General features: G+C 41.1%; 2 protein-coding genes, 1 long non-coding RNA gene and 1 pseudogene across 3 annotated transcripts; 3 read left to right on the forward strand and 1 right to left on the reverse strand.

Moving 5' to 3' along the window:
* Positions 1–11,520: 11,520 nt before the first annotated feature.
* Positions 11,521–14,509, forward strand: LOC139040198 (uncharacterized). The gene is made up of 3 exons (XR_011494241.1): positions 11,521–11,618; positions 12,118–12,274; positions 13,825–14,509. It is a non-coding gene; the product is annotated as an uncharacterized lncRNA (long non-coding RNA).
* A 65-nt stretch (positions 14,510–14,574) lies between these two features.
* On the forward strand, positions 14,575–16,215 carry LOC139040252 (ERI1 exoribonuclease 2-like; annotated as a pseudogene).
* Positions 16,216–23,930: 7,715 nt separating this feature from the next.
* LOC106846144 (THUMP domain-containing protein 1) lies at positions 23,931–30,059 on the forward strand. The gene is given in 6 exon segments (XM_044747492.2): positions 23,931–23,961; positions 24,909–25,154; positions 25,875–26,078; positions 26,081–26,191; positions 26,194–26,315; positions 26,882–30,059. Coding segments are annotated over 6 exon segments (720 nt in total). The 3' UTR covers positions 26,888–30,059.
* A 2,611-nt stretch (positions 30,060–32,670) lies between these two features.
* LOC139040253 (acyl-coenzyme A synthetase ACSM4, mitochondrial-like) lies at positions 32,671–47,045 on the reverse strand. The gene is made up of 5 exons (XM_070485397.1): positions 47,042–47,045; positions 45,716–46,007; positions 40,045–40,188; positions 39,143–39,299; positions 32,671–36,231 (listed from the first exon to the last, which is right to left on the reverse strand). The coding sequence occupies exons 1-5, from the start codon at positions 47,043–47,045 to the stop codon at positions 36,106–36,108; spliced, it is 723 nt and encodes a 240-aa protein (XP_070341498.1). The 3' UTR covers positions 32,671–36,105.
* Positions 47,046–71,910: the final 24,865 nt, after the last annotated feature.

Genomic DNA, 71,910 nt, shown 5'->3' on the forward strand with positions numbered 1-71,910 from the left:
CTTGGCGAGGGAGGGCCGCAGAGGCGGGGCACGGGCAGGGGAGAGGCTGGAAGGCAAAGCCTGGCCCCAAGGAGGAGCTTGGCTTCCAGGGCTGGGGCGTGGGCTTTTCCATCTGCGTCGTGCTCCTCTCTCTTCTGGAGGGGGAGCCAACCAGCTTCAAGCTTCTGGGGTGGCGGCGGTGGGGAGGAGGGCAGAGGGCAGCCCCCTGGCCTGAGATACCTGTCTGCCTGGCACCTGCACGTGCCATCCTTGGGCATGGCCTCTGCCGGCCCTGTCTTGGACATGAGCCCTTGCTCTTCTGCTTTGGCAGACACAGTAAGGGAGGTGTGGTGCCAGTGGCCCCTGCCCGTGGTGGGGTGTTGGTTTCGCGCCCGGCCGGGCAGGCCCGCCGTGGCAGGGGTGGAGTGGTCTTGCCCTGGTGCCGCTCCCTTGGCACCTGGTGTAGGTTAGGGGGCCGGGTGGGGTGCTGGCCCTGCTTCCGTGGGTTTCAGCTCTCGTTGGTGCTGGTGCTTGCGTGGGCCACGTCACCCTCCCTTCACCCTTGTATCCTGCAGGTGAGAGTGCGGTCTGGCGGGCCTGCTGCGTCGGGAGGACCAGCCAGCATGCCCAACGCCATGGGTGTCGCGGCCGCCACGAGCTCTGGGCCGCCAGCCCCTCCTGTGGCCGGGTGGCCTCTGAGCCATCCGCCCTCACCTCCACCTGCCCCCCGCAGTAAGGTCACCTGAAGAGTCGGAGTTGCCTCGTAGGGCGGGTTCATCTCTTGGCCTCTGGCTTGGTTGGGTCGAATGGGGAGACCTGCGCGAGGGCTTGGCAGCGGGAGGGCCAAGCTGGCCGAGGCTACTGGAGCGTTCCTCGCCTTTCTCAGGCCAGATGTCCCACGGGCTGCGTCCTCTGTGCAGCCTGGGCTGGGCCGCTGGGCCGTTGGGTGCAGAAGGAAAGAGGCTGCCTGCAGAGAGGCAGAAAGAGCGGTTCTGCGGAGGTGCATGGCCTGGAGACCCCGTGCTGGACTCTGCCCAGGTTGAGGTGCCCCCATCAACCACTTGGCCACTGCCGGCCAAACCCTGAGCCGTCCACACGTTGCTGAGGAGTCACGGAGACTCCCGAAGCGGGCCCTGTGGGGTATTCCTCAAGGAAGGGTAGGAGGGGTGGGGGCGGGTTGCCCCTGCCTCCTCAGGGGCAAGCCGAGGCGTGTGGGGAGCCGTCTGCCGTCGGCCAGGGCCCAGAGGGTGGGCCAGGGCATCAGGCGCCTTCTGGAGGATGGTGCTGAGGGTCCCTGTTCCTTCTTCATGGCCCAGTCCGCGCGGGCCTGAGGAATAAGCCTCCATCCCTCCTCTCTGGCCTTTCTCAGATGCGGGACATGGTGCTACGGCTCCCCGGAGGGACAGCGGCTCCCGCCCCCTGGAGCAGGCGGCTGCAGTGGTGCAGCAGGAGGCCGTAGGCAAGGTCAATGGCGCGGTCTCTCTTCTGTCACGCCTCTTTCTCGAAGCGTGGTCCTACGCTGCAGCAGCCTCTCCTGGCCTCCGTGGCACTTCATGTGTACCGTAGCACAGCGACCGTGTCATCGACATTGGCGCCAGCACAAGCCGTCGCCCCAGGTGCATTGGGCCCCCCGCCCTCTGGGCTCTCCCCTTGCTGGTGTACCCAGTGGCCCCCGGTGCTCCCAGGCTGAGGACTGCAGGGCTCTCCCGCTGCGTTTCTGGTGCTGCCACTCGGAGCCTGAAACTTAAACACCACGCTGAGGTCTACTAGCACGTCCTGGCCGACCCCAGCCCGAACTCCTAGACGTGGCGTTGTTCTGGCCGTGGTGCCTCAGCTCCTCATGGTGCGGCTTGGGGGCGTGACCCAGCCGGGGACGTCCGCTGTCATCCTCCCAGGCGAGGAACGTCAGAGGCTCTCCCACTGGCTCCTAGTGGCTCTCGGGTGCGGGTGCTCTGTGCCACGTGCCACGTGCGGTGGCCTACGTCCGGGGGGCGATGGTTGGAGTTCCTGCCGGTGCCGTCTTTGTTGGCTATCGTGCCCTCCTCAGGCTCTCCCGTGGTGGCTTCGGTGACGATCTGCTGAATGGCCAGAGCTAGCCTGTGTGCAGGCGGAGGTGGACGGGGCCCCTGAAGGAGGGAAGAGTGACTGTCAGGAAGGTCCTGCAGGACCAAGTCCCACCAGAGGCCTTCCCCCGTGTTCCTGGGGAGGTGGTCCTGTGGTGTCCCGGGGCGCCGTTGGAGCCAGGCGCAGGGCATGCCCTCCTCAGCCCAGCCGTCCCAAGGTTTTCCCGCTGAGATCAAAACACACACGCTTGTCTTGGTCATGTGGTTCGGAAGGCTGCCCTCATGTTAGCACTGGACTCAGCCCATGTGCCTCTCCCGGGGACTTGGGAAGCGGACTCCCCTGCGAGTGCCGAGCCCCAGAGCGGTGCGCTGGGCCTGGCTGAGCTTGGCAGGTCCCCACGTTCCTCTCAGAGCACGCTGTACCTATTGCCCTGCGGGAGCCCGGGAAAGGCCGCCTCCCCAGAGGCCGTGGTGCCCGTGGGCAGCCCCTGCGCAGAGGAGAGGACCCCTTTGTGAGGGAGGGCCACAGAGGCTGGGCTCGGGCAGGGGAGGGGCTGGCAGGCAGAGCCTGGCCCAACAAGGAAGAGCTCGGCTTACAGGGCTGGGGAGTGGGATTTTCCATCCTCCTCCATCCTCCCCTCTTCTGGAGGGGAAGCCAACCAGCTTCAAGCTTCTGGGGTGGCGGTGGTGGGGAGGAGGGCGCAGGGTGGCACCCTGGTCCGAGATGCCTGTCTGCCTGGCACCTGCCCCTGCCTTCCTTGGGTGTGGCCTCTGCCGGCCCTGTCTTGGACAGGAGCCCTTGCTCTTCTGCTTTGGCGGACACAGGCAGGGAGGTGTGGCACCGGGGGCCCTTGCCCGTGGTGCGGCATTGGTCCTGCACCCGTCCGGGTGGGCCCACCATGGCAGGGGTGGAGTGGTCTGGCACTGGTTCTCCTCTCCTGGCACCTGCTGTAGGGTAGGGGGCCGGGTGGGGTGCTGGCCCTGCTCCCGTGGGTTTCAGCTCTCGTTGGTGCTGGTGCTCATGTGGGCCATGTCACCTTCCCTTCACAGCTAAGAGTGATACTGTCAAGTCACTTATAGGCATATTGAAGGGAAGTGCGGGGGCAAAGCCGTGAGCAACAGTTAATGGAGTTTATACTCACTCGCTGATTGACTAGAAATGGAGAACAGCTATTTTACTGCATAGAATTCAAATAAAGATCTCTTGAGATGATTATTTACTGCATTCAAATCAAGTAGAATACCAAGTGAAATGCAATGTACTGAAATCCAAAATCCTATTACGATTTGTTTCAAATCTTAAGTCTTGTTTTAAATCAGAACTAAGCTCACTTTACAAACGCATATCCTCAAGATCCCAACTTGTTCTGCAGTCTTTTGTAAAGCCAGTAATCATATGAGTGGCTTCAAAAAAGCCAGTTTTAGGGGCCAGCCCGGTGGCACAGCGGTTAAGTGTGCATGTTCTGCTTCGGTAGCCCAGGATTCACTGGTTCGGATCCCTGGTGTGGACATGGCACCGCTTGGCACACCATGCTGTGGTAGGTGTCCCACATATAAAGTAGAGGAAGATGGGCATGGATGTTAGCTCAGAGCAGTCTTCCTCAGTGAAACGGGGAGGATTGGCAGCAGTTAGCTCAGGGCTAATCTTCCTCAAAAAAAAAACAGCCAGTTTTAGGGGCCGGCCCCATGGCAGAGTGGTTAAATTCGTGCACTCTGCTTCGGTGGCCCAGGGTTTCGCCGGTTTGAGTCCTGGGCGTGGACATGGCACTGCTCATCAGACCATCCTGGGGTGGCATCCCACATGCCAGAACTGGAAGGACCCACAACTGAAAATACACAACTATGTACTGAGGGGCTTTGGGGAGAAAACAGAAAAAAAAACCAAGCCAGTTTTAGATAAATTGACACGGCAATGGCAATATTTGTTAACGCGGAAGATGGCTATTGAGGTATCTACCTAACCTCCCCTGGACAGATGTGACCATCTGAAAAATCTCTCTGTTGGTACATATACAAGGGCAATTTTCATTAGACATTTAACAATGGCATTGAGGATATCAAAATAGTAAAATTCTCTTTGCCTTTTATTTGTAAAAGAATGAAAACATATTAACTGGAATTCTCTTTTTGTAAAGATTGGCACCTGAGCTAACATCTGTTGCCAATCTTTTTTTTTCCTTCTTCTCCCTAAAACCCCCCAGTACATAGTTGTATATTCTAGTTGTGAGTGCCTCTGGTTGTGCTATGTGGGATGCTGCCTCAGCATGGCTTGATCAGCAGTGCCATGTCCACGCCCAGGATCTGAACCAGTAAAACCCTGGGCCACCAAAGCAGAGCACACATATTTAACACTCGGCCACGGGGCCAGCCCCTTGACTAGAATTCTTAACATATGACCATGTTATTTCAACTGGTTCTCCTCTGGGGGTTACAAACCAAATTCCCTATGGTGGCCAGACAAACACTATAAACAAGGGAAGCAGGCCAGGAGGGACAGTGAAGTGTACATGCCCCATCTAAAGTGGGGAGCTTTGACAAATTATTGCCATGTGGGAATACAGTGACAGTTGGGAGATCTTGAGTTTTTCGAAGAAGTCAAAAATCCAGATTTTTATAAGAGAATTTTCAAATTAAACTGTTGGAAACTATTCTAAGAAAAACTTTAGGACATTCTGTATGGCAAACAAACAATGTCAGTTAACGCCGATATGGCCCTCTAGACACCAGTTAACAACCTAAGGTCTATTACCCACCATTTAAGCTCATACCATACCTGGGTTTAGGAACACTGGATTTTCCCAGAACTGCATACTTCAGCAATTCACATAGCTGGCCATGGGTTACCTCATAGTTTTCAGCCAATAAAAAAGTAGATAAGCGAGCTTTCTGCAAAAATAAATCAGGGTATGACAAATTATGATTATCGAGAACAGCAACAAAGCAAGGCAAATTATTAAAATACTCTAGTTTCTGATTATTTTAGCAAATATCCAAACAAAAGGAGGGTTCTAATTAATTGGAAATGAAGGTCTAAAACCATATCCTGTGATATGACATTATTAACAGAATATTTAATAAACATTGATACAGAACCTTCATTACAGATACTTGTTTATGTGCTAGGGATAGTAGGATAAAACATGATTCATGCTCTCAAGGAACCCATTCTACTAAGGCGAAAAAATGCAGAAACAAGTAATTAAGATACAATGTGTTAAGTGCTTTTACAGGGATATAGCAGCAAAGAAGCTAACCACCTTGGGGGTTAGAGTTTTGGGGATAGCTTCACTGAGATGAAAATACTGGGGCTGGGCCTTGAAAATAATGAGTCAGCCAGGTAGGAGGGAACATTGCATCTAAACACACAGTTTGGTTTGGCTGGAGCCAAGACTGCACGTTGCAGAGCAGTGGAGATATTAGAAGAGAGGGCAGTGGAAGCCAGATCACACAAGATCAATGTGGTCAAAGGTAAGGACTCAGACTTTATCCTGGGGCATCAGGGAGTCCCCTAAAGCTTCTCCCCTCCTTAAAATAGCTTTGCACTTATATGTGGTTATTAAAGTAGTTCATGCTTGTTACAAAAGAGTCAGATAATAAAGGTAAAAGAGATAAAAGACAGACGATAGATAAATGAAAATAAAAGTCATCTCTCATTGTACAACTCAGATAATTACCACTGTCATTTTGGTCTGAGAGGCAGCAGAGTATAGTGGTTAGGAGCTCAAGCCCTGGAGTCACACTACCTGAGTTCCAACACTAAGCTCTACCATCTGGGACAAGTGCCTGAAACTAAGACTCGGATTCTTCATCTACAGAGTAATAATAATTCTACTTCATGAGATTATTGGGAAGACCACTGAGGTAGTACAAGTGCAGTGTACTGAGGCTGGTGCCTGACATATCATAAGTACTTAATAAACAACAGCTATTATTATTACTTTTCCCCTGTGACTTTTTTAAGCTAATGTTGAGCACTTATTATTAGCCATTTACAGTTCTGAGCACTTTACATCTATTAAATCATAATTAAAGTCTTCTTAAGTGGGTTCTACTATTATACCCATTTTACAGATAAAGAAATGGAGGAATAGATAAATGCTAGAACCAAGACTGGCATGCAGACTCCAAAGCCAAAACTCTCTTTGTCTCTGTCCTGAAGGGATTATAGTATACACTGTTTTGTAACCAACTCCACCCACCAAAAAAAAATCCTGTAAATATCAGTTAAATATAACAGACGTCAATTTTGATAATAATCCATTCTCTAAATTTACCTAAAAATTTATAATTTATCTGAAAAAGTTCCCTACTGACAACACTTGTTTTTTCAAAAGAATTATAAACAATATTATGATGAGCATCCTTGTATAAACATCTCTGTACATCTAAATTCCAGGATAAATTCCTGGTCAAAACAACCATGTATATTTTACATTCTGATAAATATTGCTAACTCCAGAAAGAATGTACCAATGTGTAATTACCAACCAGAACTGTATGAGATTGACAAGGTGGGAGTGAGTCAGGTAGGGGTCTATATGGCATTGAGTCATCACTGTTGCCAAGCATGGGTCATCAGAGCCTGAGTAGGGTGAGGAGGGCATCCTGTAGGGGAGACAGCCCAGGACTAGGGATAGGAACCTAGGACACACATGCAGGAGGGTGGCCTGGTGTGGGGTGTCAAACCCTGAGAGGTATGAGGAGGACATCCATGCTGTGGGAAGTAGAGAGCAGCGAGGCCTCATCTCAGATGTCAGAAACTCATTAGGGTAAAAGAGGGCATCAATGCTGAGGGACAACGGTAGCCCTTTACAGAATTCAGAGCCCAAACAGGGTGGGGGTGGCCACATGAGAAGGATACAGGAGGGGGACCTGGTACAAGGTCAGGGTGACAGAGCTCTAGAAGGGTGAGGAGGGTGTGGGGCAGTGGCAGCAACGGGAGACTGATCAAACGTATTGAAGATAATGGGAGTCAGGTTTCTCACTGTTAGAGAAGGAAGTTATAAGTATGAAAAGGGAGAAAACTACAAGCAACCCTGTGGAATAGAGATATTGATTGAATTCATGTTTTTCAATATGCATGGATACGGAAAAATATTTAAATGTAAACATTTGTATGTGTGTTTGGCTATATGTGTATATTCATATACGCACATATTTCCTAGCTCTCTTTTGGGACTACTGATATCCCAAGAGCAATGAGCACATCTAGCATCCAGATCTTCAGTTTCTAAATGTCATTTTACATTAAAAAAAACTAAGTATCCTAGGAGAAATGCCTAATTCCAGGGCTGGGGCAGGGAAAGCACACATGCGCCTGGAAAATCTTTTTGTGCCAGAAAAGTAAATGCTCAAACAATGATAGGGTCATGTCAAAAGGACACAGAAGCTAGCCTCATGACCAAATCTGGAATCTTTTCAGCATCAATAAACCACTGAATAAAAGAGGTATCCATGAGTTCATACTGATTAAAAAAAAAGGAATAAATTGCAAGTCTGAGGAAGCATCTCCCTACAAAATTAGAGAAAAAACAGTAAGTTTACAGAAGCTTAGCACACACTATCTTAATCAAGTAATCAAGGTTAGTATCACCAGTAATGGGACAAATCAAAATCATGTACAACCGGATACAAGAGAACAGAGTATCACTCTGCAATATTTCTGCCAGAGATGTATACCCTGTGTCTAATTGATGAGGAAACATACAAACCTAACCTGAGGGACATTTTACTAAATAACTGGTCCAGGATTCTTCAAAAGTAGTAAAGTCATGAGTGTCAAGGAAGACTGAGGAATTGTCTGGATGGAAGGAGACATGACAACTGAATGTAACACATTCTAGCCTGGATCTTATTGCTTGAAAAGGATGTTACTGGAACAACTGGAGAAACTCGAATGAGGCCTATGGATTAGATGGTAGCAATGTATCAGTTCTTTCCTGATTTTGGTGGTTACAGAGGATCGTTCCTAGGAAATATACACTAAAACGGGGGAGGGGAGATGGAGCATTGTGTTAGCAACTTCTTTCAAATGTTAGCTGGGGGAGTTTTGGGTACTGTTCTTGCAACTTTTCTGTAAGTTTGACAGTACTTCAAAATAAGAAAGTGATGAGACTGTCACTTTCCTTACACTTATTACCACGTTAACCTTTAAAAAACTGTTTTGTTAACCTGATAGGCAAAAAAAGAAAAAGGAATCCCCCTTCAATAAAATCTGTTTCCGAGCACTAACTCCCGTCCGGCATCCTGGATGACACATCGTATCTTTTGTTGATCTTCTGTCTCTCCCCACTGGAACCTAAGCAGTGGTCTTCCACTCCCTGCTGCAGCCCAGGGGCTCAGGGCGGCGCCCAGCACCCGGCCCACAAGACACAGGTGACGACTGACGGATGAACGACCCATGCTCAGCTCTCAGCAAATGGCAGGGACGACCAGCAGCCTCACGACTCCCCTTTGGAACGTAAACTGCACGAGGGCAGGGAATCGTGCTTCCGTGCGCCGGGATGTCCCCGGCACCTAGAACAACCCTGGCACACGGAACACCCGAATCAACGTCTGCCGAGTGAACATCCGTCCTGTGCGCCAGGTCTACACAGGTCTAACCCGCCAGGATCTCCCCGGAGGTGGGAGGCGTTGCCCCGTCACTCCCATTTTACAGCTGGGAGAGCCGCTTCCCAGAGGCCGGAGGGCGGGGCGCCTGAGCAGCGTCCAGCGCGGACCGGGCGCTGCCGGCCGCTGGGCCGAGGGGCTGGGAGCTCCGAACCGCCTCGGGCCGCCCCCTCAGCCCCACCGCTCACCTTGGCTCCGGGCCGCCTCTCCTCAGGTTCCGAGCGGGCTCTACGCGCCTCGGCCGCCCCGACGTGCTTGCCGCGGGCGCGCCTCCTCTTCCGGCCCTTCTGGAGGAGCGCCCCGGTCCTTCCCCTCTCGGGCTCCATGAGGCTGCGCAGAAAGACGGGCGGGAGCTGAGGAAACCCCGACGGCCGGCTTCCCGAGCGGGGGGCAGCAGGGCGTCCACGGCTACCGCCTCCTTCGGACCCTCCCCACTTCCGTTCACACAGCGCGCCCCGCCGCGGAGCGAACCGCGCCGCCCCAGGCCCAACGGTTTTACCGTCCGCGCCGGAGGCAGGATTCCAGACGGTTCCCCAAGGGCGCAAACGCGACTCTGCCCGTCGGAAACAGGGAACGGGGCGCCCCAAAACGGCTCCCACGCCCCCGAGCCCCGAAAACGCCGAGGAAAAGCCGAGCAGAGAGCTCAGACCGCCGCCACCACTCCCTCAGACTCAGCCTGAGCAGCCGCCGCGACTCCCTCTTGAGCCGCGCGCGGCGTTTGAACAGACCGGAAGTGGATTCGGGCGACTTCCGGCTGTTGGCCCCTGAAGCGAAAGGCGTGTCGGGAACGGCGACTAAGAGGCTGGCGCGCGTAGCGGGAGAGTTCCCGGCGGGGTCGCTCCAAGTTCCGCGGTGGCGTCCGCCGCAGGCTGGGCAGGGGCGCGCGGCGTCAGCCCCCGTTCTCTGCAGCCCCGGCGTCTCCAACCTGCCCTCTCACACCCGGGCTGAGAGGTGTCGGCCTGGAGCCTCAGGCCGCCCTGTGCGCAAGGTTGGAAGGACCAGGGTTCTTGACTGTGTGGCCTGGAGCCCGTGTCGGCGCGTTCTAGGCCTCGGGAAACGACTGGACGTGACAGCGCCTTGTAGACCGGTCGCAGGTCTCAGGCAGCCCCCAGTGCACCCATGAAGCCGTTCACCCCATCACGTCCTAGTGAGCCGTGTAACTCATAATGTGGATCATTGTGGCCTTCTGCCTGATGCCTGGAAACGCTGTGCACATTTCCGATTTCTAGAATTGGTGTAATAGAGAAAAGTGTCGGTTCGGAGTTGGATGCCCCCGGTTCACGTACCAAATATGTGTTCTTTGGCAAATGACCGAAATCGTTTTCTCATCCATTACATATAGGTAGCAAAAGTGACTACTTTGTACAGTTGAGGATTAAATGAGGTCGCCATCTTCAGTGCCTGCTATGTAGTAAGCAGTGAATAAATGTTAGCTATTATTCCCAACTCCCCATCACACCTCATAAACAAAAAACTAGAACAGGAGGCCCCTGCCTAGTGAAACTCTAGCTACTCATCAGAGTAGTTTGTCTCATTGCACTTAAGACCTCGGGAAGCCCATCCCTTTCTGTGGACTCAGGGTCTTTGGGGATCCTTTATCATATACTACCTTCCAGTAGTTTACCATGGATGTCTGTTTTTTTTCTCAGATATTTTAAGCTCCAAGAAGGCTGGACCTGCCCTGTCTCCTCAGAACTGGGCTGTACACACAGCAAGGGCTTGAAAATTGCAGAGGTGAAAAAATAAGCTTTTCAGTGCCTCTATACCTCTACAATCACTTGAGTTCTTCAGTACTACTGTAAAACAAGGGGAGCAGAAAGAATTAGTGTAAGTTTGCAATAGGTACTGAGGCCCACGCAGGTAAAATGACAACTGAAATCAAAAGAGAGGGTAGCAGTTAGTACAAATTTTGCCTTCAAAGTTTAGGTCAGTTTCCTCTCACTCACAATACATTACTACATTAATAGTGAGGGTTATACCATTAGTTTGTTAGCCTATTCAAACAGGAGTGTGAATGAGTTTGTTGAACATATTGGGTTGTTTTACATTTTTAGGCAGCTTGGATTAACTAGGAGAAAGTCAATTGCACCAGCAAATGGAAATCTAGAAAGAAGCAAATCCAGTAAGTAGTGTCCTTAGTTTCTTTACATGTTGTAGCTTTGCACTTTTAACACTGGCAGCGCCTAAGGACACCCTGATCTTTTGCAGAGCAGCCGTATGACTACTTAATTGTCATTGATTTTGAGTGGACATGCTGGAATGATGGGAAACCCCACCAGAGCCAGGAAATAAGCATATTTGGACTGCCAATGGCCAAGAGTAGCACTAGATGAGTAACTTTAAGGTTTATAGATAGAAATGAGTCAACAGCTAGTTTAAGAAAACAAAATGGTCTATGAATTGGTAGTTTACTATAAAACCTGATTTGACAAAAAAAGAACAAAAACCTAAATACTTAAATGTGTCATCGTATAAAATAATCATGTGTTATCATATAAAATACTTGTTTTAGGGTTATGTACAAAATCTCAATTGCACAGAAGCTAAAAAAATACCTTTGCAAAAAAGAAGTACATTTTAACTTCCGTATGGTCTTCATATTTGATTGTGGAAATATGTTCAAGAGTTTTAAGTAGATATACTCGTAACTTTAATATTTTTACTTATTCTTTGGCATAACTTTATTATAATCATGCTGCTTTGGTCATTTTAGTATGCTTTGGCTAAAACAATGATTGTTTCATAATGCTATGTGGTGGTAATCAATGTTTAATTTAGAGTGATTGCAGCATTAATTTAACAATCATGTATTCAATTGTCAGTTGATTCTTTCATGTGGTTGAATTTCCAGTAGTATTGCTAGACACATCAACTGGAGAGACTGAATCTGAGTTCCACGCTTATGTTCAGTCTCCAGAACATCCAGTTCTTTCTGAATTTTGCACAGAACTGCCAGGCATAAAGCAGGTATGCCCTTCTCTTTTCCCCACCTCTCTTCCACCTGCCCCCAACCAAAAACCAAGCGAGTATGATGCAAATACTAAAATTCAGAAATCAGTTTTAAAAAGAAAGCAAAAGCTATATACCAGTTGGAATTTGATTTATTCAGTGTTAAGAGAAATATCCCATCCAGAAGTCCACTGAAATCTTTAAAAATAGGGAAGAATGTTGTTATAAAAATGAATATCAAATTTATTTTGTGGAAATTAAATGACATCAAATTTCCATCAGTCTGGATTTAATTATTATATTTTGATGTGATTTTAGATTGCTCAACCTAATTTTTCTTATCTTGAAGAGTTCTAATCATTATATTGTCTCTTTCTCATGTGTTTTACCATCTTTCACTAGATAAACTCTTTGCCAGTTAGAACCTCTTCTTTGTTATATCCCCCCACAGTTCCTATTTATGTGCTCAGTCTTTATGGAATTCGATTGTTGAATTCAGATTTGTGACTCTCTTTAGGCTCAAGTTGATGAAGGAGTCCCTCTGAAGATTTGCTTATCTCAGTTCTGTAAATGGATTCAGAAGACTCAGCAACAGAAGAAAATTATTTTTGCTTCTGGGGTTGCAGATCTTTCTACTTCCAAAGTAAAATTATGTGCATTTGATACTTAGTCAGGTAAAACATAAATTATATCTATCAATTATAAGTGAGTAGCATTACCAGTATGTAATTCTTTATCCCTAGTAAGAATTATACTTGTTAACCTCCTGGGCCAGGAAAAGAAATCCAAATGCCTAGCAGATGTTAAACAAGAATGGTAAATTTAGTCATATTTTTAAAATTACCATTCTGAGATACCTTAAAATTTTAAGACTTAACTTTAAGAATCTTTCTAGAGTGTTCCTGTCTGTTCTTCTGAATTCAGGTAAAGATGATTTAGTGAAAACTCTTATCATGCTATTTTCTACAACCTTGAATAAAAAGAGTTCTCATTTAACTCACATCCTTTCCTTTTATACTTTCACACTCACTAATATAGACATCAAGAGAAAAAATGGGCCATTTGGTAGATCTTTTGTATGCCCATGATGTATTATTATCATTAATAGTCATTAATAGCAATGCTGTGCCATTGATAGCATAGCACTGATAGTCATATTTGGTTTCAGGTTGCTATAAGATGTCTGTTTTCTCAATTACATTAATATTTTCTTAGAATATTGAAAGCAAATAACCTTCTCCCTATAGCCTTTGTAATTTGACGCCTTACTCTTCTTCCTGAAATAATCGGTGTATTTTATTGGGTATTTAAGAAACTTTGAAACTCAGTTACCAACTAATTTCTTAATAGAAAGTATGTAAAGTGAAAAATTGTTAGATATTAACAGAGAAATTAAATCTTACTATTTTATATGTTATATTATTATAGCATGATAATATACCACTATATATTATTCTAAATCTTACTATTCTATTTTATATCATCTTTTAGTGTTTTATTTATAAATGATGATAGCATAAGTAAAAACTGCTGGCATCATTGTCTTTTTGTAAATAAATAAGTGGAATTTATTGGCTCACATAAATGAAAATCCAGAGGAGGTAAACTTCAGGTTGGCATCATTGACTTTGTTCTATTTTAATATACTTCATGCAGACTGGGACTTGGGGTTTTCTTGGAGTATGAGTGTAAAAGAAAACAGCTGTTAAAACCCGTATTCTTAAATTCTTGGATTGATCTCAGAGTAACTTACCAGGCAAGGGTCAAAGATGGAGGCATGTTCACTTTCCTTCTCTTGAAAAATGACTAGGGGGCCGGCCCTGTGACTGAGTGGTTAAGTTCGCGCGCTCTGCTGCACTGGCCCAGGATTTTCCTGGTTCGGATCCTGGGTGCGGACATGGCACTGCTCATCAGGCCATGTTGGGGCGGCGTCCCACATGCCACAACTAGAAGGACCTGCAACTAAGATATACAACTATGTATTGGGGGGGATTTGGGGAGATAAAGCAGAAAAAAAAAAGAAAAATGACTAAACTTTATCCCACATGAGTATGGGTTTCTACAAATAAAATCTTTTCTTTTGAAATGTTCACATAGATACATTTCTTAAAGTATGTAAAAACAACACAACAAAAGTAAGAACCTTCCAAATCTAATAGAATGAAAAATTATGAAAAGTAAATGGTTAATACAAAGCCTTTCAAATAGTAATCCTTTTTTGTAGATACGTCTTCTTTTATTCGATTATATTTTCTGCAGAAGAAAACCAAAAAGACTAAGTTGTGCCCTGCAGGAAGTGGGAATAGAATTCTTGGGATGAGAACATTCTGGTTAGTGTAAATTGAAAATCACTTTATTATGTAAGTCATTTTATTTGTATAAAGTCTTTCGTATGAATCTTACTTTTTTCTGATGTCACTACTAAGGAATATCCTTCAGCCTAAAGAAAGCTCCTAATCTATACAATTCGAATTGTTTCTAAGACTTTCAAATTGACTTTCATAAAGTATTGTAAAATAAAGACTGCCATCTAATGGTTTTCTGGTTGCTAAAAAGAATGAAAAGAATTAGCCAAACCAAGTGAAGATTAAACAAATGCCCAAATAATACAGTGGACTAGTGAAAAACCTGAACAAGACTATTAGATTACTCGTGAGACATGGTCCCTACAGAATGTTCCTCATATTTTTGTGAACTGTCTAACGAGATTTCACTTCGTCCTCTGTGAATGTGGGAGATCTTGTCTTTCATTGGTAAGGCTGCCACAGCTTTCCACGAGACCAATTTATCATGATTAAAATTAGTAGATGATCATAAAACTAACAGTATGTTCCAATTTCTATTTAAGTGGTGGTTTTTGGTTTTGGGGGCTTTTGTGCTATGTATCTTTACACTGATACCACAAAATTTGTGTTTGGTAGCTGTTTCGTCAGGGTTGGATAATTCTCCGAATACTGCCCTTCTTGCTTGGAAAATGATCAGGGATGGTTGCTTCATGAAAATTACAAGGTCCTTGATCAAGGTTAGTGGTGTCTTGCCTCTTTTATCCTGTCATCTCAGACTCCAGAAGTAACCATAGGTTCAATGAAATGTAGATGTCATATGTGCAATCATTTATAAATCAATCATTCAAGATGTTTTTCTTTTTTGTGGTATCATTTAACGTATATTAGAGAAATTGTGAATACACAGTTTCTAAAGTTGTTGGACTTGTCTGTGGAATCATAGGTTCCCACTAAGAAGAATCCCAACATTTTGGCCAGAAATTTGAATACAAATCAAGTTGAAGAAACATTGGCCTGCAACAGTAACATTCAGGGTCCCAGCATATTTAATAGTGAGCCTAAAAATACAATAAATCCTCATGAAAAAGTTAAAATGGCATCAATTGGTGTCAATTCTCCTATAATGGTACAGCAAGATCAGTTACAACTAAAGAACGATATAAAAGTGGATCTTCACAAGGTCAAAAGCTGTTTGTCTTTTTTTAATGCTAAGTCCTCCACATCTCTGGGGCAGTTGCAGTCTCCCAGTTTGGCTGCACCTATGCAGAAACAAATAAAAAATGAACGTCTTGCATTTAATACCAGATCTAAGTCTTCAGCAATTGGTTCAGAATTGGTACTTGTTTGAACTGCCATTTCATCTGTTATTCATGTTTCTGATACAGAAATGAGTTCTGCTCTTGACTGTTTACTTGTGTTGGCCAATTGGGAGGATGTAGCTTTACTGCTAGCCTCTCAGCCTGAGCAAAATATAGATTTATACTTGCTATTAGTGACTCAAACTTAGATACTTCATTTAATTCTGGAGAAAGATTAATGGTTTTAAAAGAATCTGAAATGCTAAGTCATGAAAACTTTGGAGGCACAGAGGAAACTTGTCAAAAATCTGAAACCTCTAAGTCTGCTGTGTATAAGAGTTTACATACTACTATTTATGATGTAAAAGAAGCCAAAGATCCAGGTTCAGATGTTTCTGACTTTAAATTACCTGAATGCAAATCAAGTAGCTTCAACAGCGTTAATGCCAGTATGTCTCATCCTTCAGTTTTGGGGAAACATCCTCTTCTTTTAGGTGGTACTGAAAGGAGTCCATCCGTTCCCTCAGCTTTCCCACCAGCCAAAAAACAGACCTTCACTATTCATGAAGAAAAGCCCACATCATCTCTTGGCTCCCCAGGGAGAAGGTCTTCCCAGAAGGTTCTCCCCTCTGTCTTAACTTCTACAGTTAACCTATGAGAACCTTGGAAGAGTGGGAGGATGACACCTCCTTTATGCAAGTGTGACCGAAGATCTAAGAGGCTTGTTTCTAATAATGGACCAAACCATGGAAAAGTCTTCTACTGTTGCCCTATTGGGAAATACCAAAAAACCAGACAAGGTTATTTCAAATGGGAATAAACACTTCAAAAGGAAAGAGCCAATAGCATAGTTCTGTCTCATTCCCCAGGAATAAACTTTTAGTTCTCCAGAAATAAGCCCTGTTTATGACAGAAATGTAGAGTTTTCTACTAAAAATTCATGGAGACTCAGACCATCAATGAGGAGTTGATAAACTTTCTTTACATCTAAACTATTTTTACTTTAATGTGACTTTTAGTATAGTAAAGAGAAAAAAGTGTATACGGCTGCAAGTTATGAGGGTTTCGCGTAGTCTGTAGATGACAGTGAAGCTGTTAAACACATACACACACACACAGTGAAAACAGAGAAAAAGTAAATTTCACAGGTTTCTAATTTGATTCACCAGTTATCTGACATTTGTCTTCTATTCACGTATGATTCCTGATTGTTCCTTGAATTCCTGAACATTACGAGTATTCTGATAATGTCTTACACTATTTTATTTATATTTCATATATTATTTGCCAAATTTATCATACTTTTTTAAGAACCACAAATGAAATATTCTGTAAACTGTATTTATTACATTAAATATAATAAGCAACCATAGTATATGATATCCTTGTTTTACAGTTAGACCTTGAAACAAATTTTAAACTGTTTTTAAGTTATTTGAATAAAAATGTGACTAATGAAAATCCCTAGCCTATTTTCAAGTAGATACTTGTACTTTGAGAATTATGATAATTTTCTGTTATATTTTCTAAAAACTTGTATGAGTTTTTTAGTTTTATTTCAATGCTTGAAGATTGGCTCTGGTTTGTATATCAATGTATCAGAAGAATTATTCAACTATGAGTTGAAAACCAACAGATTTGGTTCAGAAATTACTTCTATACTGTACATTTAAAAATTCCTTGGCAATTGATGATATTCTTTTTTTATTGAGGTCATAATAGTTTACAAAAGTGTCACATTTCACTTGTACATTATTATTTGTCCGTCACCATATAAGTGCCCCTCGTCATGCTTTGTGCCCAGTCTCCAACCCCCTTCCCCTGGTAACCACTGAACTGTTCCCTTTGTTTGTGTGTTTGTTTATCTTCCACTATGAGTGAAATCACGTGGTGTTTGTCTTTCTCTGTCTAGCTTATTTTGCTTAAAATAATACCCTCAGGGTCCATCCATGTTGTTGCAAATGAAATGATTCTGTCTTTTTTATGGCTGAGTAGTATTCCATTGTAGTATTCCATTCCATTCCACCACATCTTCTTTATCCAGTCATCAGTCAATGGGCACTTGGGTTGCTGTCATGTCTTGGCTATTGTGAATAATGCTGCAATGAACATGGGGGTACATAAGTCTCTTTGAAGTGTTGATTTCCAGTTCTTTGGATAAATATCCAGTAGTGGGATAGCTGGTTCATATGGCATTTCTATTTTTAATTTTTTGAGAATTCTCCATACTGTTTTCCATAATAGCTGCACCAGTTTACATTCCCACCAGCAGTGTATGAGGGTTCCCTATTCTCCACATCCTCTCCAACATTTGCTATTTTTTATCTTGGTGATTATAGCCATTCTAACGGGTGTAAGTGATATCTTAGTGTAGTGTTGATTTGCATTTCCCTGATGGTTAGTCATGTTGAATATCTTTTCATGTGTCTGTTGGCCATCTGTATATCTTTTTTTGAGAAATGCCTATTCATATCCTCTGCCCATTTTGTGATTGGGTTGTTTGTTTGTTGTTGAGTTGTGTGAGTTCTTTATATATTATAGAGATTAACCCCTTGTCAGATATATGATTTGCAAATATTTTCTCCAAATTGATTGATTGTCTTTTGTTTTGATCCTGATGTCCTTTGCCTTGCAGGAGCTCTTCAGTCTGATGAAGTCCCACTTGTTTATTTTTTCTTTTGTTTCCCTTGTCCGAGTAGATGTGGTATCTGAAAAGATCTTTTTAAGACAGATGTCAAAGAGTGTACTACCTATATTTTCTTCTAGGAGTTCAGTGGTTTCAGGTCTTACCTTTGATCCATTTTGAGTTTATTTTTGTGTATGGTGAATGACAGTGGTGTACTTTCATTCTTTTGCATGTGGCTGTCCAGTTTTCCCAACAACATTTATTGAAGAGACTTTCCTTTCTCCATTGTACGTTCTTAACACCCTTGTCAAAGATTAGCTGGCTGTAGATGCGTGGTTTTATTTCTGGGCTTTCAATTCTGTTCCATTGATCTGTGTTTCTCTTTTTGTACCAGTACCATGCTGTTTTGATTATGATAGCTTTGTAGTATATTTTGAAGTCAGGGATTGTGAGGCCTCTAGCTTTGTTCTTTTTTCTCAGGATTGCTCTAGCTATTCAGTCTTTTGTTGCCCCATTTGAATTTTAGGATTCTTTGTTCTGTTTCTGTGAAGAATATCATTGGGAATTTGATTGTGATTGCATTGAATCTGTAGATTGCTTTAGGTAGTATGGACATTTTAACTATGTTTATTCTTCCAATCCATTTGCATGGAATATCTTTCCATTTCTTTATGTCATTATCAATTTCTTTCAGTAATGTCTTTAGTTTTCATTGTATAGGTCTTTCACCTCCTTGGTTAAATTTATTCCTAGATATTTTATTCTTTAGTTGTGATTGTAAACGGGGTTGTGTTCTTGAGTTCTCTTTCTGTTAGTTTGTTCTTGGAGTATAGAAATGCCACTGATTTTTGTAAGTTGAGTTTGTACCTTGTGTCAGGGAAGTGGGAGAATTCCTCACCCTACCCCCCCCCCCCAAACCCGCTTTTCCTTAAGGTTCTTATGGCTGGCCAAATAACCAAAGAGGCAAACTAGCAAGAGAAAATCAAACATTTAATAGCGTGTATACATGGGAGAAACACAGAAGAAACTGAGTAACTCAGCCATCTGGCTGATGCTGCCTGTTTAAGTATCTTCAGCTACAGACAAGGAGGATGTTGGGGATAGTGATTTGGGGCTTCAAAGGGGAGGAAGACAATTTACGTCGAGATGGAATGCAAATGTTTGTTAAACAGGTTTTGCTATGTCAAAAAAATGGGTTTGTTGGTGTCCTTTTATCACACCTATTTTACATCATACTACAGCTATCATATGGTATGAGCTCCTTCCTGGAACAGACCTTCTGTGTTAAAGTCTTTTAGGTAGTTTTTTGGGGGAAGGTCAGCTGCTCTTCCTGAGTCTTTAGATCTTTTATTGTCTTCAGCTCAAAATAGTCCACATACCAGAGTGGCACATCTTGGGGCAGCCTGCCCTGAACCCCATCACTTGCAACTTTGCTGTAGTTGTTGATTATATCTAATAGTTTTCTCATGGATTCTTTAGGGTTTTCTATATATAAGGTCATGTTATCTGAAAACAGTGAGAGTTTCACTTCTTCATTGCCTGTTTGGATTCCTTCTTTTTCTTTTTCTTGCATCATTGCTCTGGCCAGAACCTCAAGTACTATATGGAATAAGAGTGGTGAGAGTGGCACCCTTGTCTTCTTCCTGTTCTCAGAGGGATGGCTTTCAGTTTTTCCTTGTTAGTATGATGTTTGGTGTGGATTTGTCATATATGGCCTTTATTATGTTGAGGTATATTCCTTCTATACTCATTGAGAGTTTTTATCATAAATGGATGTTGGATCTTGTCACATGATTTCTCTGCATCTATAGAGATGATCATGTGGTTTTTATTCCTCATTTTGTTAATGTGGTGTATCACATTGATAGATTTGCAGCTGTTGAACCATCCCTGCGTCCCTGGTATAAATCCCACTTGATCATGGTGTATGATCTTTTAATGTGTTGCTGTATTTGGTTTACCAATATTTTGTTGAGGACTTTTGCATCTATGTTCATCAGTGATATTGCCCTGTAATTTTTCTTCTTTGTGTCATCCTTGTGTGGCTTTGGTATCAGGGTGATGTTGGCCTATAGAGTGTGTTAGGAAGTGTTCCATCTTCCTCAATTTTTTGGAATAGTTTGAGAAGGATAGGTATTAAATCTTCTTTGAATGTTTGGTAGAATTCTCCAGAGGGTTTTGATTACTGCTTCTCTCTTTACTTGTGACTGGTCTATTGAGATTCTTCGTTTCTTCTTTATCCATTTCTTCTAGATTGTCCAATTTGTTAGCATATAGTTTTTCATAATATTCTCTTATAATCTTTTGTATTTCTGTGGTAGCCATTGTAATTTCTCCTCTTTCATTTCTAATTTTGTTTATTTGAGCCTTCTCTTTTTTTCTTAGTGAGTCCGGCTAAGGCTTTGTCAATTTTGTTTATCTTCTCAAAGAAGTAACTCTTTGTTTCATATCTCTTTGTTAATATCATAACTCTTTGTTAATATCTCATTGATCCTTTCTACTTTTCTTTTGTTTCAATTTCATTTATTTCTGTTCTAATTTTTATTATTTCCCTCCTTCTGCTGACTTTGGGTTTTGTTTGTCCTTCTTTTCCTAATTCTGTTAGGTGTAGTTTAATATTGCTTATTTGAGATTTTTCTTGTTTGTTAAGGTGGGCTTGTATTGCAATGAATGTCCCTCTGAGGACTGCTTTTGCTGCATCCCTTATGGGTTGGTATGGTATATTTTCATTTTCATTTGTCTCCAGATGCTTTTTGATTTCTCCTTTAATTTCTTCAATGATCCATTGGTTGTTCAATACCATGTTGTTTAGTGTCCACATATTTGTTTCTTTCCCAGCTTTTTTGTTGTAGTTGATTTTTAGTTTCACAGCAGTATGGTCAGAAAATATGCTTGAGATAATTTCAATCTTAAATTTGTTGAGGCTTGTCTTGTTTCCAAACATATAATCTATCCTTGAGAATGTTCCAAGTGCACTTGAGAAAAATGTGTATTCTGCTGCTTTTGGATGTAAAGTTCTTTATATATCTACTAAGTCCATCTGGTCTAGTTTTTCATTAAATTCCACTGTTTCCTTGTTGACTTTCTGTCTGGATGATCTATTCATTGGTGTAAGTGGAGTGTTAATGTTCCCTACTATTATTGTGTTGTTAATATTTCATTTTAAGTTTGTTAATAGTTGCTTTGGTGCTCCTCTGTTGGGTGCATAAGTACTTATAAGTGTTATGTCTTCTTGGTGGAGTGTCCCTTTTATCATTGTATATTGCCCCTCTTTGTCTCTCATTAACTGTTTTATCTTGAAGTCTGCGTTGTCTGACATAAATATGACACGACCTGCTTTCTTTTGTTTGCCGTTAGCTTGGGGTATCGTCTTCCATCACTTCACTCTGAGCCTGTGTTTGTCTTTAGGAGTGAGATGTGTTTCCTGGAGGTAGCATATCGTTGGGTCTCATTTTTTTAATCCATCCTGCCACTCTGTGTCTTTTGATTGGAGAATTCAGTCCATTTACATCTAGAGTGATTATTGTTATGTGAGGGCTTAACCCTACGATTTTATCACTCATTTTCTGGTTCTTCTGCATTTCCCTTGTTTCTTGTCCCATGTATTTCCAATTATCAATTCACTTTGATAGTTCTATATGATGGTTTTCTCAGTTTTCTCTTTATTTATTATTTGTGTCTCTGTTCTGATTACTTGTTTAGTGGTTACCATGAGATTTGTATAAAAAATCTCATAGATGAGGTTGTCCATTTTCTGCTAGCCTCTTATTTCCTTAGACTAAGTTGATTCCATCCCTTTCCCCTCCCCCTTCTAAGTTATTATTGTCACAACTTATTCCATCTTGTGTTGTGAGTTTGTGGCTAAAATGACAAGGTTATATTTATTTTAGATGTTTTCCTTCCCTTTGTCTTTAATGTTTTAATTGTTTGCTAACCTTTTCTGATGGAGAGCTGCAATTTTCTGATTTTGTCTACCTTTTTATCTCCTTGCTCAAGGCTTTGTAAACCCTTTCTTTTTTTTTTTTTTTCAGGTATGAGGGTCTCTTGAGCACTTCTTTTGGGGGCGTCTTCTGGTGATGAACTCCGTTAGCTTTTGTTTGTCTGGGAAAGTTTTTATTTCTCCATCATATCTGAAGGATATTTTCGCTAGATAGAGTCTTCTTGGCTGTAATTTTTTGTCTTTCAGAATTTTGAATATACTATTTCACACTCTTCTAACCTCTAAGGTTTCTGCTGAGAAATGTGCTGAAAGCCTTATAGGGGTTCCTTTGTAAGTTGTTTTTTCGTGCCTTGCTGCCCTTAGTATTTTTTCTTTGTCATTGGCTTTTGCCAGCTTTACTAGTATATGCCTTGGAGAAGGTCTTTCTACATTGATATAATTAGGAGTTCTATTAGTTTCTTTCACTTATGTTTCCAACTCCTTTCCCAGGTTTGGGAAGTTCTCAGCTATTATTTCTTTGAATAAGCTTTCTGCTCCATTCTTCTTCTTATCTCTCTCTGGAATACCTATAATCCTTATGTTGCATTTCCTAATCAACTCAGATATTTCTCAGAGAATTTCTTTATCTCTTTTTAATCTTAGTTCTCTCTCCTCCTCCATCTAAAGCATCGCTATATTTCTGTCCTCCAGACCGCTAAGTGTGTCCTCCAGAATATCAGCTCTGTTATTCAGGGAGTCCAGATTTTTCTGTATCTCAACCATTGTATTTTTCACCTCCAACATTTCTGGTAGGTTTTTCTTTATAGTTTCAGTTTCTTTTGTAAAGAATTACCACTTTTCATTAATAATGTTCCTGATTTCATTAAACTATTTGTATTTTCTTGTAATTTGTTGGTTTTTTTTATGGTAGCTATTTTGAATTCTCTGTCATTTAGATTATAAATTCCTCTGCCTTCAGGATTGATTTGTGGGTGCTTATCATTTTGCTTCTCGTCTGGAGTATTAATATATTTCTTCATAATGTTTGATGACGTAAATTTGTGCCTCTGCATAGTGTAGTATCTGGTTGCAGCTTCCACTTGCCATCACTGGATGGGGGTCAAGAGTTGTGTATTCTGAGCCCACTGTGTTCCCCAGCTCACTAGCTCACAGCTGCTGCTTTTCTAACATAGGTGTGGCCACTCGCTGACTGGCTGAGCTGGAGCACTGGGCAGTGGGAGGGGCACTTTCTTTTACCTGCTTCATCCTGGGGGCTTTCCTGCTCTGCCCTTGCTGTCTGCTCTCCTGGCATGCTGATTTGATGAAGACCCGCCCAGAATAGCTTAGCCACTTCTGTCTGGAACCTTCCCATGGGCTGTGAGGCAACTTGCAGAGCGAAGGTGTTCCCATGGAGAACCACCCCTCCCCCCTCTCCTCTAAGAGCCACCTGTGGTCGTGTGGCCTGGATCACTGCCACTGGGGGAGGGAGAGGAGATGCCCTTACCTCCTTCCACTTCCTCTTGGGGGTTCAGCACCTCCACCTTCAGATGTTTGGCTGCGTGGGCCTCTCAGACGTCTTTTGTGTTGTGTAAGTGTCTTCTGTTGGTTTATGAATGTCCTTTTCATTGTATCTTAGAGAGGAGAGTCTAAGGGAAGAGCTCACTCTGCCATGATGCTGACGTCACTCCTTGAAAACATTTATAAATTATATGTACCGCAGTCTGAGGGAACTCCCTTCTTCCTCTGCATTTTGAGGAGAGTGATGTCTCAGTCTCTTAAAAGCTTTATTGTCAATATTGAGCCATCTGCCATTGGGAGTTTCACATAAGTAGTTAATTATAGCTTTTGACATCAGTTGTTGTGGCATTTGGGATAGGTGTGACACTTGGGCTAGGTATTTCTGACCAATATGCCTTAAGAGTATTGGACCTATAATATCTGGACACCTCCCTGTCTCAGAGAACACTCCCTACAAAATGGCTTCATGGTTGTGCCTCCAGTTAATCATTTGATTGCATCCTCTCTACACTGTGTTAGCACTGGGCATATGGAGTGGTTAGCACTAGGCATATAGAGAGGTAGAATGGGGTGGTGGAGTGGAAACCTGGCTTTGCTACTTTCTTTGTATGTAACTTTGGGCAAAACAAGAATGCAAGTTCTGTTTAAAAGGAGCAGCTGCTACTCAGCTCTGGCTGATTTGGAATGGTTGCAGCCGTTTGGGAATGTAGTCCTGGTAGGGCCAGATCTTCTAATTTTTCAAAAGAAGTTGGAAATCATGAGAAGTTCTAGGTATTTAAATGCAGTTAACTAATATAAAACTATTGAAAACACCCAGCAGCACAAAAAAGACTTGTATGTAGTCAGGATGTGGCCTAAGGACTACATCATGATCTTGTGCAAATCGTGGTTCTGAGACTCCTCCACAGTTAGAGATCTAGACTTCTGTACAAATGTAGCTAATGGATAATGAAATGTTTTAAGTGACTTGCAGATGTTGTTTTGTTTGTTTTTGTAAAAAATGTGTGCTATGTAATGTTTGTTACTTTGATGTTTGCTATTGTTATACGAAAAGAAACAGTATGGTGGTGGTGTTGGATAAAATCAGACTTCACAAAAATGTTAAGTCCAATGTCTTCATGAACAATTGTTTTTAGTGAAAGCAGTATTAATACTGAAGAGTTCACATATTAGATACAGTGTTAATACATAGTAGGCACTGAAGAAGTATTAATTGGAAAACTGGGTAGTTGGACCTATTTAAAATTCATTATGATAATTTCTGCTGCTCTTCTGTCAACTTACATCATGGCCAATGAAAATTCATTTCAGAGAGTTTGAAGAGTCTTTTTATTGATTGATTGATTTGGTGAGGAAGATTGGCCCTGAGCTAACATCTGTTGCCAACCTTCCTCTTTTTTTTTTTTTTTTTTTGTTTGAGGAAGATTGTCCCTGAGCTAACATCTGTGCCAGTCTTCCTCTATTTTGTATGTGGGATGCTACCACAGTGTGGCTCAATGAATAGTGTGTAGGTCCATGCCCAGGATCTGAACCCCTGAACCCTGGGCTGCCAAAGTGTGACCACTACGCCACCAGATTAGCCCCTGAAGAGTCTTTAAAATGTCTGAGAACTTATAATCTTAACTTATTTGTTTGCTCTGTGCTGATTTTTTCTTTATTTAGAATCTGAGAAATTAGTACATCATATTCTCCAGGATATGTACAAAACCAAGAAGACAGTGACTTGGGTTATTCTATGAATGTTACCCATCTCAGGCACATGCAAGGCTTTCTTAGAAGATAGTAAAAAATATGGAGAAACATTTTTGGAACCCTGGTTTAAAGCTCCAAACAAAGGGACATTTCGGATTGTTTACAAATCTTGAAAAAACAGTCACTTGAATACAGAAGTTATCAAATACTTGGCAGGTATGTTTCTGTAGTGATTTTACATTGGTGTTCAACAGTAAATACTTGTTCATGCTTTTAAGAATTTGTTTTTAAAGATTTAAGGCTTACATTTTTGAGTGTAGAACAAGTACATTAAAATGTCCTTAAAATAGGGGCCAGCCCGGTGGCGCAGCAGTTAAGTTCACCCGTTCCACTTCTCCGCGGTGTGGGGTTCGCCAGTTCAGATCCCAGGTGCAGACATGGCACCGCTTGGCAAACGCCATGCTGTGGTAGGCATCCCACGTATAAAGTGGAGGAAGATGGGCAGGGATGTTAGCTCAGGGCCAGTCTTCCTCAGCAAAAAGAGGAGGATTGAGGGTAGTTAGCTCAGGGCTAATCTTCCTCAAAAAAAAAAAATTTTTTTAAAGTCCTTAAAATAATATCCAATGTAACTGGTTTCAATATGTTGCATATGAGATTTCCTGATAGATATCAAATCTTTTCCAAATCAAGATTGAATTTTCTTTGGGAAACAAAAAACAAAAATCTCTTTCTCAGGATTTCATTTGTATTTATTTATTGAAAAAGTTTATGGAATTTCATTGAGGTCCATGTAGTGGACTAGAATATATACGGTGAGGGTATTAGTTTATATACTACTTTAACAAGTCCCAAACAGAAAGAGATGAAAGATTGTTTTTGTATCCATCAAGCTTCATGTATCCTTCTCAGACTGTTTCGCTATTCTTTTTATTACAGGAATAGTAGACAGCCTCAGTTTGGAAAATAGAGTGGATTTTAGCAATCCACAGTACACAGTGGTAGTAGAAATCATTAAAGCTGCCTGTTGCCTGACTGTTGTGAAAGATGATATGTTCAGAAAATATAGTCTCCGGGAGGTGGTGAAGAATGCTAAGGACCCATCACAGCTTAATCCAAAGGAGGCAGCACAAGCAGGAAATGGGAAGAATCTAAATTGGAATCTGGTGACAAATCTAGTCAAAATGACCCAGCTGAAGGGTCGAATAACCAGCAGGTGGTACCAGAGGATGGTGAGGAGCTGGAGCAGACAGAACCATATCTGAGACTAAGGTGGTGAATGAGGGAGGAGCTAAACCTGAATTTGCAAGTCAGGTCACAGAAGGATGTGAGTCAAATGAAAATGGCCTCTCAGAGGAAAAAAGTCGATCAATGTTGGAGGTGAGTTTCTCCACTGGGGTTCTGTGGGATGTTTCTGGAATTCCATATAAAACTGTGACTGAAAATACAGTTTTTGAATTGTGTGTGCTGCATAATACTGTGCTCACAGTGGTGAACAATGATTGAGCAGCCCTGTTAACAGTTTTGTTAGAGATCTTTTCTGCTCTGTGTGGCAGTGTGCAGTCACCCACATGCGTTTGGGTGAGCTAAGAGAAGCTGTGGATAATTGGTGAACACTTGCACAGAGAGGAGAGTGGTAGGAGGATGACGATGGCCTCTCCCTTATAACTACCTTTCCTAGCCTCTCCTGCACTGCCAGCTGACTTAGTGTGAGCAAACAAGCTTTGTGAAAGATAAACCCAGAGGGAAATTTTCATTCTAAGGAAGGAATTTTTTTGTGTTGCAACTCAGCTGTCCCCTGCCACTTTGTTGTAAACATTGCAAAAACATGGGTCATATAGGTTAGAAGTGAATTGTTCTGTGAAGTTTTTGTACTTTTTGTGATTTTCTTTTTTAGTTATTATGCCTGTTTTTATATTTTATTAACGTTTGTTGCTTACAAACAGATCTGACGGTCCAGTGCTGCAGTTTTTGAAGGCGAGGTATGAGATAGAAGAGGACCATTCTAGGTATAGAACTGCAGACATTTCCTATAAGGTTAGTGAGGAAGAATTAAGTGTTCTGAGTTACTACAGTTTACTGGAGCAAAAAGGGACACAAAGAAATTCTTTGTTTACAAGGAAAGCTACTTCTCAGTGGTTTTATAGCCACTCAAAATCCAAGCTGTCCTATTCCATTGTATGTTGTCTGTGGAACGCAACTTAGAAATCTGGTGTTTGCTCCAGCAATTGTAACTATAAATCATAGCCATTTGATAAGTAAGGGTGTTGATTATTTTAAATGGCTTTTGGAATATCAAAACAGTAAAGCTTTTGTTGGAAAATCACATTCAGTGAAAAGGTTTAGTAATCAAATTATTTAGTAGCATAATTTATTCTAGGAAAGAAAAATTCACATAGTTGGTAAGAATCTAATAATACCAACATTAAAATGCTAGGGCAAGAAACAGTACAAGAAATCGAAATGACTGTACTCTCAATTTAATAAATTGACATCATGTGATGCTAAAGAGATTTGTATAATTAACTGAAAAGCAGCAGCTTCTCTATCTGCGTTGACGTGTCAACACATTTCACAAATATTTGTCATGGGGTAGCATTTGTAAGATATGTAAATGATACTGAAATTCATGAAAATGTTTTCTGCTGCTAGGCGCCTCCCCAGACACAGGCAAATATAAATTTAATGGGTCTCCTTATCTGAAAACCAAAGGTCTGTCATCTGTACTCCTGCTACCCCATCAATGATTGGCTCCATGACAAGTTTTGCCTCATTTTAATACAAGAAAATCCTGGTCTTGACATTACAGCACACTGCTTTCTTCACAGAGAAGTGCTGATATAAAATACTTAGCGATGAAATGGGGAAAGTTCTCAATAATGCTACAAAATTGGTTAACTTTATTAAAGACCCATTTATGCAAGAATGTTTTTAAAAAACCCAAAACTAAAGCCTGCCCAAAGAGCACCTAAAATCTTCTACATACAGAAATCCAGTGGCTTATCAGAGGAAGAGGTCTCAACAGGATATTTGAGTTGGAAGGTGAATTGCCAGAGTACTTAGAGATTTTGCTGAATGCTTTGAAGATAAGGAATGGCTGCAGAAATTAGTCTATTTTAGCAGACATTTTTCATTGTACGAACAAGTTTCTGCGAGGTCCTGGAGAAAATTCTTTTTTCCTAAAAGTGATAAGCTTCTTAGATAAAAAAGAAACTGAGTCTTTGGAACAAGCACATTGCCAAAGGAACTCTTGAAATGTTTCCACACCATTGGGCTTGAGAATGAAGGAAAATAGCAGCGTCTCAAGCCTTACTAAAGCTATCCTTGAAGAGCTGCAGAGCCAAATTCAATAGCATTTCCCCTCCTTTTCCCAACACTGGTGTGTGACTGGGTGAGGGACCCTTTCGCTAAATCTTCTTAGCCTGAGACTTTGTCTTTGAGAGAAGAGAAAGAACTCTGTGAGTCCCGGTCAGACAGTTCTGGATTTGCGGGAAACAAGAGCTTCCTTCAACTTAGTGCTCACACTCACATACCATGAACGTTCCTTTAATTTGAAAGTTTTTCATGGGTTCCTCCAGGGTAAAACTACTGGAAAAAACTTGAAAAGACAAACACCGAAGAAGGCTACAAAATAAGATGTCCAGATTGAGAATATTAAGGGGTTGTGAAATTAGCTTTTGGAAATGGGTTTATTTTTAAGTTTTAAAAAGTTTGGAAGTATTATAAATGTTAAGACTTCCTGCACCAATGGCTGTTTATTTAATGGCTGGTGAACGTGGGCATATGTTTTTATCCTCTTAGCTAGTGGTCCAGCTTGGCAAACCAGGCTAGAAGGATTTGGGAGGGGCAAAGAGAATAGAGAGGGCCTTGCTAATGCAGACAGGCTGGAACTTCCTGATATATCTTTAGATATTTAGAAAGTTAGCTCTTAATAGGTTGAAGTCATCTTGAAAGGATGGTAAGAGCTTTGAAAGTGTCATTTGGAGGATAGAGTTTTATTTCCTTCATCAGACTTGTCCAAGATAAAAATACTTTTATTTTGATGGTGCGAGACTCTGAGACTCTGGGAGTAAAATTGGCCATCTGCTTACAGAACATACAACTCTGTGGAACGGGGCTCCTTTTGCTTTGTGAAAGCAGCTACTCCACAGAAAGATTTTGGCTTAGTGGTTTGGTTCTAATCTCCTTTTGAATTTATCAATATTTGTTAAGACCTGAGTGTGACAAAAACGTGTTCTTCCTCAGCTCTCAAGTATACTCTGTTCTGCTGGAATCTGAATTGATTCGTTGCAAGATTTGTTTTCAGGTTTATTTCCACTGACAGTTGAATATGTTATTTTATAAATGACAAGATTCCAGGGTGGGAATTGAATGCCTTTTTTCTTTTAATTTTTCTTTTAAAAAATTATGTCAGTTAGGGGCCAGCCCTGTGGCCGAGTGGTTGGGGTTCACGTGCTCCGCTTCAGCAGCCCAGGGTTTCACCAGTTCGGATCCTGGGTGCTAACCTAGCACTGCTCATCAGGCCATACTGAAGCAGCGTCCCACATAGCACAACCAGAAGGATCTACAACTAGAATATGCAACTATGTACTGGGGGGCTTAGGGGAGAAGAAGAAGAAGGGAAAAAAAAGATTGGCAATAGATGTTAGCTCAGGTGCCAATTGTTAAAAAAGAAAAAGTTACGTCAATTAAAAAGCTCCACTTCTGTGTTGTGGTTTGGTAAACTTGTTTTGCACCATGGTGGAAAGAGTGTTAAAGTTGGTATTTTAAAACATGTTTCTCTAAGGTTAAACGTGATTTGTCAATGTTATTTTTACTTATATTTTGTTTTTGGTTTGGCCAAATATTTAGCTTGTAATTCATAGTTCTTGATATTTTCAGAAAAATCAAAATAAATTTGTTCCCCAAAGGTTGGTGTTCTGTACTTTCTCTTTCTGCCTCTTAGTAATAAATCTCTTGCTTAATAAGTAGATATATCAAAAAAGATGTTTCTGTGTCAAATTATGTATCAATAAAACTCATGTACATTGTCTTAAAAAGTGAAGATACAAAAATTTGTTAGTTGCTCTTGAATAAATAAATACTTTTACATAATCCAAGCTTAAGATATTTTACCGTGAATTTGCTCCAAAATGAGATATAGTAATATAGTAGTTAAATTCACTTATTGGCTTTGAATTGTTTATATTCCTTAACATTAATATTTTAAGCCACTTTAAAGAATGAGAAATATGTAAAGATATTAAGCAGAAAGAATTCTGTCATGAACATTTCTCTTGGAACAGTTCTAATCTTTATTTTGAATTAATCAGGCACAAGATAAATTCATTGTCCACCGTGCTTTTCTAACTAATCATTTGACCCTTGCTACTTGGTTTGGTTATTATAAAAATTTTCTTCCCAAATATTTTTAGATTTTTATTTATTTTTTGGCTTAAGTACAAAACAAAAACTAAGTTGAATTTTTCAGCAGGAAAAATCTTAAGCACTTTAGAGAGTAGTCACTGAATTATCAGGAAGCCAGGACTAAAAGAAGCAGCCCTGTAACTACTTAATGCCATAGTTTTCTTATCAGCCTATGTCTGTCCCCATTTGTGGTCTCTTAAAACATTTCACTTGGTTTTCCCAGTGATTGTCTCTGGGAATTCTTTTTTTTTTTTCTTTGAGGAAGATCAGGCCTGAGCTAACTGCTGCCAATCCTCCTGTTTTCGCCAAGGAAGACCGGCCCTGAGCCAACATCCGTGACCATCTTCCTCTACTTTATATGTGGAACGCCTACCACAGCATGGCACACCAAGCAGTGCCATGTCCGCACCCGGGATCCAAACCGGTGAACCCCAGGCCGCCGAAGCGGAACGTGCACACCTAACCACTGCACCACCGGGCCGGCCCAGTCTTTGGGAATTCTTGAACAAATTCCACCTAAGTAACAGAGAAACATATTATGAGACACTTGATTCCATTTTGACTATCCCAGCTGTCAGTACAATAGGAGAGAGTTTTCTTGAAACTCTGGCATTGAGTTCCAGACTCTGGGGCTTTTCTTAGCCTAAGCTCATTGAATTTATTGGACACCAGAAACTGTTGTTTATATAGTAAAGAAGACAGCGGAGCTCCATCATATGAGAGTTTAGTGCAGATTCACCTATATGCTTTGCCGGAAGAATAAAATAATCTCTTGACTCCCTTGCTTTTCCCCAGTTTAAACCAGACCTAGGCCTCTACTGCCCCAGGGAAGTAGAGGCTTCAGCTAAAAGCAAAGAGAAACAGCAAGTTAATTCTTGGCTCTTGAGCTTTTAAGAGCTGGGTCCTGGAGTTTCTAGGGGAGACTTTTGAGAGATAATTTAGAGTATATACAATTTTCCCCTGTGCCCTGGCTAGATAGTAAAATTCTCTTTGTTCCCCTCCCTCAAGATAGGGCTACTGTATTTTAAAATGTCCTCAAACATTTCTGAAAATCAACTTGTCATTGATTTTTTGAATTTAATAGAGAAAATGTTACACATTCTTAGGTTGAAATTAACTACCTTTTAGCTGAATTGATGCCACTTGAAATGGAATTCTCATGTAGAGGATCAGTGAATATCAGCCAGTAGGATTCTGGGACTAGAAGGAAATTGCAGTGCCTTCTCTGAGTCTTTATATAGAATTATTCTTAAATCCCTCCTTTGAAGAAGAAGGTTTCAGGAAAGATTCCACAGTTTCTTTGGATAATTTCTTCTTCCTGAGCCTTAAATTCAGTCACTTGGTACTCACAGACACATGCTTTGGATTTATAAGAGTATTATGGCCTAAGTGCACTATGCGAGGTGAATCAGGTGTTGTCTGTAAAAACAATTGGCCACTATCTTTTTTCCTCATGGAATGAGACTGATTAGTATGATAAGGATCCTTAGTAGTGATACTGAGCAATGGGTTCTCTCTGCTTGCCATGTTCTGAGCCAATTAATTAGGGATGGAGAAAGGAAGTTTTAACTCAATTAGCCGGCATAATTGGGAAGATGGCAGACTAGTGTCTCAAAATACCATCTTCCAAAAATTACAGAATCCTGAGGTAGTTGTATGGGGAAATGGGCGGTAAGGAGGGGGTTTCTTTCAGCCAGACAGACTTCAGGGTCTTTTATTGTTCTATTCTTCTGTCAGCTGTGATGGATACCTTGTAAGTGTGTTTCCCACCTGTGGTCAGCCTGTTCCTGGAGAGAAACTCATAGAACAAAGTTTTAATTTATCAAGCTATTGGGGAGTATATATGTAAGCGGAGGCCATAAATCAGGAGAGTATTTTAATTTCTTAGAGTACGTGCAAAGCAGCAAGTAGTCACACAGAGGGGCTGGGGCAACTTAGCATAACAAGATGGCCTCACTTTTGCTCACTTACAGTTGTTGGTTACTCAGTATTGGAGTTGGTAAAAACTTACAGTTTATCAAGCGTTTATAGTATCCTAATATATTTTAAAGCAAAATTCTTAGGGTTAAACAGGTTGAAATAGGTGTCTTCTACTTATGTAATGAGTTACTATAAAGTCAAAAGCTAATAAAATCTATATACTTACTAGCTTAGACCCTTATCTGGTAACACACACTTTAACTTTTGGGCAAAATACTTGCCTTTCTTGGATATTTGTAAGGTACGGTTGATTTTTTCACATAATCCTGAAGTTCAAGAGTCAATTTCCCTGGGTTGGATGATTTAAAGGGTGCAGACAAGGCAATAAGATCTTTCACTTCCTGAAGGAGAAAAGTCACTTTATGCTGATATGTTTGTTTTTCAGACATAGCAAGAGTTCGGAACTAATACTGAATATAGGCAGATTTTATTTGTTAATGGCAGCTTGAGTGATGAAGGCAAATGCCAGAGATCACCTGTGAACAAAGTGAGGTTTTTGAGATCTAATTCCAGATGAATGGTTTGTGAGTGTGAGGAGTGCAGTGGTTCAATAAAGCTGAAGGTTGAGTTTTATTTACATGTCACACCTGTATTTAACATTTCCACCAGACTAAGCCTATTTATTCTACAGGCAGTCCTTGGTTTACAGATGACCACCTCCTCCCACAGACCTGTACTGTTAAAAGTATGTAGAAGGGGACAAATGAATATGTGGTACAAGAACGCAGAATGTGTGTTTTGAAACGGGTTTGGGGAGGCCTGATGGAGGAAGGGTTGTGTATGCTGGGAGATCGACTCTCAGGAAAGGTCGATCTACCTCTACAAGATCTTTCTTGCCTGATATTTTTTGCTTCTCTTTGTAATACTATTTAAAACCCACCAATCAGATAATTATTGAGATTAGTAAGTATAGTTTAAATTACTAATTATTCATACATTGATTCTAATTGGCGTTTCCTTCTGATGTTCAGCTGAAATCAGTTATATTGAGAGAATGAGAATATGGTGGCAAGAGAAAAAGATTTTGGAGAATGGAATCCATTGAGCGTGGAGGTGGTACGGGAGGTGTGAGTATGGGATCCATAGTGTCACTGCAGAGGGTCACTGGTATGTGAGCCGGGTGTACAGAAAGATGTGGGAGGATGGTGATAGGCAAACTGCTTTTGAAATTCTGCCAGTTCCTGAGTCTGTAGGAAACGTCCACGAGGAAAGGAAACTTTTCTCTTCCATAGGAGATGGCTTTTTCTGAGAACTAAGGCTTCTGCTGTCATTCCCTGAGTTCCCTTTCACTGGGTCCTAATTAGGCTTGTGGAACTTGTTTGGGAACCTGGCCACAGTCTCCTATTTGCATTGTTTCTGTGAGAAAATGTATTCTGAGTTCCATAAGAATCATACATACAGTAACATTTGCTGCTTTTACATAGGCAATATCTGTTCCAGCCTGTTGAGTAACAGTACCCTGATTTTCTGATGGAGAATTACCCTACAGTCTCTGGTTGGGTTGACACTCACTCCTACCTCCATTGTTGAGCCTGTGATCCATGTCTGGCTGGTCAGCATATACCATTCCCCAGACCATGTTGTTAAGAGTTGTGATCTAAGATAGGCAAATGCAGTTCTGGGAGTCGCTTGAAACTAATGGAAAGGGGGCAGTCTCCTTCCCTGTGTACATCTGGACTTGGTTGCTGTCAAGGAGGAAGAACCTTCCTGAATGGAGCCAACATAAAGAACAGCAGAACCAAGAAATGGAGAGAGGCTAAGTTTTGCTAACTTCACAGGAACCCTTGGATGTAGCTGTACCTGAAGACCTCACTTAGGTGTGAGCCAATAAATTCTCTTTTTTATTTTTAAACTTAAATCAGTTTGAGTTGAGTTTCTGTCACTTGCTATCAAAAGAATCCTAATATATCCCCTTTGGGACACAAGTCATTTGTAAAGTTGATTGCCCAGGGTACATTTTTGCTGCATGTGTGCCTCATGATAAGAATTGCTTGACTAATTGATTCACTCCTTAGAATGGTCAAAGGGACAGAACTTGAAACTATGAAATTGCTCCTCAGTGACATTCACTCTACCTCTCCTCTCATTGGATCTGGACTACTGACAACAGCTGCTTCAACAACTGCTAGGTGCTCAGTCAGTGCACTCTGCACTTCAAATGGTCCAATCAGTACCTAGAAGAGGAAAAGAACCTTTTGATCACTACAACCCCCAAATAGGAGATCTCACCTGGCAAAGTGTTACTTTCTTAAAGTGGAAAATGTACAAACCAAGAGGACATGATGACATCATCAGCTCTGCCAACAAACCAGAAATACCTGTCACTGTCCATCTCTCTTCTGTCTCCAGGGACATAGAAATTCCCTCTTATCGTGGCAGCAGTTTTCTCTGGATTGTCCTAGATATCAAGCAACAAGCAAAGGAGCTAGGAGAGGCAAGTCTCAGGAAAGTTCATTCAACGAATATTTGCCGAGCACCTAATACATTTCCAGACATTGTTCTAGGCAAGTGGGGCGTGTTAGTGATTAAAACAAGGATTCCTGACAGAGCTTACATTTTAGCAGGCTATTAAAGGGAAAAAAGTAGGAGAAAATGCTAATAATGCTATTAAGCATTTATTTATGCCAGGTGGCATAAGAGCTAATGTTAATCGAGCATTTCCATCCATTGTTGTAAACGCTTTAGGAGCACTCTCAATCCTCACAGCCCCTGTTTTACAGATGAGGAAATTGAGTCTGAGAGAAGTTAAAAAACTTGCCCAAGGCCTCAAATAATGAAGGGCGGAGTTGGATGCTTCCTGGTCTCTCACTAAGCCTGCTGCTGACATTGAATTCTCACCACCACCCAATGAGGTGCCTCTTAATCCTTTCTTTTGGGTGGAGTGAAGGAAGGCTTGGCAAGGTCATCTTCACTGTCTGAGGTCACAAGTTAGTCAGTAGCAGAGCCCTGCCTGTTTGACTTTGGAGCTTGAGCTTTTAACTGCTGGCCTTACTACTCAGCTGCCCCCAGGACTCGGGTGAAGAAGTCTGAAACAGCCCACTGTGATACAGTGAAGTCCCAACTGAGCAGGAGGGTGTGCTAGGACAGGAATGGTGCCTGTTCAGAAAAACCTCTGAATAGCCCTTGAATTACTTTGAGGGCCACAAAGGAGCTGACACTGACTAGGATAAGAGAATGTTCCTATCTGCTTTATTCCGTCTCAGCACTCTCCCTCCTGGACATCCCTACCTCCGGGGAACAGGATGGGCGAGGCTGCATCATTTAATTGATTCTCTTTCTTTCTTTTCTCATGTGTTGAATTCATATGAGTTACATAAATATACAGTGCAACTCCACTGGATAGTCAGGTGATTTGCCTAAATTGAATATAATCTTCAAGTCCTAAGACTTTATTAGCATCTCTTTAAGGCAGTATAAATGTAGTTGTGTCTTTTGGTGGGGGGACGGGGTGGGAGTTCTGGGACTGTAGGGCTCTGATTGTCCCCAGGAAAATGTTCAGTTGCCCCTAGTTGCTCCTTGTTATTCTTAAACTGGGGGACGATTTTGTTCCCTAGGAGACTTTAGGCTGGCAATACCTGAAGACATTTTTGATTGTCATGACTGGTGGAGAGGGAGGTGCTGCTGGCATCTAGTAGGTAGAGGCCAGCTAGAATGCTGTTAACATCCTACAATGTATGGGATGGCCCCAGTGACACAGAATTATTCCATCCAAAATGTCAATAGTGTCAAGACTGAGAAAGCCTGGGCTTTCCTGTTCTGAAAAGGGGAGATCTGTGATGCTGGATTATAGCTTTTGTTTGTGGTTCAAATGGAGATTTCTGCCCCAGTACGTCTTAAGGTCTTTCTGCATGAACATCCGGTACACAGTGGGCGCGCTGCACAGGGTGGTGATGGGATAAGTGGTAAGCGTCTGGACGATGGAGAAAGACACAGATGTCAGAAGTGGTTAATTAAAGCCCACAACCGGAACTGATGTCTAACCTCTCACTCTCCTTCATTAACATGTGCCCATCTCATGGTCACTACTAGGAATATGACAGGAAATATTTATTAGTTGTCACTAGGGAGTGTATGTCTTTTGGGAATTTCCAGTGACTGGAAAGAATGTTTATATGTTAGAGTAAGAGACCTATGCAATCAAATTCAACAAAAAATAAATTGTTGAATTTGAGAACAACTCTAAAGTATGAACTGGTTTATGCTACCCCAGGGCTGCAAATTGCCTTTCATGGTAGATTCTTGAAAACTCCTGCCCATATATTCATGTACAGTATTGACTCTGGATGTAAGCTAACCTACTGAGACCTTTCCAACACCGTTTCTATAAAAGACATCAGTCCTTTAGAGTGGATTGATTAAATGCATAAGATATTTTTCAGGCCTTTTCTTAAATTGTTTAAGATTTGGTGGGCTCATTATACCTCCTTAAAATCAAATAATGACCTAGGTATCTTAAATCTAGAGAAATATTAATGTTTTAGAGATCCTTTTTCTAGAGAGGTTCCACTTTGTCATGTAATGAATCGACAATTTGTATTAAATTTAAGCATTTGGGAGAATGCTTTCAAGATGTGTGTCTAGGCTATCTGGATTGTCAGAGATCAAGAATAACTTTTGATGTGTAAGTGAGTGTTTCTACTTTTGCTCCCTAGATTCCAACTGTTCATATTAAGCGTACTGTATATAACTAAGAGTAGTGTCGATCTGTGAAATTTTTTATGGCACTTAAAATATACACATTATCTTTGTAAAATAAGAATATTCTTATTGAATATTAAGTAAGATGTATTAATAATATTAATATATTATTAACTAATTGATAATGTTAATATATTAATATGATTTATGAATATATATTAATATATTAAATTTTAAAAATAAAATATTTAATATTTTATAAAAACTAGTATTCTTATTTTATGAAATGTAGGTTTTGAAACTGCACAGTTAACTTATCTACTTTAGGGCACTTTGTAAACCTGATGTAGAGATCCCAGTTCTTATGTTACCCTACATTTCTGTTAAGATCCTCAAGCCATCTCGTCAGACCAGTTAGCAAAATTGCAGGGTGAGTATAGCTTTTATTTACACACAGGTGTGGTGCTTATTTAATAATGCATGATGAGAATTTTAGGCTGGTTAATTTTAAATAACTGCAGATGAGAAGCAGGCTCTGAGGACTGGAATTTGCTTGCCCTTGGAGAGATATTTGCATTTGTGGAGGAAGAGGGGATGACCTTGTAGGGACCTGAAATTGGCCACCCCAGGATATGTCTCTTTGGCATGGGATTGTTTGGGGCTGATTGCTTTTGATAAACTGGGACAGGGAGGGAGGCTCTGGGGAATGGAACTTACCCTTGTTGGGACACATTTACATTTGTAAGGTAAATCTCTATCTGTAAAAGGTGCCTCCCTCTCTGTGCCAAGAAGAAGAAGAGAGATGACCTCGTCCCTAGAAACTCTTAATGGGGAAGGCAAGAACTTAAGTTGGTTGCTGTCTGGCAATCTCATGTAACTGATTTAGGGTGGTGGCTTCTAACCTTTCTAACCTTTACTTAATCCGATTTGATTCTTGTCTAAAAGTCATGGGATCACCCAATGACCAGACCCCACCTGCACTGATACCATTTTAACTTTTTTTCATGTTCTTTGCTTTGTCTTGTAAAGAGACGACTCACATACCCATGCCTTATAAAACTAGCCCTAACCCTCAACTCAGGGCAGCAGCAGCAGCAGCTCTGACTGCCCGTGGGTCCTGTCCCCACGCACCAGCTCTGCCTGCCCATGGGTCCTGTCTCCATGGCAGCAGTAGCGGGGGCAGCAGCAGCAGCAGCTCTGACTGCCCATGGACCCTGTCCCCATGCTGTCCCACACTATTCTCTAAATAAAAGAGCACTACTGCTAGATCTTGAGAGTCCAAGAAATCTTTCTTTCGACTCCTCGGCTCACCGACCCCACATCAATACATATTTTGTTAAACTTAATTGACTTTTCATGGTTGAAAAATAATTGGCCTGAATCACATTTTTCTAAAGGCTAAAGAAATAGGTGTTATCTGATACCTCAATCTAGCTGTCTCTGGCTGAGAAGGAGAGGCATGCCTGGTTTCAAGAATCTTGGGTTCTGAGAATTAACAAAGCAAGAAGCATGGGGTGAGGGGAGAATGGAAGGAGCTGCTCTGCGAGAAAGGTGAGCCCAGCTTCAGTCTCTTCTGCACAGGGGTTTGGATTTATCAGCATTGTCTTTGTTTCACTGAATCAGATACCAAAGATTTGGTTAGACTTGAGACTTCTGTTATTTAGAACTAGACTCTTAAGCGGCCACAGATTTAGCGACACTAGCACATCGTGAACAATTTGAAGCAGAAGAGTGAATTTTGTGCCTGAGAGTGTTGTGGATATTCTCTCTTGACTCTGTTAAGTACATTCAGGGGCCGGCCCCGTGTCTGAGTGGTTAAGTTTGTGTGCTGTGCTTTGGCGGCCCAGGGTTTTGCCAGTTCGGATCCTGGGCACGGACATGGCACTGCTCATCAGGCCATGCTGAGGCAGCGTCCCACATAGCACAACCAGAGGCACTCACAAATAGAATATACAACTATGTACTGGAGGGCTTTGGGAAGAAGAAGAAGGAAAAAAAAAAAAAAGACGATTGGCAACAGTTGTTAGCTCAGGTGCTGATCTTTAAAAAAAAATTTCAAAAGCCAAGTCCCTGGAGACTTTGCTTCTTAAAAAGGAATGATTTCCATAAGCCCAAGAAGCCCTGTATCTTGAGGAATCATTTTTCTGTGTAAGGGAGAGATGTAGCTAGAAGTCATGACTTACATCTAGGAAGGTGTCAGTGTCAAACTGGGCTATCCAATGCACAAAGACATAGGCTCCCTGAAGCCAGGAAGAAAACACACTGCCAATGGTGGCCTTGACCCAGCCAGTGTTGGACATGTTGTTTATGACATCTGAGGACTTCAGGTCTAGCCAATACCTAAATGATGCGGAGAAGCAACAAGACACACACAAAAAATCAGGAGAGCAAACAAACTGGTATCTTTGAGGACTGGCCAGAACCTCAGTGGCTGCAGAGGAGGGTCAAAAGAAGCCCCAAGGCAGGGTGAGCGATTTTAGCCCCCACTTTTGTTAGAGGACTTTTTCAGAATCCTAAATAGTCTCAGGGTGGAGTGGGAGGCTGGGTTTGGCATAATTTTCTGAGTTTATCCTTTAATGCAACAAGTATTTATTGAACAAATATTATATGCTAGGCACTGTTCTACCTAGCAAGGTGAGCAAGGTAGACCAGATCTCTGCTCTTATTTTAGGGAGATAGATAGTGAATGAGCACACAATAAAATGAGTAATTATATAAATCAGTGTCATAATTTCAAATAATGATAAGTGCTATGAGGAAAATAAAACAGAGTGATGGGATTGTTTTAGGATATCTAGGAGGGCCTCTCTGCGTGGGGACATTTACCTGGCGATGAGGAGAAGGAGCCAGACATGCTGTTGTGAGGACTGAATCAGGGTTGACTCCTAAGTTCTTGCTTGATCAGTTGATGAGATGGTGCCCATTTACTGAGCTAAGTTTGGGCAGGGGCGTCGAGAGTGCTGTTTTGTAGACGTTACGCTGGAGATATCTAAGAGCCATCTTAGCAGAGGCGTCCGCTAGACAGTTGGGTACACGTGCTGGCAGCTCAGGGGAGAGTTTAGCAAAAACAGTGTTTCCTCCCTACCTTCCACAGAGGGTGTAGCCAGTTCCAAGGCTGCTCTGAGAGTGCTGGGCCATCTTGGGAGAGCCTGTGGTCCTGCTGGTGAAGTAGATGGCCATTGGTTCTTGACTTCCTGTCTCCACACAGCTGTGTTCTGCAGACGCGGATCTGTAGAATATGGACCCCAAGATGGTGGCTGAAGATGGCAGACCAGTTTAATTCTGATAGTTCTTTCATTCTGTTCCTTATGTCCTCTTGATACCAGAGGATAGTTAATAGAACAGAACCTAATCCAGAGCCTCGCTGAGAGGAATTTCTGAAGAAATCTTAGAGGACTTTGTACATCAGTGCTAAGATTTAACAGCACATTTCTTTCTGTCTCTTTTTTTAAGCTCCACCTCCCTATAGGCCAAATAGAAAGGGAAGATAACTTTCAATATCAATAACAAAAGGATGTGTATTTTGTTTATTTAAACATTTTTTTCTAAGTGCTTTTTTTTAATTTACAAGTTTCAAAAAATCAGTATTGAATCTTTGTAAATTGTTATTAACATTTCAGGAATTTTTATGATTTAAAGGAAGATCTTTTGGCATTTGAATCAAACTTTTTAATGCTTTTTTATTCAATATCTTCAATAGCCCTGGCAGAAACAGTTAGTTGCTCACCGAATAGCATCCCAATTGTTTTGCACTGATAAAACTCTGATTTTGTTCAGCTATCAGACAGTCATGTGCTTTAGGGGAGACTGTTTCCTGTTTAGCTCCAAGGGTGATTCTTGATTAAACTAAGCTAATCATGGTCATTCCTTCCCTTACCAGCACCTGCTTTAGGGATGGTCACATGATGCAGTTATGGTCAATGAGATTTAAAGACTTTATGGGAACTGTTTCCTTGTTCTAAAAAGAGTCATGAGGAAGGGATGCTGCCTTTCCCCACCCTGCTTCTTGTTTTCTGGCCTTTGGATATTTTTATGAAAGTGCACGATGTCTGGAACTACCCTAGCCATGGTGGGATCACGAGGGGATTAGCAGACACACTGAGGATGGCAGGATAGAAAGATCAATGAATCTGGGTCCATGCTCACTTCATCAAACCACTGAATTACCAACTGTCATTCCATTCTACCTCTATACTTCTTATTTGTGATGTAATAAAATTATTTGTATTGTTTAAGCCACTTTTACTTGGGTCTCCCATTACTAAAGCCATGTGCATTCTGCCTGATAACAATATCTGTGAGATTGTCTGCGTAGACAGCTCCAACAATTCCTTCCATCCCTGTATAAGCATGCCATTTGTTCATTGAAGGGTAGACCCTATGTCCTCTCTCCTTGAATCTGGGCTTGTCTTATGATTTGCTTTGACCGGTAGAGTGTGGCAGAAGTTCTGCAATTTCTCAGCCTAGTCTTCAAGAGGCTTTATAGTTTTCACTTTCACTGGGGGGAACCCAGCCACCATTAAGAATGTTGATACTATCCTGGTGGAGAGAGAAGCCGTGTGTGGGAGAAGTGAGGTGCTTCAGTTAACAGGCAACACAAAAGCCTCAGACTTATGAGTGAACCCACTTGGATCCTCCAGCCCCAGTCAAGCTGATGTGGAGTAGAGACAGTTGCCTCTCCTGAGGCCGGTGAGAACTTCTAACTCACAGAATCATGAGCAAATAAAATGATTTTTGTTCTACACCACTAAGCTTTGGATGATTTGTTACTCAGTATTGGATAACTGATACAATACCTAAGAATTTTGGGGGCTCGTATCATATTTTTAACTTCCCAGGTTGAAGGAAACAAGGTTGAGGATGCCATTTTAATTCATCCTGATGATGAATTGAAACTGTGAAACAGTGAAGATTAATCACATAAACTTACAGCATATCATCAAAAATGGTTTCATGAATTATTAATGTGGTTTTCTTGGTAACTTGCCTCCTCCCCAGAAAAATAGAAAAAGATTATTGAATTGTATTGATTTCTTCAGTACAGTCATACATTGCTTAATGACGGGGATGTTTTCTAAGAAATGCATCGTTAGGCAATTTTGTGGTGCTAACATAATCGAGTGTACTTACATAAACCTAGGTGGCAAAGTCTGCTACACACCTAGGCTTATGGTGTTAATCTTCTGGACCACCATCATGTATGCGGTCTGCTGTTGACTGAGACATTGCTATATGCGGTGCATGACTATATAGAGAGAGAGTGAAGCTGGTGTGTGTTGGGCTGGAGAAAGGGGAATTCTTCCCAGTATCTAATACCCTGAAAAAAAAGAAAACTCTTGTTTTGAATGCTTCTCAATGCAGTATGAAAACCTTTTGATATAAGGCTTTTCTTTCTTTTTTCTTTTACTAAAAGAAGAGACATTATAATCTGAATGCCAAAAAGTTTTTTTTTTTTTTTGAGAAAGATTAGCCCTGAGCTAACATCTCTTGCCAGTCCTCCTCTTTTCACTGAGGAAGACTGGCCCTGAGCTAACATCCGTGCCCATCTTCCTCTACTTTATATGTGGGACACCTACCACAGCATGGCTGGCCAAGCAGTGCCATGTCTGCACCCGGGATCTGAAGTGGTGAATCCTGGGCCACTGAAGCAGAACCGTGCGCACTTAACCGCTATGCCACCAGGCCGAGCCCCCACCAAAGAGATTTTTAAGCAGTGATTTCATTATCTGACTTGTCTCTCTTTCTTTAGATACCTGAGTTATATCTTTCTGGATTTTTCAGAACTGATTATATACTGATGACTTCCAGATTTGTATCTTTACCTCCTTGAGTCTGAGGCTCATATATCTACCACCTGCTAGACATTTGGATGTTCACAGACCCCTCAATCTCAATATGTCCAACTTTAAACTCTTTCTCCAGCTGATAGTACCCCACTGACTGAGTCACCCAGGTTAAGAAGCAGATCAGCCTTGACTTCTTCCTTCATCCTCCACGTCCAATCAATCTCCAAGTCCTGCTGGTTCTTTAGTTTGCCTCCTTCCCTCCATCCCATTCACCAGAGCTCAGATTTAGACCCACCTCATCTCTCCCCTAGACTAGGCTCCAGGATAGTCTCTTGGATTCCAATTTGGTTCTTCTCAAATTCATCCTCGATACAGCTGCCAGATAAATCTATTTAAAATCCAAAACTGACCTTGACACTTCACCTCTTAGAATTCGTCAGTGGCTTCCCTTGCTGACAGAGTCAAGTTAAAGATTTAGCATGACGTATGAGATCTTTATATAAGAGGCCATAATCTGGCCTGTGCTGGTTCTTCTGACATCTACTCTGACTTCACATTTTGTTCTCTAGGCAGCCTAAACTGCTTGTGTCCATTCTCTGCACATCATAGAATGTTTTTTGCCTCCATAGCTTTCCTCCTGCTGTTCCTCTGCCTGGAACACTGTTTCAGTCCCCTTAAGACCAGGGTCCAGGGTTCTAGAGCCACAGGGAAGGGATCCTTTTTGCTAGGATAAGAAAAGGGAAACATCAGTCTGGCCCATAATTTTGACCTTTTCCCCATCCTATTAAAATATTCTGGAAAATGTTCATGGACTTTTATCCTTGGGAGGCAGAAGGAGAGTGAGAGGCCTTAAAATGAACTCCTTGAATAAAAGGTTGACGGTAACAATGTGAAATTAGCCCTCATTATTGCTGCGTGTGGTTTTCTGAAAGACTGGCCAACTGTTGGCCATGGCAGCTCTTTTTTCCTTAGTTTTTAGAGAAACAATCCAAGGCATTTTTGGAGTTATGACACTCCAGAGTTGTTTGTTTGAAATAGTGATTTCCTTTTTCTTGAAAACTATCCCAAAAATGTGCAAATTTCAATTTGAAATTCACATGAGTTCCAAGGCATTTTTGGGGGGGAATTTTGTGGCACCTTTATGCTTTCTTGGGGAGTCAGCAGAATGTTGCAGTTGTTGAGGACAGGAGTCTCCAAAGTCAGGGTAGTTGATGCCCAGAGTTATGTAAGACAATGGGGATGGGGGAAAATAGGAGGACTTCAAATTATATGTATTCTTTTGTCCTTGAAAATGTTTACTTTTGATATTTATATAATGCACCAAAGCATACTTATATAATTTATAAAGAAATAAACATACATGTATACGGGGAGCGTGTTAAAACTATTTTCCTATGTAGGTACATATTCAAATAATCTGGATACATTATCTTAGGAAATCACAGAACTGCTGAGTGACTTTATTAACTTGAAAATAATAATGGCAACAATAATTACTATAATATTTATGGAGAGACTACTGTGTGCCAGGCATTGTGCTAAACACTTCAAATCCTTCATCACATTTGAGTCTTTTACAACCCCATGAGGTAGATACTATCCTTATCCCTGTTTTATGGTAAGATAGTTTCAGAAATGTAACAACTTATCCAAAGTTCCACAGTCAATGAAAGACACAAACAGGATTCTCTGGCATGGCGCTTGGGAGAGAATTTTGGGATCGACCAAAAGGATTTGGTTTACATCAGTTAGTAGGATAAAATTTCATTCCAACAGAGGAAACTGCCCTATTATTCAACAGGGTTTACTTGTCTTCTTTCTATAAGCTTCTCAGGAAGAATTTTTTTTAAAACATAAGCTATTTAACAGCTCTTTGAAGGATAATACCGTTAATTAACATTTTATTCCCTTTTTTACAGTTTAGGAAGCACTTTCTCACATATAAGCTTATTTTATCCTCAAAACAACCCTTAAAGTATATGCAGTATAATTATTCCCATTATAAATGTGAGAAAACTGAGGTTAAGTGATCTGTTTTGTTCATTCATTCAGGAAATTTTTCTTAAGCCCCAAATGCGTGGTTGGAACTGGAGACAGAGTGATCAACCAAACAGACAAACAGTGCCTTTGCCTTCTTGGAGCTTATAGTTTAGGGCAGAGGTTGGCACATTTTTTTCTGTAAAGGGCCAGATATAGTAAATATCTTAGGCTTTGTAGACCATAAGGTCTCTGTTGCAACTAGTCAGCTGTGCTCTTGTAAGATGAAAGCAGCCATAGACAATATGTAAACAAATGGATGTGGCTGTGTTCCAATAAAACTTTATTTAAAAAACAGGTGCTCAGCCAGAATCAGCCCATGGGCCCTAATTTGCCAACCCCTAGCATAGAGGAGAAAAACAGACAGTAAATAAGGGAACAAACGAATGGACATGATATTCAGATAGCAATGAGTGCCATGAAGAAAACAACAGGATGATGTGTTGGAGTGGCCTGGAACTCTACTTTAGATGGGGTGGTCAGGGACAGCCTCCCTGAGGAGAAAACATGCCAGCTGAAATCTGACAGGAAGGAGACAACTGTAGAAAAGGATAAGGAAGAGCATTTCTTCCAGGCAGAAGAAACAGCAGGTGCAAAGGCCCTGGTGGGGGAGGAGGGCGTGTTGGAGGAATAAAAGGGTGGCCAGAGGGAGTCAAGGCAGATAAAGTCATGGGAAATGTGGTCCAGGAGTTAGGCAAGGGCCAAGCCATGCAGGATACTCATCACAGGCCATAGCAGGAAACAGGGAAGTGGAGGCAGAGCTACATCCCTTCTTTCTGTCCTTCAAAGTCTTTTATTAGGTGTTTCTTTTCTGGGAGGGAGCCAGGATCAACCCACAGTATTGCAGAGTCCTTGGAGGCAAGGAGACTCTGAGATGTAGCTGTGATTATTGTTATTGCTGGTACCAGAGTTGAAGTGAGGGCAAATACTCACTGAAATAACTCCTGGAAGCTGGGCCACCCATTCTGGCTGCGTGGAGACACCAGGAGTTTGGTCTTCAAATCAGGGCACTCTGACACAATGGACTCCACTGCTGGGACCACTTCCTCACTGGCCACAATGCACTTGGCCTTGGATGCTCGTAGCCGATAGAGGATGTCTTTTGCTGTCAGCTGGGTTGTTCCTGGCATGAAGACAAGTCCTGGGAAGGAGAGAGGGCCCTGAGCTGAAGAGAACTGTTGTCTATTAGGTAAGGTGATGGACTGTGGAAACTTGAGCTTTGTGCCTGAGTGAGGAGGAGCTGTGGAATCCAGCCTTCAGATACCCTGCCTTGGTCCCCAGAGATTTCCCGCAGGACCCTGATCACTGGGAGACACTTAGAGTACTGGCTTCAGAGTCTGCTAGTCCCTGGGTCCAATCCTGTCTTTGCAGTTTACTAGCTTTGTGACCTTGAACATGTTACTTGATCTCTTTGTGCCTTCCTTTCCTTATCTGTAAAATGGGGGACATAATAGTGTCTGGCATATAGTACGCATTATAATGGTGGGCTATTATCATGTAACATTTTGTGGAACATTTGAATCATTCTGTAACAATTAAATAGCACTTTACAGCTTATAACACATTTTTAGGAACATTATCTCATTCAGTCCTCTGAACCAATGGTCTCCAAAGTAAGTTTTGCAAGATAATCCACTGAGGATGAGAAAAGGAATTAGAATTTTACAAAATTTGTTGAGATTTTAAAAAATGTTTTCTCTCATTTGTGTGTATATTTTATAACATGCATACTATGTTAGCGCAGTAAAACAATGTAAATAACTATAACCACATGGGAGGATGTGTGCCCCAAATATTTTTGTTGACTGATTGTGCAACCAAAAAAGCCTGGAGACCACTGTTCTAAGCAGCCATGTAGGTCCATGCAGTTGTTGCCATTTGATGGAATATGAGATTGGGTCATAGCTGGTGAGTGGCAGAGTCAGCCCTCAAACCTGGGGCTTTGCAGTGGTCTGGCACCCTGGAGGTTTGTCAACACTACTTTGGCAATGCTTAATTTATCCCATCTCCTCCCTTCATTCTAAACTCTGGCCTGGGATGGGCCTGATTTTAAAGTAGTAGTTCCTTATGAGAAGAACATATATGGGAGAATTAGATGAAAAACAGAGGGAAGGTAATTTGCACTTTCTAAAGTGGATCAATGGGAAGAAAGCAGAGTGTGTGTAAAGCATTACAAGAAGCCACAACCACTTATTGAGCACTTATCATGTGCCTGGTATCTCACTTAAAATTAATCCCAGTGTATAGATGACAGCTAACCCATGGGTCGCAATGTCAGTAAGCAGCAGGAGGGGGATTCAGAGATACATTTCCCATACTCCCAAGACCTGTGCCATATACCAGACTACTTATTTCTTGGTCAGTTCCCTGAAGTCAGCTAAATGGAATAATGTGGAGTTGAATTGCTAGGAAGGAGTCTTTATTTATTGAATATACTTTAACAGCTCTTACATGTCATCCCCTCTTGAGAAAATGAATAAATACGTGATTATAAGGAAGTTAATTAAGAAAACACCTCAGGAGCTGGCCCGGTGTTGCAGCGGTCAAGTGCACATGTTCTGCTTCGGTGGCCTGGGGTTCGTCAGTTCAGATCCAGGGTGCGGACATGGCGCCGCTTGGCAATCCATGCTGTGGCAGGTGTCCCACATATAAAGTAGAGGAAGATGGGCATGGATGTTAGCTCAGGGCCAGTCTTCCTCAGCAAAAAGAGGAGGATTGGCAGCAGATGTTAGCTCAGGGCTAATCTTCCTCAAAAGAAAAAAAAAGAAAACACCTCAGAGGACCTCAGATCATTCACTAATATAGAAATATAAGATTTTTATTTTGCAAACCACGTGTTCTTATAGGCTCAGAAATTATTAGTACTCTTGGTGGATCTGTGACATGAATATGTTCGATGGATGGATATCCAGTCTGGAGGTTACAGGAGAGCTTCTCTTCTGGCAGATCTTAGACTGCATACACTTTACAGCAAAAGCAAAATCTTTTACCATGTGGTGTAGTACAAGCATTTCAGTATTCACTCAGAAGATAAAGTTCTGAGTTAGGAAACAATCCTTAGCTGCTTGCTTAGCATTTAATTAACTGGATATTTTTGACTATTCAACATAGGGGTTTGTTTTAATCCTGGCATGTCAAAAATTGCATAAATTATGTTAAGTAACATTAAGTACATTTTTTATGACATGTAAACCACCTTTAATCTCTTTCCACCCAACAATTGGTTTCACATTTGCAAGTTCCTTTTAATAGTGAATGCAAAAAAAATTTATATATTGCTGTTTTTAACATTGGCAGTAAGAGCATTTTTCAACATCATTATGAAATCCTTATAATTATCCTTTTAATAATATCCCATCAAAGCAAGGCATCATACTTTCAATTAGCTGTAAACGTACCTCAACTATTATACTGTACTGTGTTCCAGATGTGGCCCTACCCTGTAGGGTATAAGCTCCCTAAGATCCGGGGCTAGTTCCTGTCCCTTTGCAACTGCTGACCTTGGATAAGTAGTTTATGTTCTATGAGGTTAAGTTCCTTATCTGCAACCCCCCCATGGTGGTGATGGGGATTTCATGAAATATATAGGTCAGTATTTCTCAACCTTGAGTCATTTGAGTACCACTTTTTTTTTGCCAGATCTTTCTACACCTGTGCCATTGTTCTTTATCTTTTTCCTTACATCGACTCACTTTTACTTGTATACATTTACTTAAGGAAGATGCACTTAATTACGACCATAATTCGAAAATTAGTACCATTTACTAAAAATAGGTTACTGAAAAATGAATATATTGAAAATAAAATATGCCCTGAAATTTTATCCAGAGATTTTAAATTTCTAACTGCTCTCTCTATTCAGAAGAAAGTTTAGCAAGTAAGAGAGCTGTTAAAGACATAACAGATTTAAAGGAAGACTTTCCCCTCTCTCTAATAGAAAGGATTGATGCAGTGTATTTTAATACCGTGTACACCCAGTACCTGCATCTGCTGAAGCACAGGTCCTCGCAGTGCCTTTTGGTAAGCTCTGATGGGCAAAGTGTTTAGCTCAGTGCCTGCCATGGGGTGGGATCAGTAAGCAGGGACCTTGACCTGAGGCTGCACCACAAACTTCTCAAGGCTTGTTGCTGTATTCTCAACTTCTGATTCTCTCCTAATTACTCCAGTGATGACTATTCATAAAACCGAAGCTCAAATTACTGATCTTTGGATAAACCTGTGACTAGCCTGAACAAATGAATGGAAAGCAAGGAGCTTCTGCATGGGACTTGGAGAAAATGAAGGAAAAGAGGCCTAACTTTGTGAGTAGCCATGATGAGGGGAACCTGGGAGGCTCCAGAGAAAGACAGCCACGTGTAGTTGAGGATCAAAGATCTTCCCTGGGGAGAAGGGAGGACAGGCGGAAAACAAGCAAAGGAAACCAAGAGGGATGAAAGAGCTGAATTAAAAGTGACAGGTGGAATGGAAGAATAAGGGAATGGAAGGCTGAGACACCAAGCATCTAATGGAAGCCCATCATCTTACACCTGCTCTTTCTGGGACCACTGGTTCAGCACATCCCCAGCAAAATTAAAGTTCTTAGGTAATGACCTCTTACAATGATTTATGGCTTCACAGTCAGCAAAAGTCAGAGGTGCCCAAAGCTGGTGATCTTTGTGAAAGTGCCGGCCAGATGGCTTGGGGAGCCAGATAAATCTGAACATCGGTAGCAGAAAAGAATCTTCATGATTCCCAAAGGGCTTTGTTGACTGATACAGATGTGGGAATACTGCAGCCTGTGGGGAGAGATGGGTGGAGGGTGTTAGTCTCTCCTGATGCTCTAAAGTGAGATTGGGAAGTGGACTTGTGGCCGTGTGACCTCAGAAAGTTGGGGAACACCTGAAAAACACCCCATCCTTCTTTGGAGCTGCGACATTTGGCCGCTGACTGGTCTCCCTGCCACTGGACTCTCCTTCATTCTGTCTGTGACCAGATCAGTCTTAAAAAGAAAACACACAACTATAGAATTGTCAAGCTCCTGTCTTCTGTCCCTACCTTCTCCCCAACCAAGCAGACAAACAGAAAATTTGCTGCCTCGATTGACATTCAAGCCCCCTTCTCTCTGCCCCATACTCTGTTCTAACCGTATTTTCTAACTCCTCTACCTGAATTTCCTCTTCCAGTAAAAGCAGTTCATTCACTTTTCATGAATGTCCATTTCTACCACCAAGATTCAGTCTGTCATTCCCCTTGCTTCTGGCTCCCCTGCCTTCCCTCTCTTTCATTATAGTCCTCCATTATAACTGTTTAGAAACCTTCATTTAAGTCCTGGCTGGGCCACTTTCTGGCTGTCGGACTTTGGGCAAATTGCTTATGCTTCCTGTACCTTGACTTTTGCATCTGTAAAATGGGGGAAAATGTAATACCTCTCTCCTAGGGCTACTATGAGGGTTTAATAAGATATTATGTGAAAATGCCTGGCACATAAAAAGTATCTTCAAAGTGTTAACTAATGCTATTGTTAAGATTATTTTCGTTAGTACTATTGTGGCATAGTTTCCTGAAAGGGTTTTACAGTGTGAATCAGGAGATCTAGACTTTACTCCCAACTCTTTTCAAAACTAGCTTTGTGACATTGGTAAAGTCCCCTTCCCTTTCTGGCCGGCCATCTGTAATCCAGCAGGGTTTTTTTCTAACATTGTTATTTCTTCCTTTGTATTTCCGTAGTATGTATCTGTACTACTCATGAGACAATTTTCTACCTTATATTATTAATTATTTTTTTAATGTGTGCCCCATCTCCCTAACCTACCTAGATGGTGTGGATAGAGGCTATGTGTTGCATGCTTAGCACTTAGCACGCCTCATAGAGCTATCTTCAGTAATAGAAGCCAATGTTTGTTAAGTGCTTGCTGCAGACCAGGCACTATGCACTCCTAATATCGTTCAGCATTCATGACAAGCTTGTGAAGCTGGTGCTGTTATTATCTCCATTTTCAGATGGGGAAACTGAGACCCATGTAGACCTAAGTAAGTTGCACAAGTGTATCCCTCTCATGGCGTCAGAGGCAAGGCTTGAACCCATATGGCCTGCCTATGCAACCTCTCTGCTATTCAGTCTCCTTTGTGCTGCCTTCTCCAATAAAGGTTTCTTGTTGATGGTGAACACCCTCACCCTTTTGCCCTTCAGTCCTACTTAGTTGCCTTGCGTGGAGTGGAAAAATCTGCAGGTGCAAAGGGTGCCTGAGCCTGCAGCATGGTGATAACATAAACAATAGAACAAAGGGTGCAGGGTGTACCATCCCCTCATTGTTGTTGCCAGGCCTTCTTTGCTGCTCAGAGTGACGTCTGGAGAAGTGAGAGGCCCATTTGGTGCAAATGCAGTTTACTGTAGCCCAGGAATAGCTATTTCTTCCAATATTATTCATATTAAACTCTCTGTTATGTCAAGGTAGAAAGAATAGGGATCAAGCCTTACATGAGCAATTTTCTGGAAGTGTGGTGGAGGTATCAAGATTGAAAAAGAGGGAAGAGAAAGGAAATCGTTGGGACCATGCTCATGATTTAGCATTCTGCTGAAAGTGAGACCCCATCCCTCTCCTAAAGACACACACATACCACGTACACACTTGCACCCACACTTGCTTCTCTGGATGACCTTTGCCAAGTTGCTTAACATCTCCAAGTCTCATTTCATCTTTGCAATGAGAGTAAAGATGATATCTTCTTCATTGGCTAGTTTTGTTACCAGCACATTGGGTTCTTATTGTCTCCTAGGATGGAAATCAAGAGAGACAACAAACGAGAGTAGAAAGGTAAAAGTTTATTAGCTTGTGCACAGGTGAGGCACAAGGGAGCCTGTGCACAAAGGAAAGGGGCAGGTGACCAGCTTGTTAGGGAATGGGATTGTGGGGCTTTTATTAGGCAAAGACTGGGGAGGAGGGCCTTGTCATAGCATGTATAGGTGAGGCTGTGCTTGCATCTGCACTGTCACATAGCATGTTACTCAACATGAAGTGCATGTGTCATTAGCATGCTAGCTCTCCACCCCTGGGTGTGATTTTTATGATGTTAATGGGGCTAGGATCACCTTCAGTGGACTCTTGGGTGCTAGGGTGTATGTGTAAGCCCAGGAAAGTCCAGAGGCTGTGGAATGTGGATCTTGGTGGCCTCTATCTGATTCTCTTAGTTTACGGAATGTTTAGGGGCCTTATCTTTTTAGGCCAGGGGCCTTGCAGCCCGTCTCATTAGGCTGATTCCTGTCTCATTCCCCCTGAGAGATTTTATCCTCCTTAATCTTAAGGATCCTGGGCAAAGATCTCTTCTTCTGAAGCTACTTCCTGCTGACAGGGCTTGAGAAGGAGGCCCTATATCCAGGAGGAGTAAAAGTATTTTTTTAGCTTGTTGAAGGGTCTAATAGGAAAGAGAATGAGGACCAGGTGGGTCAGCCATTGGAAGTGGCTAGAATCCTTGGATGACCGTCAGTTTAACATGGAATTGTTGGAGCCTAGAGGACAAGAAGGTTAAAAAGACAGGGCCAAAAATTAATAGGAGCAGGATAGATTACCAGGGATCCCAAGAAGGGAAGGAGTCAAGTGAGGGATGGGAGGGCACCCTTGATAGGTGACCACACCTGATTGGGGTCTGTTCCTTGGTTATATCAGTGAAGGCAGGATGCTTGTTCATAGATTTCCCAGATGTTGGTCTCAACCTTCCCTGAGTTACTAACGTAAGTCATTTCTAGTGAATCAAAAAGAAAAACAAGATTAATGGTGAGAACAAATTATAAATTAGTTTCTGAGCCCAGAGAGCAGCCAGCCAAAAAGATCTCTAGATATCAGAGTCAAAGCATCTTTGGTAGCTTGAAATGCCTCTGATGATGTCATTGGGTGTTCAGGTATCTTTCTGAGTGGCTTACACAGCAACAGACATGAATCTCTCTTAAGTTTATATCAAGTTTTCCAGCTTCAGTCTGCAGAGCTTGGAAAAGGGCAGGTTCAGTTTTCAATGATTGCAAATGAAAATGATGGAAAAAAATTGAAAACATTAGTTTGGAGATTTGTAGCCAGATATTTCAGGAGACTAGAAGAATTCAGCATCTGGTCTAGTTTACAGATAGAAAACAAAAACCTCAAAATAATTATCAGAACAAGAACCTAATATCCATGAGTGTGTACTATAGTTTCTATTGAAACATAATTTTTCTCTCTAAAATCACCCTCATTTTTACCAAAGATAGCCAATTAAGACTCATTGGTTTGCAAAAGAAGTCTAGATTCAATAAACTTGGCCCAATTATTTACATAAGTACAGCAAGAATAGCAACAGATTATATAGGTTCTTTCAAATCTGCTTTGCTGGAGCTTTTTATAAGGAATTGCAGACTGAACTTTAAAGGCCTGTTGAGGCCAGGAAAGCCAAGCCAAGGATTTGTCATCAGGCTTCACCTGCAGTACCTTAGATGTGGGTGAATTCCTCTCCTTTCAAGGTCCCCCAAAATATTTCAAGGTTCCTGGCACCTGCCAGAGGAGTGACTTTCCTTACTCACCAGGTAAGGTTGCTGGGAACTCTGTAAACAAGGTCTCAAGGTATCAGGCCAATATTTCCAAGCAGCTTTAGTCCAGAAAGTCAACCTTTATTCCCCAAAAGCTGTCTTGTCATATCTGAGTCTCTATGTTTCTCTCAAATATGACATTTGTGTCAAAGCCTTGGTAATATAACCAGTGTTTCCAGTTGTGTCCTGTTATAAGGAGAACAGATTGTTATTGAACTTATGCCGTGAACTATATTGCCACGAAAACAATACTCACTCATTAAGTTTGCAAATCCTGGAGGGATCAAATAGGGAGAAAAAGATAAATGTTTCAATTCTGCTTACCAAGGTATAATTTACCAAATTGTTATGTCATAATTAGCAGGAAATAAAAGAGAAAAAGATTTCCTTAAATCTGGAAAGAAAGAAAGACCCAAAACATCAAAAATCAGCAATATTTCAAATGAGAAGTCATGTAAATTATAATTGCCTTCATCAGTTCATTCAGTCCTGTGTAATCAATTCTTGATCTTAATTTTCTGTTAGGAGTTTCATGAAGTCTTCAGTTTCTTTGTTAGAGTCTGTAAGTTCTTACCCAGTTCAGTTTTATAATCTGAAATTTTATTGGAAACCTGTATTCTAAAGTATCAGAGTCCTTCCATGAATCTCTCTAAAGGTGAAACATGTTTGTATAAGCAAAAATCATAAAAGTAAAACAGCAATTATCTGCAAATGACAAAAGAATCAAAAGGGCAATTGACAAAGAAACTTGCCTATTTCTGTGACATACAACATTTCAAGGTAATCACTAGAATTATGGCTGAGAACCAGGATAGATCAGAATTTTAGGAATGCTATATAATTTTAAAAACATTTATATCAATAACATTTACTTACATAATACCACCTAAGAAGGTTTGTCATCACTTATTTGACAATGCTTCCCATGTAATTTAACGTACCAAGTAAGCCTAATTATTTTAATATCTTTCTTCTTATAGGAAGAGAGAGCAAATTCCTCAGGGGCCCTCTGAAAATCGTCAGAGAAGTTCTCTTCCTTCTTCCATGTCAAAAGAAAGCCTTTATTCAGGATTTGAATATTTGGGGCAAGAAGCTTGTCAAAAATATCAAAAGACTTTAAAATACTTGGTCAAACAAGATCAAGTGTCTGCTGATCTTGTTGCTGTGAAACAATGCTTAGTTATCCATTCAAACAAAGTGACAACAGAAATAGTCAAGGGCAAACAGAACATTAAAATAGTAAAAAAACAAAACAACAACAAAAAACTTAATAGAGAGATCTCAGTCTTTTTGAACATAGGAAATTATCTTAACAAAATATAGATCTCTGCCTTTTAGGTAGACTTACTCAAAGATAAGGAAAATCCTTTTATAACCTCTATCAAGAGCAGACTAAGTTTAAGAAAACAATCCCTTTTAAGAGAGAAAGCCTAATTCTAATTTTTGTACCAGCTTACTTCTGATATTAAAACTTATTCACTTAATTAAATGTATTTTAATCTTAGCCAATTTGACCATGTATAAAACTCTTTTTTAGGGTTCTTCTTTCACAAACCTCCCTTGACTTTCTTTTTAGTTTCAGAATTTGTTCCATGCTTTCTTTCTTCCCTCCTGGTACTTTAGGACAAATTTATCTTTCTTAACAAAACAAACAAAAATATTTCCATTCTTTATACCTTCTTTACTGAAAATATACATTTTACTTTCCTTGAATACAAAGATGTTTTCTGTATTAATTTTTAGTATCTTTACTTACATATATTCATTAGAATTTTTAACCTTTACAGACCTTAGTATAAACTAAAAACTAAGCAATTGTGAACTGCCCTTACATTAGCATTCTGTGGCTTGGAACATTTATAAATACCTTTCATAATTTCTTTTTTTTTTCTTCTTTATCTCCCCAACCACCCTGTACATAGTTGTATATCTTAGTTGCAGGTCCTTCTAGTTGTGGGATGTGGGGTGCCACCTCAATGTGGCCTGACGAGCAGTGCCATGTCTGCGCCCAGAATCTGAACCTGGGCCGCCTCAGCAGAGCACGCGAACTTAACCACTCAGCCATGGAGCCGGCCCCCTCCTTCATAATTTCTAAAAACGTTACTTCATAGTACAATCTTTTAATAAAATACATATTTCCTAATAGACCTAAACACTTTTTAGGGTTTTTTTGGTAATAAGAAGCCAAGAGTAGATAAACTTATATTTGGTAATTTGTTTCTATTACATTTAGAATTAATTTATGTAAGCACTCTCTTATGGGCTCAGACTTGAAGAGGGCTCCTTGGCCCTTTAATAAGTGAAGTTCAAGGGTAAGCCCAGTGTGGTAGGCTGAATAAGGGGCCCTCAAAGATATCTGTGTCCTAACCCCCAGAACCTGTATGTTACCTTATATGGCAAAAGGGACTTTGCAGATTAGATTAAGTTAAGGATCTTGAGATGGGGAGATTATCTTAGTTTATCTGGGTGGGCCTGATGTAATCAAAAGGGTCCTTATGAGGGGAAGGCAGCACCTGGCACAGCACCTGGAAAATAGTACAGACCCAACCAGCGATAGTTCTCTGTAGACTTGTATGTAGACCCCCTGCCCACTCCACCCATACATATGGGCCTTCTGAGGTTTGCTTCTTGCTTCTTTGACAGACCTCTGCTTCCTCTATCCTTTCTAGGGTTGGGCCTTTCCTCTCTCTCTAACCCTCTATGGCTGCCATTGCTCCATAGCATTGCTGTCCTGTAAAGCCAGAAAGTAAGCCTCACAGGTAATTTAAAATCTTTTTGCAGCCACATTTGAAAAAGTAAAAAGAAACAGGTGAAATGAATTTTAACAATGTATTTTACTTAACTCCGTCTATCTAAAATATTATCATTTCAATATTGACTCAACAGAGTCAATATAAAAAAATTATGAATGAGCTATTTCACATTAATGTCTTCAAAAGTTTTTGAAATCCATGGTGTATTTTATATTGACGTCCTATCTCAAATTGCATGCTAAAATTTTATGAAAAACACTTTATCTCAATTCAGAATCCATTAAATTTGCTGTTGAAAAACTAGATTCACATACTCAGTGTGTCCCAGACTTACATAAAAGTTTTCCAATAATTGAATTGTGTATTAAATTTTAAATTTAAATTTCTTAAACTTAAATACAGTATGGACCCACTCTTAAGAGAAACAACCATAACTAGTGAACATTATATATATATATATATATCCCAACCATTAAAACCTTTGGAAATTATCATAAGGGTATATAGCAAATGAAGAAAACTTTATTAAACAAAATCTGTTAGATCTTGATAAGAATAGCAAGAGTCTGCCCCTCCCCTGTTCCCATCTTGTGCTTGTTCACAGAAGCTCCCGTCTGGGAAAGTATTCCCAAGGAGATGGAGCTCCTTCTCCTCTCAGCTCCCAGTCAAGGGATATAGAGGGCCAAGCCCCCAGCGTTTCTCATCCCCCAGCTCTGGGGAGTGTGGCTGAGAACACAGGGGCTCCTTCCTCCACCCAGTTTCCACGTGTAGGTGGAGGCTCTGTCTAAGGGGCGGCAGGCTAAGAACACTGGGGACCCAACAGCCCTTGCTCCAGAATGCTTGCAGGGTGGAGGCTTCATAGAGACTTTTGATGAGCAGCTGGCTCCAGGATTCTGGAACTTAGAGACTTGAGACTGCAGATGTGCACAGCCAAGCTGGGGAAAGTGTGGTGACCTCTGGGGAACCAGCCCTCCTTCACTCCCAGGCCTGAGGCTCCAGAGGGTCCAGTGTTCACCAGCCCTGCTGTCAGCCTCCCAGCTCCAGTTCTCTAGTAAGTGATCTCTTGATACAGAGGAATGAGAATTCTTTTAACTGGATTAGTGGCACACTCCTCTCACATTTTTTTTTTTTAAGGATTTTATTTTTTCCTTTTTCTCCCCAAAGCCCCCCGTACATGTTGTGGGTCCTTCTAGTTGTGGCATGTGGGACGCTGCCTCAGTGTGGTCTGATGAGCAGTGCCATGTCCGCGCCCAGGATTCGAACCAACGAAACACTGGGCCGCCTGCAGCGGAGCGCGCAAACTTAACCACTCTGCCACGGGGCCAGCCCCTCCTCTCACATTTTTTATCTCTTGAGATAATGCCTTAACTCAAAAGTTCTCTGATGGTGAGTAGGTATTTTAGGCCACAGCAGGTAGGTGGAGGGCTGCACATGGAGGGCTTTTTATTTCATAATCCATGCACCACCCCATGTTCTTGCCTCTTGCACACAGCGCTGTCATATGAAATCCATTGTTCGGGGTTTTAAAAAGTAGCTTCTGTTTGTAACATATTTGATAGCTGAAGGAATTATATCTTCAGTTTGTAGCAAGCTCTTAAAATTCAATCAGAAAAAGACAAACATCCAGATTTAAAATGGGAAAAGAAGCCATAAACATAAGAAAACTTCAATCTTATATAGTAATCAAAGAATAAACCATGAAATGTTTTTCACTTGTCACACTGGCAAAGACTTAAAAAATATCCAGCGTTACCTCCTCCTCTACTTTTGAAGCCGGGTACCTGAGGATTATTGTAAATATTCGATAAGATTACCTTTTGACCTTGTTATGAAAAGAAGTTAATCTTGTCAATTTGCTGTTTTCTTGTTTAACCTGAGGGGTGACTCAAGGGTCACAAGGATTTATGAGCTTGTTTTACAGAAGAAAAAGAATGCCTTCAAGGATCATCAGATAACCAGTCCCCAGCTGCTGTTGAGGGCCCAGAAGTCAGATTGCCCAGGGGCTTATTGGGAGTGAAAGAAACAGGGATTTAGCCTTTGTTTTTCTGAAATTCCTGCTGCCAAGCCCCTTAGCTCTGTAAAACCCCCTCCTCTCTTCTCTTTTAAGGTGGATTTGAGAGAACCTATCCTCCCACCTTCTCATTTTGGCCAGTTCTAATAAACCTTTCTCCACTTCCAACCACCAATGTCTCAGGGTTTGGCTTACTGTGCATGGGCACATGAACATGAGATTGAAGTGTTCAGTATCAATTTCTGAAAGAGTTTTTTCAAATTTGGTGTTATTTCTTCCACAAATGTTTGATAGGATTTACCAGTAAAACTACTTGGGCCTAGGGCTTTCTTTGCGGTAAGGTTGTTAATAATTCAATTTTTAAAGTAGATATTGGATTATTCAGACTTTTTGTTTTATTTTGTGTAGAAAGTTATATTTTTCAAGGAATCTTTCCATCTCATTTACATTGTTGAATTTGTTGACATAAAGTTGTTCAGAATATTTCCTTATTATCTTTTTAATATGTATAAGATCGGTAATGATAACCCCTTTTTCATTCCTGATATTAGCATGCAAAATTATTGTTAAATGATGATCATATAAGTGTCTTTTAAAGTGAAAAACTGAAAGAAAAAAAACTCTCTGAATGCTTAACAATAGTGGGTTAATAACGTAAAAAACTTTAGTATCTTGACAGAATGGACTAGTATATGGCCCTTGAAATTACATTAAAACTATAATGAAATACTACAATTTGAAATTGTGGGGGTTTTATTTTTGAGGAAGATCAGCCCTGAGCTAACATCTGCCACCAATCCTCTTTCTTCTGAGGAAGACTGGCCCTGAGCTAACATCCGTGCCCATCTTCCCCTACTTTATATGTGAGATGCCTGCCACAGCATGACTTGACAAGCAGCATGTAGGTCTGCACCCGGGATCCGAACCAGCGAACCCTGGACTACCAAAGGGGAACATGTGAACTTAACCACTGTGCCACCAGGCTGGCCCCTGTAGTATTTTAAATGGCTAAAATTTAAAAGAGTCACAGTAACAAATGTTGATGAGGATGTGGAGCAACTGGAACACTTTGCTCCACTGTGGTAGGAGTACAAATTGGTAATTAGAAAACTGTGTAGCAATATCTATTAAAGCTTAAAATACACAAACTTTTTTTTTTGCTGAGGATGATTGGCCCTGAGCTAACATCTGTTGCCAATCTTCCTCTTTTTGCTGGAGGAACAGTGACCCTGAGCTATCATCTGTGCCTATCTTCCTCTATTTTTTGTATGTGAGTTGCTGCCACAGCATGGCATGATGAGTGGTATATGTCTGCATCCGGGATCCGAACCTGCAAACCCAGGTCACTGAAGAAAAGCATGCTGAACTTAACCACAGGCCACGGGACCGTTTGTCTTTAACGTATATCTTTTTAAAAGAAGGTATAATTACAAGTTAATTAAACACATCCAACCTTTTGACTACAATTAAGTTTTATATTCTGGACTCCTTTGGAGTCAGAAGGTATGGACTTCAAAAGTCACATGGGAATAAAAAAATCCTACAACCTATGTAATTATTGTCATAAATGGCAACAAGATGGATGCTTTAATGAAGGGTAGAATTGGATTATTTCAATAAATTGAGGGTTCCTAGTCTCATTTGTGGCACCATGAGTGGAAGTGGATTCTCTGAGGAGATCCTCTCTTACCTGGCAAAACACTTGTGCGGAAGCAGTTCCTGGTACGTCCCTGGATTTCTTGATAGAGTGATGATGGGAAACCTGGACATGGCCTGGGCCACAAGGAAAGGAAAAACAAAATCTGTGTGTGAAGATGAGAAAGACAGTGAGACTATTGCACGGAAATGTCCAGGGGAGAGGATCACTGACTTTAAGACTCAGCTGGAGCAAATCCTTTATCTTAATGAGCCTTGGAAGAGGATTTAGCTGTTCTTATCTGGATCTAGGAGCTACCATGTTAATCACCCAGTAACTGAACAGATACACAGCTTGGCATGTACTTCTAGATCCCAGAAGCCCCTTTCTTAGCTCTTTATTGTTTTGAATAATAATCCTGGATGTTGTCAGGAAGATTTTGGATTGTGAAGGTAGTTTAGAGATTAACACAGCAGTATAGAGATTGTGTGATGGAATCCAATAGAATCAGTTTTATTTCTGATTCCAGCTCTGATTCCTTGGGCTAGTTAGTTAACCTCTCTGAGCCTCAGTTTCCCCAATTCTACCTCACAGAGTTGTTGGGGAGATGAAATGAAATAATGCATGTTAAGTGTCAGTATATGCTCAATAAAAGGTAGCTGATATTAATATTATCATCTTCGTTATCATTATTGCCTTTTAACAGTTTCATTTTCAGTGATTCAGCTGAAGCAGCCAAGTCCTCCTGATTCCAAAGAGCCTAGAGAAGTGAGAAGACATTGTTCTCAGAAGGAGGGAGAAGATCTTCGGGTCAGGATGACATTTCAAATTTAATTCTTGATTCACCTCATGTTGGGCATGAGTTGTTGGGCCGTTGCTAATGTTTATTTCAGGCCTTTGCCCTAGCCCTCAGGGAACTGTCTAACGTTTAGAAGAGACTCAGGGTGGAAGGTTGCCATGTGATACAGAAATACACAGGCTGCTTGGAGCCAAGCTCCCAAGACATTGCTCAAAGACAAAGTTCCACCAAAGACATCACCCAGACCCCACAAGACATCTGTTGGCTGAAAGTCCATCCACTGTCTAAAGATAAATAGGAAAAACATCTGAATTCTCTTGCATTGGTACTAGCAACAGCAAGAAGAATTGCTAGTTATCAAGCACTAACCTCTGGAAATAAAGACCATTCAAATCAGAACAAGCAAAGGCTTGGGGCCAGCCCGGTGGCGCAGCAGTTAAGTTCGAACGTTCCGCTTCTTGGCGACCTGGGGTTCGCTGGTTCGGATCCTGGGTGTGGACATAGCACCACTTGCCAAAAGCCATGCTATGGTAGGCATCCCACGTATAAAGTAGAGGAAGATGGGCATGGATGTTAGCCCAGGGCCAGGCTTCCTCAGCAAAAAGAGGAGGATTGGCAACAGATGTTAGCTCAGGGCTAATCTTCCTCAAAAAAAAAAAAAAAAAAAGAACAAGCAAAGGCTATTTACTCAGAGTTTGCTATAGCAAGGGAGTCGGCCCCCATCATTTGCAGTTTGGCAGACATTCAGGCAGGCAGAGGACTGTAAAGCTTTATAGTGGAGAGAAGGGAAGGATCTGGATGCCCCCTGAGTGGAGGCTGTGGCATGGGGAAGCTGTAGGCGGGCTAACTAGAGGTGGACATCCTATGTGATTGGTTAGAGGTGCACATTTGGCTGTCACTGGTTGGTCCTATGTTAGAAGCAGGACAAAAATTAGGGAAGCTGCCAGTTATTAATTAATCCTTGGCCATTTGGGGCTGATTGCTGCAGGGGTTATTGTTTGGCTTCCTGGGCTGGTTGCTGGAGACAGTGGTCTGACTTCCTCCAGGTCTGATTTGGAGATAGCAGGCTGGCTTCCTGGGCTGGTCTGTAGATAATGGGTTGGTTTCCTGGGCTGGTTGCTGCAGACTGTGGGTCAGAGTTCTGTTTTAATATGTGATCTGGCCATTGTCCATTTGTATATTCAGGCTCTTACGCTGTATGTGTGGTACTGTGTTCACTGCTTTACACACGTCAACTTATTGAATACTTCCTTCTATACAAACAGCACACTCTCCACAATGTTCTGCACTGCTTGTTCTCCTGCACAGTGCATGCTGAAGATCTTTCCATATCAAACATATAGAAGTGCTATATTTTTAAAATAGTGGCATAATATTTCATTGGATAGATGTACCATTATTTGTTTAACCACCCCCCAAACCCAATCTTTTGGCTATTACAAATTAGGTTGCAACACCTATCCTTGTGGTGATGACAGCTTGCATGTACAGCAAGGGATCTGTGGGATACATTCCTGGAAATGGACTGCTGGGTAAAAAGGAAGGTGCATTTCTAATCTTGAGAGATGTTGCTAAATTTTACCCCAATGATATCTAATTTAATTCTTATAAAAACCCTATAGGATTGGCGTTTTGATAGACGAGGGAACTGTCTCATAGACATGAAATAGCTGGTCCACAGCGGTGAGTGCAGCCTTGGAATTGGAACCTCGGTCTAGCCAGTGGGCTCTGAAGCACTGTGTCCTACTGCCTCCTCCCCGTGTTATGGTGGCTACTGTTATTAACCTCCAGCCTCAGGCCAGGCACTGAGCTAAGCACGCTCTGTACAATAGCTCATTTAAATCTCACAACCTTGGGAGGTAGATGGTACTGTATTTAGTCAATCTAAGCTGCCATTAATTGTGAATCACACCATTGCTCTATGACTCATCAAGAAAACACAAAGCAATGCTACTTAAACTTGGCCATGCTGTTGATTGTAAGGCACTTTCTGATTTTAAGAGAGTGAAATGTAAAGAAATGTGCCTCTTGGAGTCCACAAAATACAACATGATCCTGTTTTACAAGTGAGGACACTGAAGTATCATGAGGTGAAATGACTTGCCTAAGGTCACACTAGACACTGGCAGAATTGAGGTTTGAAAGCTTATCCGTTTAATGCCAGAGCCACCTCAGTACTCAAACCTTTCCTTGCTCTTGTGCTGGGAGCAAATAATTCTTTGGTATCAGAGCTCCTCCAAGTAAAGTATTGGTACCAGGGAATTCTCCAGGTTTAGATGGCAGAGCACGAAGGCTTGGAAATGTGCAGGGCTGTTATCCTGGCTGTAATGAGCTGAACTGCCACAGACTCTGCCTCCTGGTCTAATCATCTCGTGTTCTAGAACTCTGTTGTGATTATCACATTTTCCTGCTTTAAAAAAAAATCCTCCAATGGCTCCTCACTGCTGTCATGTTAAGGTAAGGGTTATATTCTTTTCTGATAATCCAGTCCATGTGACTTCACCCTCACCTCTCATTTCTTTTCTTTCCACACCTTACACTTCAGCCAAACTGGCCTTGTGCTCCGTACATCGTCTTGCATTTTCTCTTCCAGGCTTTGGCCTGATTTACACTGTCTCCTTTGCTCTGAGTGCTCTTTCCACTCTCACCTCCACATAATCAAATCCCATATACAGAGTTCACCTCCAATGCTTTATATGCCCCTCTCTTTTGGAAATGATTGCTCTGTCCTCTGAGCCTCCTAATGCTTTCTCCTAAAAAACCACAAACTTTCTGCCATGAATTAGTTATTCATATGCTTGTCACGGCTCTCTGACTAGCCTGTGGACTTCTTGAGGGTAAAGTTCACACCTGACTCATCTTTGAGCCCTTCCTTTCACCTGATCTAGTGACCAACACAGAGTAGAGATCAGATACCACCCTTACTGTATGGAGACGTTCAATGAACACAGAATTGGAAATGACATTAGACAGAGACCTTCAAACCTGCTCTCAATTCCTGTACTCTTTGACTGACGTCTTTAAGGCAAGTTGATTCTGCAGGGTCCTAAATCTGTGTTTAGATCTCCTTGATTGCTTATATCTTCTGATATTTGCATTAGAACAGAAGATGTGTTGAACACCTGCCTGTAGGCCTCTGACCTGGTTCAGCCCTCCAGGTGCCTCAGGTCCCCTCTTGTCTCAGTATCCCCATCACAGTGATGTGGATGGTTCTGGTGTTGTGTTGTGAGGGAGGTGGAATTGGAGACCAGGGACTTGGCACAGATTCTAATCCTAGATCTTAAAAAATCACTGTGAAAGCTCCTTTCTTTCTAGATCTGTGTGACTTGGGGACATTTCCTGACTCTCAAGGTATAACCGTGAGGCCAATAGAATCTCCTTAAATTCTTAATTTTTTTCTTATTGCAGTAACGTTGGTTTATAACACTGTATAAATTTCAGATGCACATCGTAATATAGTTCAAATTCTGTGCAGATTATATCATGTTCCCTACTCAAAGACTAATTGCAATCCATCACCACACCCACGTGTCCTGTCACCTCTTTTGCCCTCCTCCCTCCCCACTTCCTCTCCAGTAACCACTAATCCAATCTCTGTTGCTATGTGTGTTTGTCCTTGTTTTTATCTTCTACTTTTGAATGAGATCATATGGTATTTAACTTTCTCCCTCTGACTTATTTTACTTAGCATAATACGCTCAAGGTCCATCCATGTTGTCACAAATGGCTGGATTTCATCATTTCTTATGGCTGAGTAGTATTCCATTATGTATATATACCACATCTTCTTTATCCATTCGTCCCTTGATGGGCACCTGGATTGCCACTAAGTCTTGGCTATTGTGAATAATGCTGCAGTGAACACAGGGGTGCATGTATCTTTATGTATTTGTGTTTTTATGTTCTTTGGAGTAGTACCAGCAGTGGAATAGCTGGATCATATGGTAGAGCTATTCTTAATTTTCTGAGGAAACTCTGTACTGTTTTCCATAGTGGCTGTACCAGTTTGCACTCCCACCAGCAGTGTATGAGGATTCCCTTCTCTCTGCATCCGCTCCAACACCTATTTTATTCCTGTCTTATTAATTATAGCCATTCTTTTTTTTTTTATCGAGTTAATGATAGGTTACAATCTCGTGTGATTTCAGTTGTACATTAATGTTTGTCACTCGTGTTGTAGGTGAACCATTTCACCCTTTGTGCCCACCCCCCTCCCCACCTTTCCCCTGGTAGCCACTAATCTGTTCTCTTTGTCCACATTTTTAAATTCCTCATTTGAATGGAGTCATACAGAGATTATCCTTCTCTAACTGGCTTATTTCACTTAACATAATTCCCTCAAGGTCCATCCATGTTGTTGGAAATGGGACGATTTGTTCTGTTTTGCAGCTGAGTAGTATTCCATTGTATATATGTACCACAACTTCTTTATCCATTCATCTGTTGATGGGCACTTAGGTTGCTTCCATGTCTTGGCTATTGTAAATAATGCTGCAATGAACATTGGGGTGCATACGACTTTTGGAATTGCTGACTTCAAGCTCTTTGGATAGATACCCCGTATTGGGAATGGCTGGATCGTATGGTAGTTCTGTTTTTAATTTTTTGAGTAATCTCCATACTTCTTTCCATAGTGGCTGCACTAGTTTGCATTCCCACCAGCAGTGTATGAGGGTTCCATTCTCTCCACAACCTCTCCAACATTTGTTACTATTAGATTTAGATAGTTTTGTCATTCTAATGGGTGTAAGGTGATATCTTAGTGTAATTTTGATTTGCATTTCCCTGATGATCAGCGATGATGAGCATCATTTCATGTGCCTATTGGCCATCCATATATCTTCTTTGGAGAAATGTCTGTTCATGTCTCCAGCCCATTTTTTGATCGAGTTCTTTGATTTTTTTGTTGTTGAGTTGTGAGAGTTCTTTATATATTATGGATATTAAGCCTTTGTCAGATATATGACTTGCAAATATTTTTTCCCAGTTAGTGGGTTGTTTTTTTTTGTTTCAATCCTGTTTTTATTTGCCTTGAAGAAGCTCTTTAGTCTGATGAAGTCCCATTTGTTTATTCTGTCTATTGTTTCCCTTCTCTGAGAAGACCTGGTGTCCGAAAAGGTCCTTTTAATACTGATGTCAAAGAGTGTACTGCCTACATTTTCTTCTCGAAGGCTTATGGTTTCAGGTCTCACCTTTAGGTCTTTGATCCATTTTGAGTTTATTTTGGTGAATGGTGAAAAAGAATGGTCAATTTTCATTCTTTTACATATGGCTTTCCAGTTTTCCCAGCACCATTTGTTGAAAAGACTTTCTTTTCTCCATTGTATGCACTCAGCTCCTTTGTCGAAGATAAGCTGTCCATAGATGTATGGTTTTATTTCTGGGCTTTCAATTCTGTTGCATTGATCTGTGCACCTGTTTTTGTACCAGTACCATGCTGTTTTGATTACTGTAGCTTTGTAGTAAGTTTTGAAGTCAGGGATTGTGATGCCTCCCATTTTGTTCTTTTTTCTCAGGATTACTTTAGCAATTCGGGGTCTTTTGTTGCCCCATATAAATTTTAGGATTCTTTGTTCTAATTCTGTAAAGAGTGTCATTGGGATTCTGATTGGGATAGTGTTGAATCTGTAGATTGCTTTAGGTAGAATGGACATTTTAACTATGTTTATTCTTCCAATCCATGTACATGGAATGTCTTTCCATCTCCTTATGTCGTCATCCAATTCTCTCAGAAAGGCCATGTAATTTTCATTATATAGGTCCTTCACTTCCTTAGTTAAGTTTACCCCGAGGTATTTTATTCTTTTTGTTGCGATTGTGAATGGTATTGTGTTCTTTTTCTGTTAGTTCGTTGTTAGAATATAGAAATGCTACTGATTTATGCAAATTGATTTTATACCCTGCAACTTTGCTGTAGTTGTTGATTACTTCTAAGAGTTTTCCAATGGATTCTGTGGGGTTTTCTATATATAAGATCATGTCGTCTGCAAACAGTGAGAGTTTCACTTCTTCCCTCCCTATTTGGATTCCTTCTATTCCTTTATCTTGCCTGATTGCTCTGGCCAGGACCTCCAGTACTATGTTAAATAAGAGTGGTGATAGAGGGCATCCTTGTCTCGTTCCTGTTTTCAGGGGGATGGCACTCAGTTTTTGCCCATTGCGTATGATGTTGGCTGTGGGCTTGTCATATATGACCTTTATTATGTTGAGGTAGTTCCCTTCTATGCCCATTTTGTTCAGAGTTTTTATCATAAATGGCTGTTGGATCTTGTCAAATGCTTTCTCTGCATCTATTGAGATGATCATGTGGCTTTTATTCCTCAGTTTGTTGATGTGGTGTATCACGTTGATTGATTTGCGGATGTTGAACCATCCCTGTGTCCCTGGTATGAATCCCACTTGATCATGATGTATGATCCTTTTGATGAATTGCTGAATTCTTGTGGTCAAAATTTTGTTTAGAATTTTTGCATCTATGTTCGTCAGTGATATTGGTCTGTAGTTCTCCTTTTTTGTGGCGTCCTTGTCAGGCTTTGGAATCCGCATGATGTTGGCCTCATAGAATGTGTTAGGAAGTGTTCCATCCTCCCTAATTTTTTGGAATAGCTTGAAAAGGATAGATATTAAATCCTCTCTGAAAGTTTGGTAGAATTCCCCAAGGAAGCCATCTGGTCCTGGGGTTTTATTCTTTGGGATGTTTTTGGTTGCTGTTTCAATCTCTCTCCTTGTGATTGGTCTGTTCAAATTGTCTGCTGCTTCTTGAGTGAGCTTTGGGAGATTGTAGGAGTCCAAGAATTTATCCATTTCCTCTAGGTTATCCATTCTGTTAGCATAGAGTTTTTCGTAGTATTCTCTTATAATCCGTTGTATTTCTGCAGAGTCTGTTGTTATTTCTCCTCTTTCATTTCTGATTTTGTTTATTTGAGCTTTCTCCCTTTTTTTCTTTGTAAGTCTGGCTAGGGGTTTCTCAATTTTATTTATCTTCTCAAAGAACCAGCTCTTTGTTTCATTGATCCTTTCTACTGCCTTTTTCGTTTCAATAGCATTTATTTCTGCTCTGATTTTTATTACTTCTCTCCTTCTGCTGACTTTGGGCTTTATTTGTTCTTCTTTCTCTAGTTCAGTTAGGTGTAGTTTAAGATTGCTTATTTGGGATTTTTCTTGTTTGTTAAGATGTGCCTGCATTGCGATGAATTTTCCTCTTAATACAGCTTTTGCTGTATCCCTTATGAGTTGGTATGGCATGTTATCATTTTCATTAGTTTCCAGGTATTTTTTAATTTCTTCTTTAATTTCTTCAATGATCCATTGTTTGTTCAGTAGTGTGTTGTTTAGTCTCCACATCTTTGTGCCTTTCTCAGCTTTTTTCTTGTAATTAATTTCCAGCCTTATAGCATTATGATCAGAGAAGATGCTTGTTATTATTTCAATTTTTTTAAATTTGTAGAGGCTTGCCTTGTTTCCCAACATATGGTCTATCCTTGAGAATGTTCCATGTGCACTTGAGAAGAATGCATCTTCTGCTTTTTTAGGATGAAGTGATCTATGTATGTTTATTAAGTCCAATTGTTTTAGATTTTCGTTTAGCTCCACTATTTCTTTGTTGATTTTCTGTCTGGATTATCTGTCCATTGATGTGAGTGGGGTGTTGAGGTCCCCTACTATTATTGTGTTGTTTTTAACATCTTCCTTTAGGTCTATTAATAGTTGCTTTATGAACCTTGGTGCTCCTATGTTGGGTGCATAGATATTTATAAGCGTTATTTCTTCTTGATGAAGTGCCCCTTTGATCATTATATATTGTCCCTGTGTGTCTCTCTTTACCTGTCTTATTTTGAAATCCACTTTGTCTGATATAAGAATTGCAACACATGCTTTTTTTTTCCTTGCTATTAGCTTGAAATATTGTCCTCCACCCCTTCACTCTGAGCCAGTGTTTGTGCTTGGGGCTGAGGTGTGTTTCCTGGAGGCAACAAATTCTTGGATCTTGTTCTTTAATCCATTTTGCCACTCTGTGTCTTTTTATTGGAGAGTTCAATCCGTTTACATTGAGAGTGATTATTGATGCATGTGGACTTAAAGCTGTCAATCTGTTGCTCATTATCTGGCTTTCCTGCTTTTCTCTTCCTGTGTGCTTTATCCTACCCATTTGATACTGCAATTTCTTATGCTGGGTTTCTTAGATTTTTGCTTATTTATGTTTTGTGTCTCTGTTCTGTTGTTTAGTTTAGTGTCTACCCTGAAGTTTGTATTTAGAATCTTGTGTATAATATAGTCTATTCTCTGGTGGTCTCTTACTTACTTGGCCTAGACTAATTTAGTCCCTTTGCTCTTCCCCTCCTAAATTATTATTTTCACTTCTTGTTCCAACTTGTGTTATGAGTTTGTAGTTAGAGTGATAAGATCGTCTTTGTTTTGGTAGTTTCCTTACCTTTATCCTAATGCTATAGTTGAATATTTGCTATCCTATTCTGGTTCTATTTATCTGTCTCCCTACTCTGTGGTTTGTGACCCCTTTCTCCCTTTTTTCTTTTTTCAGGTATGAGAGCCTTCTTGAGGATTTCTTGTAGTGGCGGACTTTTGATTACAAATTCCCTTAACTTTTGTTTGTCTGGAAAAGATTTAATTTCTCGCTCATATCTGAAGGATATTCTTGCTGGATAGAGTATTCTTGGATGAAGATTTTTATCTTTTAAAGCACTCCATTCTCTCCTAGCTTGTAACGTTTCTGCAGAGAAATCCACTGAAAGTCTGATAGGGGCTCCTTTGTAGGTAATTCTCTTTTGTCTTGCAGCCCTGAGTATTCTTTCTTTGTCATTCCTTTTTGCCATTTGTACTACTATATGCCTTGCAGTAGGTCTTTTTACATTGACAAATCTAGGAGATTTGAAAGCTTCCTCTATACACATTTCTCCCTCAATCCCTAGATTTGGGAAGTTCTCTTCTATAATTTCATTAAGCACACTTTCTGCTCCATTTTCCTTTTCTACGTTCTCGGGAATGCCTATGATCCTTAAATTATTTCTCCTCATTGAATCTCCTATCTCTCTAATACTTTCCTCATTCCTTTTAATCCTTAGTTCTCTTTCTTCCTCTGTCTGCAGCCATTCAGCCTGTCTATCTTTGATTATGCTAATTTGCTCTTCTAGGGAGTCTACCCGGGCATTCAGGGAATCCGTATTCTGTTTTATCTGGTCCATTGTGTTTTTCATCTCTAGTAATTCTGTTTGATTCTTCTTTATAATTTCAATCTCTTTTGTGAAGTAACTCCAGAACTTGGCTTGTTACTCTATCTTTCTCTCTACCTCATTGAGTTTTTTCATTATAGCTGCTCTGAACTTATTTTCATTTAGTGTACCTAATTCCAAGTCCTCAGGACTTAATTCTATGTTTTTATTGTTTTCCTTCTGGTCTGGGGCTTTTATAAATTGCTGGATGGTAGAGGAGTGGTTTTTTCGCATGGTGATAGGATTCGGTTGCAGTTACAGCCTGTCGCCACTATATGGGGGTTGAGTGCCGCGCATTCTGAGCTCTCCACCTTTGGGCAAGATGGCGGCACCCAGTGCGGTTTGCTGGGGCGGGGGCGGGGGCGGTGTCTCTCATGCACCGATCTGGATTCGATCAGTTCTGTTCTCTGGTCTCCTGGGGCCCTGCGTTTATGGGGTCCCCGCACAGAGAAGGTTTCCCCTGTCGCGGGTTTCCACTCTACCGGTGGCGGGAGTCCTAGACGATCCCCTGGTCACACGGCCCCTCCCCCACTCCTTCCCAGACCCGCGCGGTGATCCCGGTTTCTAGGGGATGGAGCGATGTTCTCTCTTACCCTGTTCCAGCTCCTCCGAGGTGGGCAGTAGGGGCTCCGTCTTCTGTCTTTTGATACTGTAGGTCGCTGAGTCCTGGAAATTCAGGGTTTTTTTTCCAGTCCTTTGTTGTACTTTGGAGGGGAGAGAGTCCCGGGTCAGCTCACCCCGCCATTTTGCTCCGGTATTCTCCAGTTATAGCCATTCTAATGGGACTGGGGTGATACCTCATTGTAGTTTTCATTTGCATTTTCCTGATAGTTAATGATGTTGAACATCTTTTCATGTTCCTGCTAGCCATGTATATATCTTCTTTGGAGGAATCTCAGTTCAGGTCTTTTGCCCATTTTTTTATTGGGTTGTTAGTTTTTTTGTTGTTGACATGTGTGGTTCGTTGTATATTTTGGATATTAACCCCTTATCAGATATATGATTTACAAATATCTTCTCCCACTTGTTAGATTGTTTTTTCGTTTTGTCAATGGTTTCCTTTGCTGTGCAGAAGCTTTTTAATTTGACGTAGTCCCATTTGTTTATTTTTTCTATTGTTTCCCTTGCCCAGACATGGTATATGAAAAAAATGCTGCTAAGATCAATGTCAAAGAGCATACTGCTTATGTTTGCTTCTAGAAGTTTCAGTTTATTTTATTTCCCCATCTTTGAAAAGAGATTAAATAAGACTCTCATTGAAATAGGATTCTTATTTCCATATTGTTTCCTACATTTAAAATGCCACTAGCTGAAACTTGTTTTCTTCAGGGATCATAGTCATGTTAAAAAGTTATTTATGCTCGTAGTGCCAGATAATGTGCTTTTGCTGTTGACACATTGAGGTAATTACATTTTATTGGTTTTGGTAATAATCTTAGAAATGGTTTTTTTATCTCTCTAGTTAATTTCCATCACATTTCTGAGAAGATTAAGAATTAAGTGAAGGAAAACTCAGAAATGGTCCAACAAGTAGCCGTTTGTGAACAGAAGGTATAATCATCTAATTTTTATTTTCATGGCTTCTCGTTGAAGTACTTCCCCTTTCTTCTAGTTCACTTATTTTTCTCTCTCTTCTTTCATGCTAGTGTCCCATTTCACTACATTGTATAACAGTCTAAATTTAAAGCAAGCATCTTATATGTAAAGCACCACTTTTTAAAATTTCTGTGTGGACTTACCCACGGGAGATAGGCTTCACTATCTCTATAAATAATATTTTTGAATTCTGAATCCATTATTACATATCTGTATAGATCAATGAAGCGAAGAAACATGCTCAAGAAACAAAGGGGCAAAATAAGATTCTCTGTGATGAAGTACATAAATTTAAGGTAAAAATCCCTTCTTTTTCCTAGATTACACTCTAAAAATAGAAGTAAAAGTGATAAGTGAATATTACTAATCTCTATGTTTTGTTGAAGAATAACATCAAAACACTTGAAAGCACTAATGAAATCATTAACGACGTCATTCCACGTATACGAACTAAGTTGCAGTGAGAGAGAGATGGGAACATGCAGAACTGGGACTTGGTGCAAGTTTTGCTACTAAGTTATGACCATAATTTGATTTTTGAGATTTTGTTCACTGGGTGAATTGAGCCCTGCA

This window comes from Equus asinus, chromosome 14 (assembly GCF_041296235.1).
Source record: "Equus asinus isolate D_3611 breed Donkey chromosome 14, EquAss-T2T_v2, whole genome shotgun sequence".
Classification (NCBI taxonomy): Eukaryota; Metazoa; Chordata; class Mammalia; order Perissodactyla; family Equidae; genus Equus; species Equus asinus.

Excerpts from the sequence above, each read along its gene's own strand:
- LOC139040253 (XM_070485397.1), bottom strand. Across the intron at positions 40,189-45,715 it reads AGCTTCCAGGAGTTATTTCA|ATCCGCGTCTGCAGAACACA; the intron begins GTGAGTATTTGC and ends CATATTCTACAG. Across the intron at positions 36,232-39,142 it reads ACACTGACACCTTCCTAGAT|ACGCTTACCACTTATCCCAT; the intron begins GTAAGTCATGAC and ends TCCATCGTCCAG.